The 68,283-nt window shown below is 36.5% G+C and overlaps 1 protein-coding gene across 3 annotated transcripts; it reads right to left on the reverse strand.

Annotated features, from left to right (window-relative positions):
- Window positions 1-3,800: 3,800 nt before the first annotated feature.
- Window positions 3,801-53,696, reverse strand: SPECC1L (sperm antigen with calponin homology and coiled-coil domains 1-like). 3 transcript variants are annotated; one of them, XM_010297063.1, is made up of 16 exons: window positions 53,514-53,666; window positions 47,817-47,976; window positions 46,476-46,832; window positions 45,199-46,418; window positions 43,172-43,379; window positions 36,206-36,279; window positions 35,529-35,704; window positions 33,577-33,740; window positions 31,850-31,941; window positions 26,071-26,161; window positions 24,072-24,155; window positions 22,054-22,210; window positions 18,649-18,751; window positions 7,407-7,523; window positions 6,450-6,509; window positions 3,801-4,364 (listed from the first exon to the last, which is right to left on the reverse strand). In XM_010297063.1, exons 1-16 carry the CDS (start codon window positions 53,664-53,666, stop codon window positions 4,275-4,277), a joined length of 3,306 nt encoding a protein of 1,101 aa, XP_010295365.1. In that variant the 3' UTR covers window positions 3,801-4,274. The 3 variants fall into 3 exon arrangements, with proteins under 3 accessions (XP_010295365.1, XP_010295368.1, XP_010295366.1); XM_010297066.1 differs by having other exon boundaries at window positions 45,199-46,832; window positions 53,514-53,696; XM_010297064.1 differs by lacking the exon at window positions 7,407-7,523 and having other exon boundaries at window positions 4,275-4,364; window positions 45,199-46,832.
- Window positions 53,697-68,283: the final 14,587 nt, after the last annotated feature.

A 68,283-nucleotide genomic window follows, 5' to 3' on the forward strand; every position in this document is an offset into this window, starting at 1 on the left:
AAATCAGTCACAAGCAGAACACAGAAAGTAAGAACAACACCCAGAAGCTCTCTATATCTCCAACTTCCCAAATAATCTTGTCTAAAACTAGGCTATAGTAAAAGTTGTACCCTGGACCAAAAGTGTACAGAAATAGAAAGAATTAAGTAAAAGTAATTTTTTGGTGATGCAAAAAATGCAACAGAACACAAATGTCTGAAGTGTTGAATCAGGGAACTGAAAAAATAGATAAGAACTTAACACTGAGATCATTAACAGAAATGAGATGCCAATGAGAATTTTTTGTCAGCTACAAAGTTCGTAAGGCAAATCCTCAGCAGCTTAAACCACTGTATGGCATCATTAGAGCAAGGGACAAATTCACTTCTCTTTATGTATGTTAAACAATGTTTGGCTGCGGCCAGTGGTATTAATATGAGTTTACACCAATACGTCAAAGCTAGAGTTCACATAGCTCTGGCAAATTAAGGGACCCCTAAACATGATGATGGACTTCACAGAAAAACACAGACAGTGGACATACCTTACAAAACTGGAGAACAAAAAACTATCAGAAATGCTACATGTAACTTGAGGAATATATTTTATGCAAAAGAGACAAAAAATTTATTTTTACTTCAGAATATGCTGTAATTAAATACTATATTCTGGATAACCTACCCACAAACACAAATTTAAAAGGGAAAATTTCACTCACTGTTTTTCAGAGGCATGAGAATGAGAGATCTTTGTGAGGGTCACCGAGATTCACACCAGAGATACTAAATTAGTGTTTCTACTTAAATATACAAGACAGCCAAATCAAACTTTATGAAACAGAACCATCTGCAAACCAAATCAATTGTAATCCATTCTGATGTCACCTCAGTTCTGTTCTTGTTAGATACTGCATATCAAAACTTCTCTGACAGAATTTTCCTGAATAACCAAAATTAAATTTTTCCTCCCATCCCTTCTTTTTTGGTAAAGAAAACCCCACAACTGTTCATTCAGTTCATTGCTGACGATCTTTCCATCAGGATGACAGCTCGCCAAACTGAATTCACGTCTGGTTCTAAACTGACCTCTCTAATCTATGGAAGCGTTTCAATAAACAGGATCCAGAAGACGATATAGCTGTATCTGCATCAATAGGTTCGACAGCTCCATTTTGTTGCCCACCACACCCCTACAGCCAGCAATGAGTAACCCTGATATACTACAGCACAAGCATTTGAAAGGCACATATTAAAATGCAGTAATATAAATTGATGATAAAATATTTGTCCTTTTTATAGTACATTCAGAAATATTTTCTGGATTAAAAAGAAAGGAAAGTAAATCAGCATACACTTGCACTTCATACGTACAAAACCCCAGGCTATTTCAGGATTAACTATGAACAGGAAAAAAACAGAACGGTATCATCCACATCCAGAAAGGCTACAGCTATTCTTACTCTTGAAAAAACTTAATGCTGTTTGAACCTGCAGAAAAAAACATGTTGTAGACTGCAGCAGGGCATTATGTTAGCTTTAGATCTTCCATTGCTTCATTACTTCCACTTGGACAGCTGTGCAGCATCTTATATTTAAAGGCTCATACATATATAATTATTTAAAAAAAAGCTCTTCATGGAGATCAATATTCCCCTACAGAAATGAATTCAACAGAGGATTATCAGATCACATCAAGAAGTTTACAGAGCTCTGAAGTTCAAACAAGGTAATTTTCATAACTACTAATAACTTTCTCACTCTCTGAAGACTAGAAACTCATCTTTTTAACTGAAAGTATCTGGAAAACGTGATTTCCCCTTTTACAAATGGTTATACTATTAGTGCTATTTCAGTTAGGGATTAATACAACGTTCCAGGTAAATGAAGTTGACCACTGTACAGAAAAAAAAATCAGCTTAAAGCTCAAATTACTTTCACAAAACATGTCATGAGTGAATTTAGACTATCCTTTTCGTTAGAAAAATATTTTCTTAAAATCTAAGGCAATAAGACAATCATAGATAAGGATGTCTGTTCAGAGGATGAATAGAAGGGGATTTTTTTAAAACACAAATTGGTAAAACTTGCAATTTAGTAGTAAGAGATGAAATGTGAGACAGCAATAATGTGTATTTCCAATAAGACTATTCTTATTGAAACTTATTTGAAGATATGAAGTAAACAGAAATTTTTGAAGAAATATACGGAAGAGGAAATTGTATTTCAGACTTTTATTAAAATCCTTTAATGAAGATTTTGCACTTGAAGCCTCTTTTGCAACAATTATCTTTAGATTACGTTGGCTCTTCAAATGCACCAATTAATAATCTGAGAGTGTCTAGCTACTTTTAGGGTTCTAAAGAACTGTAAGAATGTATGAGACACTGCTGCTCTGAAAACTTCTCCAAAGTCCCTCACCATGTATTAAGTAGTTATTTTGCAAATTTTCATAATTCTCACAGGCACATATCAGTGTAAGCGTATATTTTTATATAATGCTAGCTGCTAGAGACATGCTGCATTATTACTCTTCACATGGGCTATATTTTTCAGATTACAGGTTTTTTGATTTGGCAATAATTTTGAGTTAGAGCTGTGCTTTTATACCATGATGAAATTTCACAGATGCCAAGCACAGTTGCATTCACTGGGTTAACATCTATGACATTCAAACTGTCCTTAACAGTCATAAGAGCACTGGAGGAATGGCAGATTAATTTTCTTTATAACAGGGTTACTGTGTTGAAAGAGCATGTGCTTATAAATAGCAGTTGTTACAGAATTCACTTCTAAGGTAGGCTTCTGCTTAATATTAATGAGAGATGTTCAACTGTGGCTTAACTGCTGATAAGCATTCAGAAAAATAAGAGGCAGAAGCAATGATAGAATGAAGTCTTCCCTTGATTTGACAAACAAGATTACAACAAACAGCTTATGACAAATGGATATATGAAATCATTCTGGGCCATTAACATTCTGCACAAGGCCCTGAAGTGCCAGGATGTATCAATTCAATGATCACTTAAGGCACTTACTTGAACTCTTTTGCCCAAGAGTTGTTACATGAATTCAGGTACATTTTAGGAAAACAGAAGTTGAGCAGACAAAAGTTTCTCAATTCCTTCCTTGTGACAGTGAGTCATTTCCACACAATATTCAAGACTATTGGGTGTATACACATTACATCAGTTCCTCCATAGTTCTTGTCAGAGAATGTCTCACCTTCTGACAGTCAGATGAGGATGTGCAAGATCAATGAAAAACACGAAGAAAACATGGCAAAGCTGGATTTTGAGACAACCTACTTCATCATTACATCTTACTGAAAATATCTTCTCTGCAGAGGAAATGCTATCCCAGTTCCAAAATTCTACCACAGAAATCCATGATGTATGCTCATATTGCTGTAGAGTAAAGCCTGGGGTAGCTATGCGTGCTGTACAGGCAAAGGAGGAAGAGGGGAAAGAACAAGCCATACAAGAGTTGATTATTGATTCATTTTGGTTATAATGGAAGCACAGGGGGGTTGGACAGATTCCTTGAAGTACAGCGTACCCTGAAAACCAGAAGCTGTACGTGCTAGTCTTTACAATCCGTAAGATAAAGTTGGAAGCCACATCACTGTGACAGAGGTAGGCTTATAATGAAGCTTTAGAATGAAGAGTTCTTCTGTGCCAAAGTTTGAGGTATTGAGAGCACTTTTCCACTCAATTTGTTGTTACGGAATAAAAGGTTGTTTTCCTAGAATATTGTGCATATTTAAAGGAGGGGAAATAGCTGTAAAGGCGGTAACTAAATCACCATAAAGAACTCTACTCTATCGGGGTGCCATATGCTGTGGGTAGAATATTCAGACTCTGTGGTATCGGGATGCTACAGAAAGTTCCGTAATACAATGCCATGTTATCCTTTTCCTTCTCAAAGGTTTAGCTGTACATTCAGTCTCCAATGTGCTAGAGGATCCATTAATCTTACTCTCCTAGGAAAGAAAGCTTCAGGAAGTCTGGCTGGAAAGGCAGCACATAAGTAGTCCAAGCTTTTTAGGCTACAATTAATCTGAATAGCTTAATAACTTGGGTTATTCCAAGCACTGCGGCAACAAGTTCTTGCTTTAAACAGTTGTTTCCAGGCTTAGTAGCTGAAGCAATCTGAGGCAATCCAGGACAGTGTCACTGACGTTTGAGGGGACTCAAATGTTGCCAGTTTTCAGTGAAACAGGGATTAGCATTTCAGTAAGATTTCCATCTGGTAGCTCATTTTGGTTCTATCCCATGGATCTGTTGAATTATTAGGGGTTCAGGTTTCAAAGTATTTGTAAATTGCTGTAACATACAGCATGACATTCTGCCAGTCTGGACGCTCAGTTCGCACCATTTCATTGATGTCCTGTCACAGAAAACAGATTGGTCAAAATCAGGAATGATAACCTTGTGAGAAACGTGTCAGTGTTTTTACAAATTTCTGGAAATGGTAAACCTGTAAAGTTTCCACAATTTAAAGTATTGATGTAGAAAGCTCTGTTTTCTGTCATACATCTTTGTATTACTTACAAAATATAAACAGCTATGAATAGCGTATCTGTAGATAGTTATTTTGTTGACTTAAGATCGGAATGTGTAATGCTGTGCATACTTGAGTTGTCCCCTACTTAGTATAACTGGTATAGTAGTCAAGAATTTAGTGTTCACATACCCCTACGTCAGCCTTGCTTCATATCTAGGCAAGAGTCAGCATCAATAAATAATTGAATCTCATTTTACAGGAGACTACTGAACTTCAGATTACTTTATATGTATTTTTGAGCAAAGAGGCAAGGAAGAGGGAAGTTTACTACCAATTTGGGTATATACAAAAGACAAAGCAATCAGTTCCTGTCTAACTGATAGACCAGTTCACACAGTAACAGTACATCAGGCTGTGAATAAGTAGGGTAAACAAAGCCTGATCTACCCTTTTCAACACATTTACAAAGGAAAACAAAATGATGTAGTTTTAAATAATTTTTGTTTACTGTAAGGGTCTATTTTGTAAGCTTTGGGTTCAGGAACCTCCAGAACTCAAGAAAATAGAAAGCAATTTTTTTAAATTCTCCACATGAAAGTAGCTGAACACTTTCTTATTCAGGGAACAAATAACTTCCCCTTACACTACCACTACTATTTACATACAGTAGTTTTCACACCCTTTTTCAGCTTCTTCCCCTGCAATATGAACAAGGGAAAAAATCCACAAACATCATACACACTGCGTATGTAGGTATGTTAATAGATACTAAACCCTTAAGATGGATACAATTGCACTTAGAAGATATAATTCCATTCAATTTGCCTTTTTAGAGTATCTGTAATTAAGTACATCATAAAATGAAAGGACAGACAGCAACCTTTTAGACTAAACTTGAATTATGTAAGAATTACTGCAGTCATTTTCAACAATCTAGTTCTTACATCAGCACTTGGTAAGAAACTTCCATGTTTCAAATCACTGAAAAGTCAAAGTACTAAAGCCCAACAGCTGCATTGCAATTGTCAGCAAATACAATGCCGGGGGGCGGGGGGGGCGGGTAAAGGCTCTGATAAGGATCAGGGAAAGTGTCATTTTAAAAATGTCTGATTTTCTTTTATTATTAGTTGCTAACTATAGCAGCTTTGTTAGAATTTAAGTTACAAAAGTATCACTTAGGCATAATTTCTGATACTGGCAATTTTAGCTTAATTTTTGTCATTATTCACAAGGGCTTGGGATTCTCCCAATTCTACACTTTCAGAAATCTTCCTTTTCTAGTAAATACTATACTATTGAAAACTAATTCTTCTAAGCTAAAATTTGTATAAGAAAGCTTAACCTTAACATAAACAATGATTTAAAACCCCCTTTCAATTATTTATAATGATGACGAATTAAGTCTAAACTTGAGTTAAAATCTTGACTCTCGTATTATACTGAGCAAAAGAACAAATTACATAGCTTGATTTCTACATTCAGAATTCCAAAAAGCCCAAATAATTTGAAAGTAGGTCAGAAACAGGAGAGAATTTATGAATTCTTGAACATTTAATCACGTAACTATTTCTTAAATTATTCTCAAGCAAATGCATTGCCTTTATTATTATTTCTTATGATATTGAGAGATGAGTTTTGGTGAATCTTCCGTTTATAACTTAGGAGTTTATCTGCTATAGGCTATCATGCTGTTGCCTTTGCTGCAGTGGCTGGAGTACAGGTCTGTATCTCAGTCACTATTTAATGCAAAAACCATGTAAGCGTAAGTTGTTGATGATAGTGGGTTTATAAAACAAAGCCACTAATTTATGTTTCTCAGTCAAGTATGATACATGGTCAATAGCCTCAAGCTGAGCTCATCTGCTGCTATTTTTAAGTATAAAGCACTAAAATCTTTCAAAAGTACAAAATAGGATAATTTGATTTTTATAAATGGGACATAATTCATTTAGTATGCATTTAACTTACCAGAGTAGATTTGATGCCAACACTTTCAGCTGCCTGAAAAGCCAAAGTGAAATTTCTTCTCTGCATGAGATATAAAAACATGTTAGAATCCAAGGAAATACTACCGCAAACATAATGAAGTGGTGTCAGGAATGTTCATAGTAATGCTGCTACTTTTGCTTCAAATGGAGTCTATAATTTGACCATAGTAATTTAAAAAGAACCGTAGGAGTTAACATGTCTTAATATAATCCAAAGATTTACGGAAAATTTTTATTAATTCCTCATTTAGAAGGTAATGCTGAGAAATCATTGTCAGTGAAGAATGACTGAGTTAGAAAATGCTAAAGAATAAACTATTTATTCTTTAAAAAGCATAAATAAAAAAATCTCTTCATGTGTTAATGAAATTTCCCCATCTTTTTTTAGGAATTATCGTTAATAATACATCTCCAGATAACATGCCAGTAGGTATTAACTATAGCACACTAGAATACATACAGACTCTGCAGTCATGACATCTTCTAGTTTACCTTTATTTGATATGTATCACTTGAGAAGAGTATCACAGTCGCTTATCAGTATGAGCAAGTAGGATGAAACAACATCCTTGCGATATTGAAAAGCGATGAACAAAACATGTCAAGATACAAAATCGATGGATTGAAAATCTTTAAGCTTAAACACTCCCTTCTTCCAAAACCCAAACTGTTTGGGTTAAATGCCTCACACTTAAATTTATGACCTTCTGTTATTTTAAATTTTTTTTTATATCTGTTCCAAATCCTGTTTAACCCAATGATCTCATAATATTAAAATGTTATAATAAGAATAGCAGCAAGGTGGTTTGAAGTGTTTCAATTAAAATTCCTGTTAAGATTGGGTTTTGTTAGAATTCAAATTTGTTCATTCTTCTTTATTAACGCATATTAATTATATAGTCTCACAGTCCCAGGAATGGGATTTTTAATATCATACCTTGTCCTGGCTGTTTAGTTCTTGATAGGGAATATGGGCTGGGAGGTAAGTATGGAGGACTGCACAGAAAGCCAAGCCATCATTCCAGCTACTGCTGAAGTTTGTTATGTCTATATTCTTGAAGGGAAAAAAACATAAAAAATACTAAAATCATAATCTAACAAGTATTACTTCTACCAATCCACCAATACGTATGGGTTTTTTTGTGTTTTGTTTTTTTTTTCTTTTTTAATACCTTTAAAGAAATCAGCAGAGAAAGCGAGCAGCCTAATACTAGAGTTCTGTGGAAAGAAGCCAAAACCCACTACTACAGAGAACAACAGAAAAATTTAGTGATAAGAAAGTCTGTCATCTTGTATATGAATTCCAGGTACGATTAAGCTCCACCCCCAAGTGCAAAATGTGTGTGTTAAAAGGTGTAAAATACTGTGCTAGGGATGGTAATAGTATAGATTGGGTACAACTGTACACACCAAGACAGAAAAGCAAATGAGTTAGAGATGTATGCCGAAAATCCCTGAAACAGATCATGTGGTAGTAGCTCTGTTAATGTAAGATTTTACTTTTCTGCTTCTACTGCATTACTATCCAGATAAAATTTCCAACTGATGAGGACAAGTATTTTCTTTTCTAAACTAACCATTTCTATACAGAAACTTATGTGAACAAGATCACAAACAAAAATTAAGTTTCAGTTGGAAACAAAGATGTTCCAACAGATTTAACACTGATGGTGGCAAGGAATCGTTATCTTTGGGATTGGAACTTAAGTTGAAAAATGCAGTCTTGCACTCTTGATTTTTTAGTTCCAGTAGGAAACTCAGTGGCACTGGTAAAAGCATCGCCTGAGACTGTATATATTATTGTAAAAAGAGTCAGCCCTGTCCAAAAGAGTTATGAACAAGTTGCCTCAGTGACTTTTTAAATTACTGTACACTTGGCTGTTGGCAGTCAAACAATGGTAAAGAGGCTAAGTGGATAGCAGTCAGTTTAAACTTTAATTAAAAAACAACCAGTAACAACAACTCACAGTTTATCTTTTAGACCTTTATGGAGAAATATAAATATGCTTTAATATCTAACTCACTTAACTGGGCTTAAGCAGAAGCTAACCAGCTCCACTACTTAGTTTTTAAAATTTTAATGTAGCAGGAACTATAACCTCCAGTCACAGAGTTGCAGAAACACAATCACACAAGTCAAACTTTCACTTGACAGCAATTTAATAGTCATCACCTGCCTTTGACAAGACACTAGGACTTCTCATTCCTAATGCAGAAAAATCTACCCGGAATCAGTGTTACTGTGCCACACAGGCTGAGAACGAAGGCAGTTTTATTTCTTGTCAAACCAATGATTTGGATTACAAATGGAAAACAACTGCAATCCCTTCCAACAGAGGAAAAAAACAAAACTAAAGGCAATTTCTGGAAGAATGAGAGGGAAATCTCCACTTCCTGCTCAGCTTTAGCACTTTTTATACAAAGTCCACCAAACGCAGGTTCAAGCTCTGGTGACGTAAGCGTACGTGCTCGGGCTCACAATGCCCAAGGCAGTGGTCTGAGCCTTGCCTGCCGTCCCGCTGCCTGGCTGCAAACGGAAATGTCATTGTTAGAGACCCCCAGTCTGTGGGAACATGTTCTTCACACAGCTTCCTCAAGCCACAGGGGTGGGAAAATTTAAAAGCAAACGAAAAAAAGTTAAGGTCTCACTCCTTTCTCCTGAAGAGAAGCAGGAAATTGGATTTAAATTAATGCTTGGTTAAAACTTTTTCAATGTTACTTAAATTAGGCAAACAAATGCAACACAGTACAAGGCTTTATGGAAAAAAAGGAAAAAATATAAGATTGTTAAAGGCAATAAATTCCTATTTGTGTCTGTTTACAAAGTTACTTTTTGAAAAGTTCTTTCTCCCTACCCTGTAACCAGTAATGCCTCAAATCACACCCATATCAATAAGATGGATAAAAGAAGGGAGAGGGACTTTTTCTTGTCACAGTCATCTGTGGCAAGCTAGTTACAAAAATCAAATCTGAATGATCATGTTTCCCTTGCTACAGAATCTCGAGGGAGAAAAACTCCGTCCTAGTTTTCACCCCTCGGCTGAAATATTCTCACTCCTTCCCCAGGATGGCCAAGTGATGTGGGAAGGGGAAAAGAAAGATGTACATTGCATTGTCACAGTTAAGTGAAACACAGATTTGCTCAGACATACATGCATGTATCAAGCCAGACTATTAAAAAAAATTTGTATTAGTTAAAGCTACTGAAGAGCAATAGCAAATTTTTAACTCTCAGGACTATAAGGGTAGATATGACATTCCTTGTAAGGAGGAATGCTGAAGCATTGCTGAATCTGATCAACAGTGTCTAACACAGCAGTTTCCAACTTAGTGACTTACTGCTGGATATAGTTTCAATAAGAACCTGTTGAATTGGTATTATCACAGAATATACTCCATTTACCATAGACCAGGAGTCCATTAAAGCCAGTCACCAGTCACTGTACAAAGAAAATAAAGTTTGATACTACCTTGCCTCACAGAGCTTACAATCTCTTTTTTCTCTCCCAGGTTGCTCCACACATTTCAGAGGAAGCACAGCAATATGTATTTCAAAATTTAAGAGTTTGAGCCTAAACACCAGTATTACTGAAGTACAGATGAGATCTCAGTACTGAAAGAGGGATGGAAGGGTACACAGCCTTCAAAGTGAGAACAGTAAGCTTATACTGGAAATGACAGAGCAAAGAGAAAGGAGAAGCAAACAATGCAACACACTTAAAGCAATGAGCTGGAATAGTCATCTTTGCAACAGTCAGGATGGACATCAACATGCAAGAATGCATTCATCAGAATTAGAAAATAGGATGCTGCAGTGATGTGTATGAGATCATCTGAACCTATACCTGAGGTTTGACCCTGTGGATGAAGAAGGAAGACTTGTGCTCAGAATACATGAAGAAAGAAATTGCAAGGTATCAAAACAGTCTGAATGCACTGGAAAATAGACCTATAGAACAACTGGGGCTGAAGAAAGAACTCTTCACATGATTTAAAAGCCATGAGGAATGCTCACCTCCAAAATCTAGAGGCATTTTTCATAGTTTTATAAGTATATTCCCTCACCCCAACATGTGAGCAAGAAAAACAGGATAAAGTTGTACTGCAAATGGTAAATAAAACTAAAACAAGAAAAAGTCCTCTTCCCTTAAACATTACAGTTGTATAAACTAAAAATTTCACTTTGAATTTTAATAGCATCCATAGAATGTTGAATTTTTAATACAAACATTGGAAAAAAGGGCCACTTATAAAAGTTCACCTACAAGTTTGGTTCATTCTTAAAAAGAACTTGGAATACCCTATTTTTCTAAATCTTCCTGTAGGGTCCAGCTTTTATTATTAAGACAACAAGCAGAAAACAAACCCATCATCCAAGAATCTTAATGTAGCCAGAGAAGCTGAATTAAATACAACGGAAGGAAACAATTAAAAGGGACTGGTTTCTGTTTCCAATTGCTCTGAGCATTATGAATTATTATTACCTCTCAGACTAAAAAGTATAATATTGGTGAGACAGTAAAAAAAAAAATCTAGAAACTGGGCAGATTGTCATGTAAACTGAAAATTTAATTTTTTATGTAGGGCTTTGAGCACATAATTGGCACATTTAAATGCAGCACAATTTTATTTCCCAAATGCTTTTAACTACTTGTGGTTTTTTGAAAAAGCTTGGTCACTGTAATGAAATCAATCCTGCTTTAAGCTCTTATTTATCAAAGAATTGACGGTAAACAGAACATCAGCCTAAAATCTCTGACATAATTTCTTCTGCGTTACTGCTTTTATTAAGTAATTGGCTCTATTAAGATAATTCTGCTGGAATCTAATCTGGAATTTTTCTTCAAGCCATTTCAGACCACAAAGTACTAAAGCAATTGAAGGACATACATTCAGATAAATTGTCAAATGAGGAATAAGGCTTTCTAGAGATAGTTAAAGTACAATGAGATTTGTCAGTCCTTGTCTATTAATGATTAATCCTTAGGGTGGGAGTGAAGTCACTTCTGGTATTTGGGAGAGATTTTTTTAAAAAAGGCAATTCTAACAAAAGGTGTTAAGCAACAGGCTATTGTCATAAAAAGATCTGTGGACAACACATTGCAATCAGGAATAAAAACCAAGGGTTAAAAAATTTGTAAGACTTTTCTAGAGACAAAGCATAAGAATATTACATTTTACATAACCAACAGACCAAATTCTATAGTCCATTCTACAGCAATGACAAAGAGGGAGAAAAAAGATGGTAGGGGAATAACCAGGTGGATCCACAACCAAAAAGCATTTCAAACATGACTCAAGCTCCTATTAAACTGCAAAGAGCAGAGTAGGAGCAGTCACCACAAAATTATTATTCCCTTGTGCTCCCATAGGAAAAAAAGAGTAAGAAGATTCTTCTTGAAACAGCATTGAAATGTAATAGGAACAAAGCAATCCATCAGCTTTAGGCTGAAATACAGTAGTGGTTAAACAGCAAATGAACTGGATTTGAACATGAATCAGAAGGGCATCCTTGTAGTAAAGGCGGCAAACTATCCTGAGCTGCATCACTAAGAGTACTGCCAAGCAGTTTGAGGGATGGGACTCTTAGAGTCTACTGGGCCCTTATCCTGGAATACTGTATAGAGCTTTGGTCCCCCCAGTTCAAAGTAGTCATTGAAGAATAAAAAAGGGTCCAGCAGAGAGTTAACCAAGATGATTAGATGGTTGGAGAACTTGACAGATGAAAAAAGGTTGAAGGAATTTGATTTATTCAGCCTAAAGAAGATTCAGGAGAGATGTAATCGGAGTCTTCCAATGCCTAAAAGGCAGTTACAGAAAAGATGGAGGTACTCTCTTCACAAGGACACATGGTGACAGGACAAGACACAACAGCCACAATTTCTTTCCAGGGAAATTCTGTCTGGATATAAAAAGAAAAGTCTTCACCAGGAAAAAATTAAGCATTGGAATAGGTTGCCCAGAGAAATGGAGTAATCGCCCTCACTAGAAACATTCTAGAGTGCTTAACAGGGCTCTGCATAACATCAGTCTATCGCCCAAGCTATGACTTTTCTAGAATTCACAAATTTGAAGTGTTTTTAACCAGTGTAGTGCTAATTTTCAAGTTGTCTTGTATTGCTTTTTGCAATAATCCTAAAGTAACTGAGGGTCCTCTATAATCAGCAAAAATACCTTTTTTAAAAAAGCAAGGAACAGATATTAACTATTATAACCTAGTGATTCCTTTCCCCACCCCACCCCCCCAAACTCCACAGCTAAAAAAACCTGCTAACACCAAAAAACCCCAACTATAGAAACCATGGTTTCTAAATCAGAGTTACAAACTAATAACAAAGTTATTTCAACTATCTTTTCATCAGACATATCCACAGCTGTCTTCAATCTCCCTGAACTACATATATTACAATTTGAGCAGAGGAGCATACTTCATAGCAGCTATTTCTCCATCCCTTGCTCTGCACAAGGAGAGGTTCCCACATCGTCAGTTTGGCTCACAAAAGAATTAGGACATGGAGAAAATAAACATATGTGTCTATGTGTCCGTTGTATTAGTTAATGGAATAAGTGGGCTGAGAAAGCAAAAGAATTAATATGATTCTGTACTGTAATATATTAAACCATTAAAAGAAGATTTGAGGTTTAAGTGTACAGACCTTGGCAGGCTTCTTCCCATGGCAGAAAATTACTATTAAAAAGCTTTTAAAAGCTTTTAAAGACACATACACACACAAAAGAAAAGAGTATCCATTAAAAAATTTAGAAAGGTAAACTACAAAATAACTGCTATCCACGCTCCACTGAATCAGGATTCACTAATTCTCAAATCACAGATTAAAGATAAGGCTATCAGTACTTCTGGCAGTAGGTGAGAATGTAAAAGTATTTCTGGAATACACTTAACAGCAGTTCCAACTACCACCTCTCCAACCCCAGCTTCTGAAAAGGCAGTAAATGGCAAACATAAACCATCAAAACCCTTAAATATTGACTGCTAATGTTTCTTTTCATAACAAAGAAATACTATTTTTCAGGTTTGGCACCAAAAAAACCAACATAAAAGGGGCAGTCATTCCCAAAAAAACCCAATAATGGCTTCAGACATTTACATTGTAAGCACTTACAGAGATACACACAGCTTCATAATTTATTCTAAATTTTGTCGTAATTAAGTCTAACAAGTTGACATTTCTCTTGTATCAGAATCCAATCCAAACAGAAAAAGGAAGCATGTCCTTCCTTAACTAAATAATTTTTGGCTAAAGCATCACAGCTTAAACCAAGGAGAGAAGTGTTTTGGCAGCCTGACTACTTTGATGAATCAAATCAGACAGCACTAGGGAAAGCATGCACACCCTGGAATCGTTATTTGAACACAGGCTTACAAAAGCACAGTCTTATTACTTGAGTACAAATGAAAGCATTGCTTGATTTCAAGGTGCAGTCAGCACTGCATTAGGTACACTTACGTTCATACTCAGTCACTAAACAATTTTAGTGTTTATTACCGCCATATAGATAACAAGTTTTCATTTTTTGTAAGATGTGTAGCTTTGATCTATATGGAAGGTAAATATTAGGTGGCTTTTCCAGAAAAAAAGCAGCATTGCATGAATTAGAGGGCAGGTACTACAAGGCTACATTAAAGAGGTCTTCCAGTGCATATGTAACTAGGAAGCATGGAAAGCTTAAAGAAAGCTTAAAAAAAAAGTAGTCTATTTTTTCTTCTATCTTGTGACAATTGCTTTTTTGGTGTCAGACTTCTGGAAGTGAATTATATCTCAGAATGCTGACAAAACATGGAAAATAAATTGAAATATTGCTGTAGATAAGAATGGGTAAGGCTGTGTGTATCCTGTTTCTTGGTCCCCTTCTTAACACATGAAATATGCATGCTCACATCCTTTTTTGGACTTCCATTAGTTGTGTACTCAAAATGAAAGTAGCTGTGTTCCAGCTAGGGTAAATGCTCCATAACAGCTGGACGGGATTACTTTATGCTTTGAAGATATTTGGAATTTATGACAGTTTTATGACACTGCACATATTTTAGAGAAGCCAGGAGGATTCTCTTCTCTCTGGAAAATGCATACTTGGCACCATACTCTGAATCAGTATGTCAGATCCTGAGTACATACCACATGATCAAGTTTCAACTATTTTGTGCCTGTTAATCTGAAAACTAAAGGTGATTTGCTCCTCCTTTATCTAAAAGCTTAAAAAAAAACCAACAACCCTTATCTTAAGAGAGCAGCTCTCCTCTTTCATGGCTTAGGGATCTGTTCAGCCTTGAATATAATTAAACTCAGTAACTCAGTGAGTGCAATACTGTCTAGACTGAACAGGCTCTAGATGAAAGTTAATACAGAATCTGCCTGCTGCTAGTTCTGCAATGACCTTCTGCAGATTGCCATTCTCCAAACCAGAGCTTCAAGGACAAATTCTACTTGCAACCAACATTCAAACAGCACGTATATTAAAAGTAACAATAAAGGAAGAGAAAAAGCCATACAGTTTTTTACATCAGTAAGAATTTATCTTATTTTTATTGGCTATTTAAACCTCTCTTCTTTTTTTGAGGTACTCTTTAAAAAATACCAGATTTGGAACACAGTTATATATTGTTCCACAACTACATTTCAAGAAATCTGTTCATTTATTCTGTCCCAAATATGCTTGAATAAATCAAGAAAACTGTACAATGAAGTAATTTATCATAGTTTTTTTAACAGGGTTAGTTATTAGCTTGTTTACCATAATGCACTGACAAAAGAGAAAGTCTTAAGATTCCTTTAAAAATTCTGCTATGTGGAACTATATATTTGTCAAAGGTGGAAAGTGCGGTTTGGTGTAAATGTCTGTGAATGTGTGTGCTGGACTTCAAAATCCTTCCACTATAAGGGGCTGGAATTAGAGCTTCACCACACTATCATCTTTGAATTATTTAGCATTCAAAAATTTTAAGCTTCTAAAGCAGAGATAGTTAAGACTTTTAATCAAAAGCTTGCAAGTTACTTCCTAGAGAGGGTAGGAGAGCAGAAGTTGTTCTCCCATTTTATTTGAGCAGACAAAAAACCCCCACAAAAAAACCTACTTGTAGCCAGTGATTAAGTAGCACTGTATTCTCCACAAGGATCATGTGAATAAAGGAAACCTTCTCTCTGCAAAACAGTACAGACCTTGGTGTGTTGGGTTTTTTTCTTCTTTAGTATTTTCAACACATGGAATAAAAAGCAGCTCAAGAACTATAGGTGGCCTCCAAGGAGAGTAACATTCAATCCTAGGCTGCTGCTCATTATTGTGGGCAAGCCAGTAATATCATACCTTGTTTTTAATATTTTAACCCACTAGCAGCTTACCTTTAACTCTGTACACTTTAAATAAATTTTTTGAAATTAAGATTTGTATCCGACTATTTGTGTGATTACTATTTATTAGTCTACACATAAACCAGAAATTCAACTATTCTCCAATACCCAGTGCAAAATAGAATCCCAGAAATGAAAGGTAAAGCAATGCCAGGAGCAAACGTGGGTCTGTTAGAAATGGGGCTTTAGCTGAATGTGCATGGTTCCATCTTCTCTAGGAAATTATTTCAGCTGTTGATATTTCATATAAATATTTTACATACAATCTTCTATAAATATTTATGTATGTATAAAAAGCTACAGCTGTGAGTAGTTTTTTATAAACTCCAGGTGAGAGGGAGAAAACAAGACCAAAAAAGTAATAGTTATTGGCAACTGATGAAGAAGTAAACATCTTTCCATGTTGGCAGACATACTTGCATAATACTGTCTTATAGTGCTTAGTTTTACTTAGATATTGGTAGTTTAATTAGATTTGCATTAGAAAAATTTATATAATATCAATAGGACAAAATTTGACAAAATAATTATTCTGAAACAAAAGCCTTCTAAGACTTTCTTTTTCTTTTCCTTGTTTCCAAATCATGGTTAAACTCTTCCAGGTCCTTTAGAACTTGTTACAGAGTCAATTGGCACGTATTTTTCCTTTAACCTGTTGTGTTTGTAACTAAAAAAAATAATAGCGAACAGCTTATTTAAATACATAACAGGACAGAAATTGGTGACTAGATAGAAGGCGGACCTACTGCTATTCCTGCAATGGAAAAGGCTGGGATATTTAGAACTCCTCTGCTCTATGTGGCTCATGCAGCAGCTCAGAGACAGCGGACTGCTGGCCAGTTCGCATGTGGCTAGTTTTAAAAAAAGCATGTGCTGGCTCTTGCCCAGATGCTAAGCCAAACAAAAGAAAACAGTGGTATAGAAGAAAAGTAGAAGTTATAATGATGGGAAATGGTGGGGATAAAAGGGAACTGTGTCAAAGTATAAGACACTAGGAGGTAAGACACTAGGAGGAACTGGAGGTAAGAAAAGGTATCGTATCCTACCAATATTTGGGTGAAAAGGAAGTAGGAAGTGAGCTAGAATACCTTAAGTAGGATTCAATGAGGAAGGGAAAGGTTCATTATTCTGATGCTTGTTTACTGCTTGTCAGTTTTAAATCCATGTAGTTTTAAAATAAAACTAAAACTAACCAAAGCTTCAATTAAAAAAAAAAAAATCAATCCTTATCTGGTATCAATAACGTTGTTGAGATGCCAGAAAGCTGGATAAGCACTATTCACAATGAATACAATGCTAAATCTATTTAAAACATTAAAACACAACTAACACGGTCTTCAACGAAAACTGAATTTCAGGGGATGCTGAAAATAATCAAATTCTGTATAGTGAACAAATGAAAAATGAGCGTGCCTAAAGCAAAAGGCATTCTTCTCCAAAAACTAACTTTAAACATAACCTCCTGTTATTATCTTACTCTTTCAAAAGAAGGCAGGCTCTTTCAAAAGAAGTTCTACAGACGCTATATGGTATGGTTTCTCAGTAGCAACACAAGCAGAGAACCGTATTACAGTTGTTGAAGCAAGTAAAATAAGTCTCAAAACCTCCTCTTCTACTAGTGTTTATAAAACTCAAGTAATTATGAGCAGCAATCTATATAAACAAAAGCATGCTCTTGCATATGTATACAACTATAGAATGAAAGGTTTGGAATATTTTCTATTACTTTTCCTAACCACATAAGGAAGCTGTCAAATTCATCCTTCATTTCAAGACAATATGGGAAAACATTTTTGCATTCAGTTTTAGAGGATTTATAAAGAAATATAACATCCTGCCCTTTTCAAAATGTGGGGAAGGAGAAAGGCTCTTTCCACAACGAAGCTTATGCTCAGAAATAGCACAATTTAGTACTAGACGTGCCACAGGAAGAGGGGGGAGGGCTTATATCACAAGCCTGTCCATTGTACTGAAGGACGACTTTTCCTATGGATGGGCGATCATCCTGTTATGCAGCTCTCAACTTCCTCCTGCATTGTGAGTCTCAAGTCATGGAAAGAGTAAAGTTCTTAAACTGAGGATTGTGTTGGGAACTCCAAACACTTTCAATACAAGTTAACCAAACAAATACCTCATGGTCAGACCATTAACATCCTGGTTTAGTTTGCTGAAGCCACTATTCTTTGGAAAAAATAATGTAATCAGGAGAACTCTGGATAGTTATCTTGTTAGTTCTTTTGGCTTCTGATAACATTTGGGCTAAGTGAAAACAAAAAACAAAAAACAAAAAGTCTGGAACTGCAGTAGAAAGCCAAGTTCAAAATGCAAGACAATGCACCTTCACAAAACAAACTGTCCGTAAATACAGAACTAAATGGGAGCACATTGAAAGATCCAAATAAAACTACACTAATTACCTATTAAAAAAAAAAAAAAATCTCTGAAATCCAAGAAATGGTACTTTAACTGCATTTGGGAAACATTAATTTAAACCTTAAGTTGCAAAAGCTTCAGTTAGAGTTTCAAAAGTGCAATCTGTAAAAGGCTGTTTTAAAGTGCCTCCACAGGAGGTCAGCTGCCCCCCTTAAGAAAAGAAAAAAACCACAACTATTATCAACATGGAGCAAAGTGACTAAAGAGCTATTAATGTTAGGTTAGGACTTGCAGCATGTGTTCCAAGAAGAGAGTACAGTACATACCAATGCCATTACAATCTATGCAGTCAACTGTGGAGCAGCCTGGTTTATGCCATTAGCAGATTCTGATGTGTTGCAGCTAGAAGTACGCTACGTTAAACAGCTCTACAGTTACCTGATATCCTTCTGTTTTTTTCTGGCACCACTTCAGCAAGGCATTTCTCTTGGATCCTCCATATTCTCTTGCTAGGGCAGACAAGGGATCCTTCCTCTCTTCCCTAGGAACAAGGAAGAAGTGCAACTTCGAGCTTGTAACATATCTTTTGCAACAGAAGTACGTATTGTAAAAGCTTAAAAAAAGGACAAATTATTGTCCCAGTGAAAGTAGTAGTGTATAGCACTACTGACCGAAAAATAGAATGCACACAAATGCCTGCAGAGACTTAAGAGTTATTTCAGAGTAATTCTTTCATTAGCAAATTAGCCTTCTTTTTACTTTAAATCAAACTTTTCTCCTAGGTCTTTCAACCTCCATGACATTTTTTCTAAGAGTTCAGAAAATTAAACTCACAACATGGTAAGTTCCAGCTTGAACCATTAAGCTAACTCAAGTGACTTTATTTTGTATTTAGAGAAAGAATAAACTGATGCTATCTCTTTTGCATCTCATGGCTGACTACAAATGTCACCTTGAAACACCAAGTGTGCATATTAGCAGCATGCTGTTATTAACAGAACATTTGCCTGAGATCTGGAGTTCCTGAAAAAGAGCAGGGAGATCTAACTAGGTTGACCTGCCATTTGCTATAATGGCACAATAATGATTCAGTCTTTTGAAACAAGAATGTTCAATTGCCAATGAAAGCTATCAACTTCACTTCCAGTCTGTCAAGCTATCAAGACATTTTTTGTTTACGGAAAAATTGGGTAAGAAAAGAACGAATGTATCCAGATTGGCCAGTTTTTCCACGTGAGTCTTGCATTACAAGCACCTCTTTACCAGGCTTCAGAAATGAGCGCTTTGATTAAAAATATGTATTATAGAGGTTAATACCTTTGTAATGGCCCTATTACATGATTCAATATTTCAGTATATACTGTGGTGATAGATACTTTTGTCTCTGACAAAAAGACTAAGTATTACACCATGATGGAGCTTAGTTACTGGAAATAAAGTGTGCTGGCAGTTGTTCTTATTTTTTATAATTTCCATTTGGAAAACTAAAATAACATAGCTATCAGTGAATCCATACTGCAGAGATTCTCTCATCTGCTATTTTTTAAAGAGTTGTATGCAAATGTAAGCAAGATTCTCATAACATCCACAAAGATGATATCCTAAGTTACTCCTTTTGGATATTTCCAAGACGACATATACATTGTATACATTCACTCTCAAATCTTCAACTCTTTGTTCTTTACAACCCATTTGGTGATGGGAAGGAGGGATGGAATGTGGAAATACATAATATTTTAACTGGATTTTTTGCTGCAGATTTACAGGTAGCAATTTTCCAGGTCCTGCGAGGGGAAAAGAAAGCATCCAGAGAATGTGGATTTCTTCATGCCTGTGTGCTATGAACAGAAGACCAGAGACTGTTCCATGTATCAGCATCTGTCACTCAACGTGTAAAAGAAGAGAACTTGTGCCAACATACAACGAAACATACTAGAGCACTAATCTTAAGTATATGTATTGCAATTTGCTTGGCCAGTCTTCACTGAAATACAGATAGCAAGGTCTCAAAGTTACTTAGAACGAGATAACATTTGAAACATCCATGAAAAATATGCACAGCAGAATAATAAAAAGGAAACAGTAAGTGCCTTTCAGCACAAAAGATAGCAGTATGAGCCTTCAAACCTAACTGCTAATCTCAGAGATTTAACATGACAAGGAAGTTGCTAATTGTGTATTTTAAATATGAAATAAGTTATCTGAATAGGTTACTGTGTCTAAACTTCGTAGGTACCACACAGCCAGAATGAGGCTTCAAGAAATTCTGTAGTTTAGTTCTTAAACTGTTACATATTTCAGGAACCCAAACTGGTGTATTTTTTTTCCACTGGTGATTGAGAAATGGTTCGGCATATAAATCTTATAAGTTAGTATATTAGGTCAACTCTATTCCAAAACAAAGAGCCAATGAAGTTTCAACTAGAACAGGGAACAGTAAACTGCAAATATTTGTTTTAGTGAATTATAACAATAACTGTTTATTTTACAACAACTTTCAGAAAAAGGCAAGGGTAAAAAGTGAAACCTGATCACATAACAAATTGAAGTCCAGCAGCCACATTCTGAGGACTGTTCCAAAGAGCATGCTCATCACTGCACACCCACTGCTGCCTATTCCACTGCTAAATCTTCTTGTAGTGCTTAGCATTGCAGTCAATGGTCAGGCAGTATAGTAATGATTAGCATAATTATAACTGTACAATTTTACCATGAAATGCCAAGCTATTTGCTACAGCCTGCAGACTGTCATCAATGCAATTTTATACATTACCAGTTCAAAGTTCATATACATGTGTTTTAGTCTATTTTTTATTATTTCTGGATGTACTCAGTCTAAATTTAGGTGCTAACAAACACAATATTAATTGCTGCTGGTAAAGTAGCCACAGATCCAAACTCAGTTTAATTTCTGCACAGTGAAAGAGCAGCAGCACTGGGGCATGCCTTAGCTGATTTCAGGGAAATAATTTTCAATGGCACCCACAGCTGTAAATAACTACACAATGTTATAATGTAATTACTACATTCGGCAAATGTCTCAGAATATTAAGGGTTCAATACTTCTGCTGTACGAAAGCTTTGTCAGGAAGCTCTGTATTAAATGGTCTTGAGAAAGTCATTTAACCTTTCCCTGCCACGTTCCCAATCTATGAAGCAGGGCTAAGTACATACTTCACTTGCATAACATGAGGCTTAAATACTTTGAAGTCCTTTGACTGATAACACTACAGATAGGAAAAGTTTTAAATTTATCACAGACTTGTCTTTTTATCTTACTAATGAAAGGGGGTTGCCTGACCATTTTTTACTTAGACTTGCATTATGGTTTCATCTGTGGGACAAATGACCCAGGCCCATTCACTCATGGCTATTTAGAAGATTTGACAGTGTCTGGAATTAAGACCTAGCCATGCTGCTTTTTTTCTTCAGCTGCAATTACAAAAGTTAAGGTTTATCATGCTGTCTCCCTGGGTCCAAGCTACTCTGAAAGATTTGTTCAACGTACCGTAAGCTCATTTCTTGAATTTGGCTTCGTGGTCTTTTGAACTGATATATGATGCTATTATTTAGTGACATGACTTAGCTTGGTTTTCTAGTGGAACATAAAGTTTTGGTATTGACCTCATAATCTCTAAAAAGCCTAACTTCTGATCTGACTTTTAAAACACATACTGAGCTGCAGAAAAGACTTTCTGAAGCTCTCAAAGATTATTGAAAATCATTATTGTATGGGTAGCAGTAGAATCTGCAGTCTTAGTGCCAACATTGAACACTAGATATATGCAGACAGATATCTATGAAATGAATACATTTCAGTGCACCACAAAAAAGGGGTTTTACCTTATTCGACTCCTGGTTGTAGGAGTGACTGATGCTGTCGGAGAAGATGAGAGTGACAGTTGTGGTGAGGTGGTACCCATTGCCATGAGAGATGCTGGAGATGCTCCATCAGGTGCACTGATATCCCGTTTGATTTCTTCACTACTTCTTCGAGACACTAAGTGGGAAAAACGCCCATATATCTATCAGTTACAAACATAAAATCTTTCATTCTTGCTTTCTGACAAGCATTAGTTCAGAAACCATGCATGGAAACCCATATAGAGTACTGGACTTCAAGATAGTGTTTTTATACTTTCCACTTAGGCAATATCAAGGATTTAGATTGCACTATCAACATTTATGATCAAGCCTGTATCTTGAAGCAAAGAAAATTTGGTGAATGTATCTTAATGGAATATCGCTACTTCCATTCGAAGGATTTTATGAATGAGAAGGAATTTTAACACCAAACTATTTCATTTTTCTCTAGTCCATGTAGTTATGTTGCTAAGCTTCGAGTAGTTAAGAAAAAAGAAAAACAAAACCAAAACAACTTAGAGATGACAGCTGCTTTATTTCCACTTAATTTCAATCAAGAATTGGCATCTATGTGATACTCTGGACATTAATTAAATATCATCAGCAAGCAAAACAAAGATTGACCTGAGAACCTTCAGCGACATTCCACAGAGCTTGCTTCATTTTATCAAAGGACAAACAATTTTTCTTTCAAATGAAAGCACAAGCATTATACTCTGTAAAACCAAATTTGGAATGGTTATGTTTTCTCTACATGGAAGAGTTGCCAGTTAAAAGTATGAGGTTTGCCTTTCATGCCTAAATAGCTACCGTTGTTTACCTTTATGCAAATCAAAGCTGTAACTCTCCACATAAATCAGAGACTTATTTTCTAGTGACTTGGGGCAAATACATTACTTTATGAATACCAGACACAAGGAGATGGGAAAAACCACTTTTGGGTGGATTTTTTTTTTTTCTTTAAGGACAAATCAAAATTATCTAAAACACCTTTTCTTCTTGAAACCATTTACTCAAATAAAGGTGTGTTTAAAAAATATTTACCTCAAATTAGTTCTGCCTAGTTTATAAAAAGTATAATTTTCACAGTATCACACTATTTGTGCTATAAATCTTAAAGATTTGATTTTAGAAGCTCCTGCTGATACTGAGACATCAGCTTGATAGTAATCTAACACTACATAAACTGCTGTTTATTAACTCTATTTTTTAAAAATCCAAAGTTAACATCAAATGTGCAGTAACCACTATGAGTAATACTGAAAAAATATTTGTAGGTTATGCCAGTCACAAAATGGACTATTTTAAAATGATTCACTGCAAACATTCTTTTGTCCTACAGAATTGGTAGAGGTTTTGCTAGATAACGTGCAAACACATTTATATGCATGAGATAATGTACAATGATGCATTTGTTACCTAAAAAGAACAATCCTCCTATTTTAAACCATTGACAATAATTCTTTCCACAAACAAAATGTAATTGCTTAATTAGAGAAGGGTAATATGCTTCTCTGCCTCACTTAAAAAACCCAATCCTACATGCAAGCAGTAAAAAGTAACAGCCAGGAACCGTTTCTTTCCTCACATACACCTTGCACACCAAAATTATTTTTAATACAAGAAAAGATGACATAGACATCAGCTGTTACATGCATGATTCACAGTCATCCATCTGATACATCGGTGCAAGTTTGTATATGCAACAATAAGGACACTAGATGAGCAATTAAAAAAAAAAAATCTCTCCAGTTCCACTTGTTGCAATAAAATGGAATATTATTTTACCATGGGACTTTAGGTTCTTTTCCCAAATACTTCAGTAATTCGAACACTGAAAAATATGTTATTTCAAATATCCAAATAGAGTTTTTTTGATAAGAGCTTGATGGTCTGAAGACCAAAGTTCTCTCTTGAAAAAGTAAAGTAGATCTGCAAGTACAGTGTTGAAATGAGAGTTCCTAATTTTACTAATAATCTAAAAAACGTGATGTTACCAGAAATAGATTTGGCACTTTCCATAGCAGGTACTCTTGGCAAAGATGCTGGCCTGCTAGTAGAAGATGTTCTCAACAAATGTTCTGGACAAAGAAAAAGAAGAGAGAACATAATTAATGAAGATTCCAGCTACACTTAAGACACTTAGGTATGAGTCGTGAATATTGTCTACCAGTACCTGAATCTGGCTGTTTTAGTGAGTGCAACTGATTTTATCTATATGAAAGAGAAGGCCTAAATTTGCTCATTACCGATAATGAGCACTATGAATACACCATGACCTTCTTAATCCTTTTTCCCTACGGCCTCTTACTAATCCACTTGTCCTGGTCTAGAAAAAATTAATTGTTAAATCAAAAGGCTGAGCAAGGAATCCCCATTTAGCACACGGCCAAAAATATTCCATATGCCACTCAATGTGGATTGGTAAAGCAGATTGCTTTGTCCCTCGTGATTTTTCCCTCTCCCTCTTTGGTTTGTTGGGTTGGCTCGGTTTTTTTTAAATAAGAATGTGCTTTTTTTTTTTTTTTTACCTCCCCCATGCAGTGGAATCAAAAAGGTGCCTTTATATATTGTAGTGAAAGAATAGTTCTGCCTACTGCCAATGAGTAAAATCAAACTACAACAAAATTAATTTTCTGTAGCATCAAATCAAAACTATTTCCTATTATTGAAATCTTCCTTCAAATAAAACCTTTAGAGGTTTACATACTCCTCAAAAGGTTTACATACTCCTGTGTAGAAACACTTAGAAGGCAGTAATTTGAAAACAAAAAAACATGAAAATGAAGAATTAGGATTAAAAAAGTGAAACCCCATTCTGTAGCTGAAAACGTGACATAAGAAACATACATTGCTACAAAGATAATTTAAGAATATATACAGTTGTAAACAGGAATTCTGTCTGGCACATTCTCTATTGGAATGCAGTCCTGCTCCTGCATTAACAGACTATAATGAAAACAGAAAAACTTTATAAAGCATTTTATGTTTAAGCTTATGTCGACCCATGAACTCTGTAACAATTAAAGAATCCTGAACTATCTTCTTGGAAAGGCATTTCAATATTCCTAAAAATATAAAAGTTTCTAAAATTAAAACTCCAGCTGCATTGTACAAATAACCTCAACATGCATTCAACAAAAGCAAGAAGGAAATCTGGCACATACAGACTATTATGAAGTGCTTAAAAAGAAAAAAAAAAAAAAAAAGACGACACAAACCAAAACCCAACCCTTTAGAAAGCATCAGACCTCGGGAATACCAAATTAAGAGGAAATATTCAGCCTGGAGTCATATGGGGATTATCTTGAGAAACATCTACAAAAAAACCCTCCCTAAAACAGGCATAAATCAGAGACCTACACCCAACACATGATAGCCATTCATTCTCACAGGAAGAGCACATTGTGAACACTGTTTTGAGAGACAAAACAAAGTTCACGGGACAGGGAAATGTTGGGAAACAGATAAATCAACACTCAATTCCATTCAATTTTTTAATGTGGCTCCTGAAGATTCAATACTTAAGTTTATATTTTGTTATTCATATGCAATGCAATGCCAGCCATTATCCTTGTTTCATTTTGGGGAGGGAAAAAAACCCCAACCACAGAATACATAATGTAACCCCAGAGATGTGTATTTTTAGTGTCTGGAAGAAAGTTCCAATGACCCTGAAATCATCTTGTCTTGATTTTACAAGTGATCTCAGTTTCCATATACATTAAAAACTGTCAGAATAATGCCGAGTTATCAGGATTCAATCACGGGTTTTTTGAAAATTCAAAAAAGTCTCTTTATGATATGCCACCATGTATGATGGAACACAAGTGATAAAAACTTGAATTTGAAATATTATATGATTCTATGAAAATATTGTGGTAACAAAAAGTATATAATATGATTAACACTTTGGATACTAAATGATACAAAATACCAAAAAATAATTAATTTTAGCATTACTAAAAAAAAGTTTAAATGAACTTGAATCAATACCTTGAACAGGGATTTCAGCATAGCTTGGTCTTTTGTCTGTCAGTGTAGCAAGGGGTTTTGAAGCTGAGATTGGTCCACTTATAGAATGCCTCTGAAATGGAAAAATACTTGTGTCAAACATAATCCGAAGATAAAAAAACAAATATGGAATTGCAGAATCAGTTTTAGAAACTCAGATATGACATTATTAGTGATTTAAAAGAACTAAGAAAAAAAATAAAAACCTTCAAAAATACTTAGTTAAAAAGTCATCTTTACCTATTGCTTTTGCCAATCTGAATGTATATACACAGTAAGCATTGATATTGTAACATTTACTTCTTTAAACTTAAACCTGTTCCTCAAACCAATGTTGCAGATGAAGGGTGAGAATTCTCTTGCAGTTTTTGTATTAATTTTCACCTTCATTTATATTCTGTTTGTACAAACCTGTTCTGTTTAAATTTGATGTGTTTATTTACATTAATACAATCTCCTATATGTAGCCAAGATTTTAGTGCTTGATTTGTGTTACTAACATATGCCTTCAGAGTTTTGTGGCTTTTCCTGGAAAATTAGGATAATGGTATATTAGGTGTAGTGACACGAACTACCCTTTGCTAAGAAAAATCCTACTGAAAAAAATATTTTTTATTCAAAATGTCAACAGCTTTTGTTACCACCTATTTAACTGAGATGCTCTGTGAACAACTGAGAGATTTTGTTAAGTATTTGTCAAATATGTAACAAAATACAAATACAATTATTTTTTCTTTACAATGTCACCTTAATTTCTGTTCTGCTCTAAACTAGTTACAACATTTTTTTTCAAGTTTTATGTAAAAAATTTAGCAATGCATAGCTTCGAGCAGCTTGCAGTGTAAGTACATGATCACAGATGCGTTAAGTCTTGCACACAATAATTAACCGCTAGATAGCACTGAATTAAGCATTTTAGTATCACACAAATGAACTGTACAAAGTAATAATTATCCTTACACTTACTGAAACTTGTATTCAGTTGCTGAAGAGTCAGGGAAGACCATTCATAATTATTCTTTTTTAAATTAATCATTTCAAAGAGGCTATTGCAAATTATAGTACATTCTTTATTCACTCTGTCCTTTTTATTAGATTCCTATATTTAATCACAATCAGTCCAGTAATGTGTTTATCCTGAAAACTCTTTCAGCTCTCCATCTGGCCCAAGATTAGATGAGAAGGTTAAATGAGCCTTATCTTCGTAAGATAATAAAGGTCGGATGTTTCTCATGCCAAATCATGTAGGCAAGACAGACAAATCCAAAAATCGTATTAAAAAAAGTTAACAATATATACCTTGCAGCATCCTGTAGCACAAGCAGGATTACAGGACTACTTATTCATCATTTAGAGTCAAACTAGAGTTATGCTTTTGTGCTAAAAATCAAATGGACAAAAAAATTGCCAACCATCTAAGAATCTAACTCCAAAATGCAGCATGAAGAATTTCATCACTTTATATATCAAGGGTGTCAAGCATATACACTACAAAGATTATTCCTTTAAATATGCAGATAGAAGTGACTGCAACTGTGAGCATACACAGAAATGCCTACAAGAGCTTGCCATAAGAGCTGGCATTTCAAACTTGTATTAACTTTACAGTTGATTTCACCCACTTAGGAATTTTGTTGTTTCTTTTTTTTAAATAAAGGACAAGGACACTATCAAAGTGAGAGCCTCCCCCCAGAAAAGGAAACCATTATAATAGAGTTAGATAATAAGACTAAACGAGAAACATTTCATTTTGTAATTTTCTCTACTCTGGGATTGTCATTACAAATACAGCATAGTACAGAACTTCAGCCAGGGAACAAAGGTATGTACAGAGCAGGCACAGTGCTGGATAACCATATACCTTTATCACTTTCTCAGCTTACAGGTATCACTTAAAACCAAACATTCTTTCAGGATATTGTCAGAAAGTGGTCATATTACTCAACTGATAATTTGCTGTGGTCTTGTCTCTTTGTTATAAAATGAATTGTTTTGACTTTTTGCTCCTGTTGACACTGCAGACAGGGCTTATCTTCACTGTTGCTAGTTCCTTATTACATATCTTACTATTACAACTACCACTAGTAATGTAGTGACTAATACACAGCAAATTAGAGGAAAATGAACCAACTAATGTTTATCTAGTTCCACTTGGCAACATCTATATAGTAGTAATAGTGCACAAGTCTCTTGGAGAATAATTTTTCCTGAAACATTTTACAAGTGTTAGAAACTTTTCTGCTTGACTGAGCTTTTGGTGAATTTGCAGATCAGCCATTCCTCATTTCACTTACAAAACAAAACAGTTCTAATGTGCAGTCAGACACTTATGGATCCTATCAATCCCTTTATAAATACCTTTTTTCTTCAACTAGAAATACATTCTAAAACTCATGTAACTACTAAATACCATTTGTCCTTTACACTAGTGTTCAAACTCCTCAACATGAAATGAAAGGATCAAAAATTCGGAGGAATTGCATGCTTTCGAGGCTATTCAGGGACACTACTAATAGGACATAAATTACTAAAGATGTTTTGCAATCTGTGATCCTCTTATTCATCCTACATTGAGGTCTAGCAGAAGAAAATGCTAGAAACTTTAAGGACTACTTTTGACGGCATGTATAAAGAAAATTGTTCACAGAGTCAAATAACATGTTTTTATGTAGTAGTCTCTGTATAATATAATTACAGTAACAGATAAAGTTCAAAATGCTAAGATCAACAGTTACTTTCTCACAGCCATTCCTAATTTGAAGATAAAGATTCTGCTAGCTACCTATTACTCTTTCCAGGGTTTTTTTGTTTGGTTTGGTTTTTGTTTGTAAGATGAGTAACAACTCCAGAAGAGTAATCAGCACACAGGTGAGATAAAAAAAAAGTAAGAGGACAAACACCTGACATGTCAAACTTGAGGCAGAACTATAACAGGATGAACTAATCCCTTAAACTCCAAATATTTTGCTTCTGACTCTTCATCCTTGTGTCTGTTGTTGGCTATGGAAGGAAACATGACCTGCAACCACTACCAGGTACCTATTCCTGATCACTTTGCACTTCAGTATGTACTTCAGTGAAGTACTTCACGCCAATACACCGACACATGGCAATTTCAAAACACAGTTCTTCACATATTAAGTAGTTAAGATATGCAAGTCTCTGACACTGAATTGCTTGGAGCCTGAACGTTTATATGCTCAAAGCAAATCAGGATATTCAGTGGTGACCAGTGAACCTGAAACCACATCTACTTCAGAGAGTCTTCCAGCTATGAAACAGAAAAAGAAAGTACTCAGAAAGTACTCAGCAGATATGCTTCCTTGTCCTTATATTCCTCCCTAGCCATCTGCTTTGGTCACTCCCAGTGGCATACCAGACCGACTAAGCTTTAAGCTAACCCAGCAGGGTTGTTTTTACATTCTGAAGAGCATTCTCTTCATACCTCTCTTCCTAAATTGTTTTGCAGTATTGCTAAGCGCTATGGTAAATAACAGCTAGGTTCCACTGCAGGCTTGGACCTGAAGCCAGAGAGGGGGTTGGTTGTTCTGTTTGTTTTCAGTTGCAAATATGTATCCAAGAATGCAACTCCTTATACATACACATATTACTGTAAAGAAAAACAAACAAAGCAAACAAAAACTCCGCGAGACTGAGGGAATTCATGACACAGTCCAACACAAAAATGAAGCGATATGCATCATTCAGAGAGGGCACATGTTGATGCATCTATACTTAGAGAATCGTTTTTGCAACCAATCCATCTTATCATGCTATCAAAGTTGTGCCAGTTTCTCAGTAGGTGCCCATGTAAATATTTCTCCTGTGACAGCATTTAAAAGGAACTGTGATTAATGGTAATAAGCACTGCAACACCCATGCAGAGATCAACCCTTCCACCTTTACTCAAGATCTAAAACCACGGATGACTTCTATGAGGTGGGAGCTGATAGGTCAACTCACATAGTGACTATTTATTGAAATCTTGCTTTTCCATTGCAAGAGGGCAAAAACCACAGACAAAAAATATTAAGAAAATGCTTAGAACACAACAGTAGAAAACAAGGTAGTAATATGAAAATAAAGAAAAGAATGAAAATTGGTTTTGAACCCGAAACCCTTCTCTCTTGAGCAGAAAATATTCTTTAAGTACAATTTACATAACTGAGGTCAAAAAAACCCATTGCCTTCTGGATAATTACAGATCCTTTCAAGAAAACCACTTATCTTCAAAAAGACAATAGAAGCTGTTTTCATTTACACGCCCTCCCCTTTCTTTTTCAGGCAATGTTTCCCACTAATGAGTATCCAGCTGTTAATGACTTGGTTTTATACCAGAAGTTGAATTCAAAATTCAAGTAACTCTGGCAGATCGAGAACATCAAACAAGAGCTGTAAACCTGAGCAGGTTTGCAGTATTCTAAGAGATTACTTTGGTTCACGGTTAATTTACAGGTAAATAAAGTGAAATAAGCCCTAGGCTTCATCAAAAAGTCTTCTGTCTGCCAATGCTCTGGTCTAGCCTTTTAGAACATGAGATTAAGTCTGCCTCTTCCTACAAGAGCACAGAAATAAATAGAAATGTAGAGATAGATCAATAGGAAAAAAAGCACCCGTAAGAGAACTTGTCACATTTAACTACGTTAGAAAACTGCTGTCAAGAGTGACTGAGCCACAGGAAGTAGCAGAAGGTCTCATAAAAAACATTTCAGTCTTTCTCTTTGCTTTGAGGCCATCTCTCTCTTCCCCCCCCTCCCCCCCCCAAAATTCACTTTAAATGAATAAAAGCTGCACCGGTCTGAGCACAGGAGAACAGTCAGTCTATACCAGGTATTGTTCTTTGAGCATTAAAAGCCAATATGAATATAGATTCTTCAGTTCACACAGAGAAGATTTATTACCAAAACATTATGCTAACCTATAGTAAAAATCAAGTTTTGGTAACTTGTTTAGCAATATCTTGAAGGCAACCAGAAAATTATTGATATTAAAGGAGTAAAACATACAGTACATTCTTTGATTTTCCTTTGCGATTCTGGTCCCATCTGTTTTGTCCATAAACTTGTTGGCTTTTGCCGAAATCTCACTTCACACAGCTAGTGAGATAATAGAACCAGCAATGATCGATACAGCTGAGCATTAGAGTATTGATGATGCCTAGTATACTTAGGGTCCTGCAGCAGTTGAACAAATGGACAAAGCCTCAGAGGGGACAGGACAAAATACACAGTACAATCACCAACGGGCCAAACTCTCAGCCAGTACAAAATGAACAAAGATAATCAATTCAATGAAAAGTTATTTCATTCCTCTCTGGTCAGGTCTGATATCAAAAGCCCATACAACATGGGATAAATTTATACTGATGACTGCTGACAGATTTTGCACAGATCTCAGTCCATTGCTCAAAGGGGATTACTGCTGTTTCTGTGCCAGGCACAGGACTAAGAACTGACAAACAGCAACTCTAAAACTAAGGAATGCAGATAAAGTTCTTCTCCCATGCTTCTCAGTAGCACAGGAATAGCAATGGTTGGAAATATTTAACAAGAACTTCCAAATTATGCCAAATCTTGTACTTACAACATGGTTCTCAGTGAAAGACTCTTTTGTTAGCATGGACGTTTCAGTAATTACTTACTCGAGGCAACATTTTATCATTATTTCCCCACAAAGTCAACCAATATTTGTATATCACCACCTGTAGTTTCACATGCTCTTCTTTACAAAGAAGGATTAAGTGCAGTCATAAAACACCTACCTGCATAGGGGATACAGCAGCAGCTGGGGGAGTTTTCATGGGACTTGGGCTCAGGGGAGTGCGAGGAATTGTGGCGGCAGCAGGGCTTGGAACTAGCAGAAACACAGAAAGGAAGCCATCGTGAGAATTGCGCTGTTTTGAGTGAAACAGGAGACTGGTTGTTATAGCAAACTCTCGCCTTGTACTTTACATTACTAGCTTTACTGGAGCGCATCTTTCAGAATTTCAGTAGTAACTGACTGCAAAAATAATTTAAAAGTATGCCTACACATTTAACTCCTCTGTAATTACATTAATTTTCTGTACTGAATATATCACCCATGGTAAAAACATAAGTTTACTGGGTGCGGACAAGGATGAGGTGCAGGATACTATTACCGTGGCAGATATAAGTGATGGCATTACTAGCAGGCTCCTAGGTCTGCCAGTAAGACAAGAAAGATAACCTATATGACCTTCTGCTTTCTAGTTTTTAATCAAAGTCCACAGGTACTAGGTATTATATATCCCTGAAATTTTGGGATTAAATAACATGTTTAGGAATGTACAAAAACCTACAAATACTGAATTGGTAAATCAGTCATCTGATTATTTAACAGAATGATTAGTCATGAATGCTGAGGGAAGAAGGTAGGTATTAGCATGAAATAAGAGATTAAAAAGAAGAGAGAGGTTATTTATCATTTTACCGAACTAACTCTGGCAAGAAAGCACCTTTGTCCAATAACAGATTAAAAAAACCCTTCTAAATTAACACTAGGAAACACTCGTAAATACCTATGAACAAAGAGAACTAGTGTGGAAATACAACCATTTACAGAATTGCCAAATACTATGGAGATGCTTCTATACCTTAAGAAATTTTCAGGTTATAAACAATTAAAAGTAGATTTGCCATGCACAGTACAGTACAGTAAGTCTCTCTGGTAACATAGTCTACTTCAGGCCAAGCCTTTTTACATCAGAGACTTATGGTGACATTGCTGAAATGAAATTCAAGACCCAAAAACCTGGCAAGGGAAATATTTTAATCCATAGAAGGTCTCACATGCAGTCAAAGCTAAAACCCAAGTGTTTCTCATTTCAGGATAATTACCAGGATTCCTTTTTCTGCTCATCTATAGAGAAGGACAACAGCACCTCTTTCCACAATCAGAATTATAGTAAAATCCATTGTCTCAACAGAGAGATCCCTTTCATTTCAGAAAATATTCCCTGTATCTTTTAATAGGTGATACTGGCTGGACTTTATTTTTGACTTTCATCAGCACTTTGACTCTAAGAATATAAGTTATTAAAAGAAACAAACTCAGCTCTAGCTATTACATGGCTTTTAGAATGCTTAGTTTGGCACATTAAGTTGACATTTTAACAGTCAGGCTGAAATCAGCTGTGCTTCCAGCTATAATTATGTGTGTAATATGTGTTTATGTATTTCTAATATACGGGAGCATTGAATCAAAGCATCTAGCATACGAGTCATTGGTAATGCAACAGTAAAGAAAAAAATAAAGACAAGACCAAAAAAAGGATGCTTGCGCTTAACCACAGTGAACAATCTGTTGTGCAATCTAGTTCAGGTTGGTTTGTTCCAGCCATTGCTTCTAAGTCAGGACAGTACAATAAAATAACTTACCTTTGAATTAGCTAAGCCATTAGAAGTGTCCATGTCAACATATGCAAAATCGTAACGTGATACAGCTACTACACTGGTTGAAAATAATTACCTTGGGAGGCACTGTCAAATGACTTGATGAGCGTTTTTACAGTAGGAGTTGGCTCTGAGGAGGTCGATGATCTGCGACTCAGGCCCATTCCTTGTCTCAGAGCTGCCAAATCTCTCTCTACAGCATTCATGTAATTGTACACTCGACCACGTTCCTCTTCCTGCCTAAAATCAATATGCAGCCTATTTAAGGCATTTAAACATGTAAAGTCTTTAAAAAAATCAACACAAATTTGAAGCCAAATTAAAATACGTGGTCCAAGCTGGTAATTACATTAACCTAGCTTGCTTTCCACAGTGGTTTAGAAATAGATTATCAACCTAAATTATCACTCTAAGTTCTTACTATTTATCAGCAAGACAGCTTAAGCACTAGCTGAAAAGTCTACCAGATCAATATTTGATTTAAGGCTTAATTCCTGCTCCTCTCATGCACGCATGTGTACACATCGATGGAAAAAAAATGAGCCTTAAGGATTTCAACCATTACGTATGAAAATAATTGTCTCAGAGGGGAGAATTTTTTTCCACCTGCATAAACAGAAAACAATTTAAATGAATACTAAGGAGGTAAGAATGCATTTCTGGCATACATCTTCAGGCAGCATATGAATCCATTTTAAAAATTAATTTTTAGTACAGAGTATTTATGGTGGTTATTGTATTCAGTGTCATTCACAAGACAAGAATTGTTTGAAACAATCTATTTTCTACTGTCGCAATAATTAAACATTGACTGACTTTTGCTTCAGACACTGTAACAGATTTTCCTAACACCTCCCCTAATACAGTAGCTATACCTCTTCCAAGGAATCTGATTCAGTTGCCTCTTTGTTCTTTGTCTGCAGTGAATCAAATGTCAAAAGGTGCTTGTGTATAGATAATAATGAATATACTGACCGGAATCAGCACCTTCAAAAGTGCAACTCTAACCTCAAAGGTTCACTTGCAAGCAGTAATTGAACAATTACAATTCTAGCGGAAATGTTTTAGCAAGAATTGCTCATATTACTTAGTTTGGTGATCTTAGGTCAGACAAGATGCCTTATGCCCAGCACTCATCCATCCAGATAATTTTCCGTTTTCAGTGTAACCAGTGTGCTCTTCCTACAATCAGCTTTTCCAAGTTCCATAGCCTGCATTATCTCATACCCTACTGGATGCTAGGTTAAGTGTAATGTATCCTATAAAATGCCTATCCATGTGGAAAAAAAATGTTTAATATATACACATCACAAACATCAATACTGTAATTCTAAGCTATACACGTATTCAATCCCTAGAGACGATGTAGTCAGGACTCAAATGGTACTGTCCAAGACGTTCCTATTCTATGGATTTGAGGACTTTAATACTTCTGAAAGACATACAACTCAGCTTCTGAATAACTGTAAGCAACTAATTCAAGCCACAATACATCACAGTTTGAATTATTTTTATGAAAAAATTTTTCATACACAAAGCATTTTTAATTATTCCCAGAAACAATTATTAGTGGAAAGAAAACAGTACAAGATATATGAAGAATTAGATGAAGGTTTCTTTTCAGGTAAAAATCCAGCTGTATTTTTAACCATACCAAAAGCTTTGGCTGCTAATAAGTATTAATGATGGTACAGAAAAGCCAACACTGCTTGTTTTTCTCACTGAAGGAAGTTAAATCACGTCCAGCTGTTAAATACCAAAAATCCTCCACTTCAACCTGGTTTTGCAAAAGCACCAAACTGAATATTCTTGGATGGATTAAGTATACAGCATAAAGAAACAAATATTGTTCTTATAAGTTTCCCTATTTCGACCCCTGACAGCTTACGTAAAGCAGCTTGTTGAAATACAGATCCTTACAGTGAGAGGATGTATGAACTTCTGGAGTCTCAATAACAGTTAAGAAACTGAATTTCCAAAATTGTATCCCTTACAAGAGAGACAATATCGCTGTTGTCTTTTGCATACTTGCGTGACTTTATTTCCTCCAACTCTTTAGTAAGCTTCTCGTTTTTCTCCTGAGCTTCATGTAATCTACGCTTCAGGTCTCCTATCTCTTCCTGGGCCTCAGACTTTATATCATTTGCTATAACCACTGCAGTCTGTAGATCAGCCTGGAACTGACGCCATTCTGCTGACTCTTCCTATAAGTAAATAAAACTTTAAATTGAAAGCAGCAGCAAGAATTTTGAATTTAAAAATAAAAGTTATCCTTATTATTCATAGTTTCTCCATGCTGTTACAGGATTTACAAAGGTAGTCATCTCTGGCATCAGGCACAATCTAACTTACAAGTTAAATTGAAGAAGGTTTGATGGAAATAACTAGATTTATTTTCTAGAAACAAAGAAAATGTTCAAGGTGGAGGGGGGAAAAAAAAAATAATATTAAACTATGCATCAGAAGACACAGGAACATTTTCTCCTAATCCCAATGCCGTATCTTTTTGTGACACTGAGAATTTTTCTGAAGTTAATTCTTTAATGTCTGTAGATTAGTAAATACATTCCCATGTGACACCTGTCTCTCAGAAATAATTATTTTAATGGTATTACATCTAATCATATTACCTTGTCACAATTCCACATGCACGTCCTATGACATTCTAAGTTTACAATTTATTGAGTTTTTAGGTTTTAACCTACCCGGAGTCTCCTGTGAAGATTCTTTATCTCTCTTTCCATGTCATGCTTTTGGTCCTGAAGTTTTTTAACTGTATCTGGAAAGAAAGTAAAATTCTCTGTAAGATCTTAGGGATCTATTTACTTTAAAAAAGAGTAACTCAAAAAACCTGCAAATGCTTTTAAAAACTTACTCAGAGAATAAATTTTTATCACCAAAGCCATCTGGAAAAAAATAGTATGAGCTGAAATAATTTGACAGAAAGTGTCAATAAGTACATACTTCTCTATGACTGGTGAGGGGGACAGCATAAGCAAACTCAGTTCTTACACAAAACCCTGTCTCTTTTCTACCCTTCACAATACTAAAATGACAAAGCAACAAACAGCAAATAAACAAGGTAGGTAATTTAACATGGAAGGATCCTAAAAACATGGATGTCTGGGGGTTTTCCCTCTTCAAACGTAAGCTGCAGCTACGCGAAGCCTTTGATTCGCAATCTACTCCCTGCCGCAAAGCAGCTGACATAACACTCACAACCATGCCTTCAACAGGGATAAAATTCTACTCATGTCGTCGAGAATCTTACATTCTTGTCTATCAAGCTGCTATTTGAAGTTGAAGCAAGCTATATTTACAGCAAAGGGACAAACAGTCTATGAGATCATGTCATGAAAGAGATGGTCCCCTAAATCTGTCAGCAGCTATACAAAAGGGTATGCAGCTTGATCACCACCAACTCCTCATGTGGCGTCTGACAGACTGGCTACTGCAATTATTATTCATTTGTTGTTTTATTCAATACACAAAGACAATGTGATTGATTACTCCATTATTATAACTAAGCAGCTAATGAAGAAGAACATAGCATAAATTTTTGATTAGTGTGTCACTCACTGATCCTTAGATTCTAGGATGTTTTATTTCTATAGTACAGTGTAGCTATTACCAAACTGTAAAAATGATGGGCCCAATGACCAAATACATTTTTTTGTTCAGGTTCATTGTTCCAAGACCTGCTGAAAATAAATATTTTTCCTGTATACTAGCAATGCTCTTTCCACAAAAAGATTGAAGGTACCTAATACTGTTCAAAATACAAAACCTTGGCAAAAATCTATGGAACTGCATAATAAATGTTTGAATAGTCAAAAGATAGGTATATATGATCATACAAACAGATTGATAAAGTGAAGTTTTGTGGCTCTCATTTTCCAACATGAAAGAAAACTTTCCAGTGCATTTATTTGGGTATCAGGTCTCAGGCAAACCATTAAATCAGGGTTTATTCAAAGTCACTTGTTCTACAGATACCTACCAATGTCCTCCCAAGTAAGCCTATACTTTCAGTACTCCTGGTGTTTTGTCAAGGGACTTCTTTTAACACTAAAAATGAGGCTATGGCAGGCTAAATGGAAAACAGTAAGAATTTCAAAAATTTTTAAATCAGATGTAACAAAGACTAAGAACAGATTTAAGCTGATTTACGCTGACGTGTATATTCAGAAGCCTCAACTATGCTCATAAAAACATTTCAATATTTTAGTGATGGAATTGCTTTTGGTTTCTTCATCAGAAGAAATTGAGTTTTGCCTCAAGTACAGAGGCTTTTAGTGCCACAGCTAATTTCTTTACAAGAATGTTATAAACCTCAGCTGGCCTGAAAATATGATAACCTTTCAGGTTTGGAAAAGTTGAAATACTAAAATCATACAGATATTTCTGTATTTATCTCCTCCTTAAAAGATTGCACATTTTAAGATGCATCCAACTGAGCTTTAAGCTTTGAAGATAAACCTAACACAGAGTGGGCCACTCAAATCTCATGCTACCATGATAATATTTAAGCAAAGCCCGCCAATTTTTAGCTTGTCTCTGTATACACAACTTTTTTGAGCTAAAGTCAGCATTGAGATGCCAGCTTTAGGTCAAAGTTATAAAAGCCACTCTCGCTCCACCTCCCCACCCCTTTTTCCTTTAAACACATGCTAAAAAAGCCTGCTGCAAACTAGATAACTTTCAACAGTGACAGCAAGTCAACATGCCCTAAAGAGCTTCCAGTAGCATTTTGAAACAAAATCTAGTAGATGATCATTTTCTCTTTTAATGACAGTTCAAAGAAAATGTGTTTTTAAAAATAAAATTGTTCTACTACTAAAAGCAAGCTATAGTTCATCTAAAAATAACCACAAACCAGAAACTATAAATGCATCCAGAGTTAAAGTTTGTGTAATGCCATTGTTTTGAGCTTTTGTGAGATATGAAACGCACCATTAAGTTTTAGTATATTTATGCTTTGAAGTAAAACACAATGGTCTGAATATTCTGCAGTTACTATAAACAATACAGAGCACTTTACAGCAGCTGTTGGAAACAGTCTTCTCCCCCAATCAATCAGAGATAAAAAAAAAACCCCACAACAAAAAAGCCCCACCTTAAAAGAGCTACCAAATTGCAACTGAATTTGAAATGTAGTGAGAAATTAAGACTAAGGTAAGTGATTTCACCTCTCACAGCCTGAACTCCATTGTTTGCATCATGTCACCAATTACAGCCTGAAAATTCAAGTAGTCAAAATAGGTACATGGGCAGCAATTCTCTGTACAGCTGCCTTGTGGTATCCTTCTTTTCTGCATCCTCACAACCTCCACGAGTCCTCTCTAATACACACAAACTCTTTCCACCTGTATGTGCTGCAATTTTCATTATGGTAGGACAGGTAATTCTCTTCTACCATTATCTAGTCTGTGCCTTTTAAGGAGCATAGACAAGAAAGAGGATTGAGATAAAAAGAAAAGTAACTATTGGTTAGGGTAAGTGAAGAACAAGGAGACCATTCTGATGAATGAATAGGGTAATAAAAAATGACAAATGAGCAAGCTGCTTGTGTTTTACTCCAGGATTCAATTATGTCTACATTTTACAAAATGCTATTGATTTAAATCACAGTTTGACAAGGCCTTGCTTTTTAAAAGGTAGAAAAATACATTATGGGAAATGCAGACTACAAATGGTAAAGAAAAACATTACAGGTAGGACTGGAGGTGGGAGGAAGAAACTAAGATATCATCTGAATTTTGTAATGCTGCCACAGAAAAAGTTTCACTGTATTCTGTATCTGTAACTCTTACTAATTGTAATTAGCAGTTAGAATTTACCACTATAAAATAAAAACGAATATCAATAGTCAGTTGTTTAATTTCAATAGTCTCTGGTTAAAAAAAAAAAAAGGGAAAAAGAAAGGAAAAAAGACAATATTCAGCTATGCGTATTAGTTTCAAAACATGACATTACAATTCCTGATAAGCAACATTAAATCAAGTAATGCCGACACAGGCAAATCCACAATGGGCATTCTTGCAGTTTTTGTACTAGTGACATTGGTTTGCCTTATACTAGGATAGCACTTCAATTTTTTAGCATAGAAATGGCTATCCCAGTACAATCACATCTACACAGAGTAGTGCAACATTACAGTTAATTTAAGAATGATCGCTTCCTTATATCAGGAAGAGGCACTGGTTACAAATACACCAAAGCTCAGGCAATATGCATATCAATCTTGCTTTTGAGCACACCATTGTCAGACTATAGTTCCATACAGCAAAAAAGCTGATTTTTTTAAGGGTCTAACATTAGCAAAATAAAAAGTGCTAACAATTAGAAAACTAACATCCAATTGACTTTTCCAACAGTATGGCAGAAAAGGGGTAAATATGGTAATGTAAAAACTTAGTTTCACAACTGGTGTCAAGATCTTTTTCAAAATGAGATACAGCAGAATTAAAAAGTAATGGTCAGCTCCATAAAAGAACTATTTATTCACTGAACATTAACTATATCAACAGTCTTGCACACCTACCCTTGTCCAAAAAACTTACTGCCTTAAATAGTTACAGACTAAGAGAACGGGTATGTTCAGCATACGTATCTCGTGCTAAGTGAACACGCAACGAGTATTTTCAGGCTTCAGAAGAAACATCTGACAACTGATGTTGCTAACCTACGAATACAATTTTCTGCAAATCAGGGGACAAAGCTCTCTGAAAAAGTTTCCCCACAAACTCTTATTAACTGCTTGGAAGAATAATAGGTTTCTTTTTTTCCCCTTAGTCATCACAGATGACTAATGTGACAGGTTAGCTACCTGACTACTGAAAGTTTTTCCGAAGCCAGAAATGAAAACCAGAGGAAACACGCCATCTAGCGCAACGCCCGCCTCCCCTGCGCGCTGCCAGCCTGCCCTCTCCCAGGCCCTCAACTCCACTCCAGTACCTACAGACTCGTCGCGCTAGTGAGGATATAGAACATACAGGTTATTTTAATATTTCTTAGACTTTTTAGATACAAAACAGAACTCCTCATCTCACCAGTAACAAGTTCAGCTGTGACTGACTACAGTTCCTGCCGCATCTAGATGGACATCAGGAACATACTGTATGTTTTTAATCAATGCAATTCACATCCGACTGTCCACATCAAAGGAATCCCATTTTTTGTGGGCAGACATATTAACAGCTAAAAGGTGACAGTTCAATATTCAGATTACTGTGAAAAATGTTTCATTATATGTTCATTATGCTTCTTTTTGGTGTTTGGAAAGCCCACAGTGAAGCGTGCCCCAAGTACCAGTGCTAGAGCATTTCACATTCCTACATTGCTATTTAGTGTTGATTAACCGTTAAATTGAATGAACACTCACCACCTCACCTACGAAGCATCTTTCCCCTAACTGTAAAGTCTGTCTTTTGCGAATTCTTTAAGTGATAATTTTCCATCACTTATCACTTGTCATTTATCAGTTGTCTTGCCATTACTTTCATTCACCCACTAAGTTTTCCGTTAGACAAATTCTCTCCCTAAGGGGTGGCTTAGATTTCCTTGTATTTTCAAACCTGAAATAAAAGTTCACTAAAGAAAACCTTTATGGATTTTTATTACACTTGCTTATTTAAGGTGAAAAACCACCACTCTTCTAACTAGTGCTTTATAATACTTAAACCTATACTAAATTCTCCACATTTAAAAGCACAGGCATTATACATTTGGCTGACAGAATACCAGAACTGACCAAACGTTTGATCAGCATAAGACAACTTACTACTACTAAGATGTGCTTTTCTCTCACTTTAATACAAATTACTAAATTTCTGTCCTTTATATGTTGTATGTACTACCTCCAAGTCCCAGATTTTTCTGAGATGCTGTTCTTTGCTGTCACTACTTAGAGGATACCACTGAGAAACTCCTGTACGTGGTTTAATTATGAACCCCTAATGAACAGCATTTTAAAGTGGTCAGAGAAAAATATTTTTTTTTAAGTTTATACGATTCTTTGGGTGCCATCTTTCTTACTGCCACTAGATGACACTCTCCTTCCTACCTGTAACTAAAGTGCTGATTTTCTTCCCTACAGGATCACAGCAGACCATCAGCTAGGACAGTTTTATTTTCCAAACTCTGGGACAAGTAAAAAAGACCGTCACATTTTTTGCTGAAAATTTCTGCCCAAGCAGAGGTTTGTTTGCTTGAATTTTTACCAGTTTAAGTGAAATATATGACAGCTGTTTTGTACCCCCAAAAGCATCTAAAAATTAGAGCTGTCTTGTAATCAGGTATTACTAGTCAGATAATCACGTTTACTTGGCTACAGTGCTATTTTCCATATGAATGTATTTCAGTTAATGGACAAAACAAGGCAAGTAGAAAAGCGTCCAACTTTTTTAAGACTTCGCTACAAAATTACTTCAGGAACAAAGTCAGAGCCACTGACTGCATGCTTCAGTTCCTGCTCCCAAGTAAATGTCTGTCTGTGGTTTTGGAACAGAAAGAGCAAAAAAAATTGCAGAATAAAACATAAAGCAATTTTGTAAAGAGAAACAGTGACTGTCTCTTAAGAAGGGTTGCTTAGGGAAACCAAGCTGACCGCCACATGTCTGAAGACACTGAGCTTCAGTTGAATAAACAGTTTAGCTTGCTTAAGACACTACCTTTTCTTGATGGCAGACCAATTTAAAATCCCTTCTATGACTATTTCCCTTACTGTTAAAAGGGATCATGCTTTGTTTTTTTGCTGTCTTGTTGAATCTTTGTATACCATGGAAGAATGGCAGATATTTGAATTCTGTAAGTAGCATTGTGCAAATACAGCTTGCCAGGGTACAGTTGCCCCAGTTCTTATTTAGGTGGAGACTAATTGCAGAATTCCAGCCTGTGTAGGAATGTCCGAGCAGGTCTTGCAGATCAGAGAGGGAACTAAGTCACAGAGAGCTAGACAAGTATACAGTAAACATGAGTTTCATTATAAGCCCCAACCATTTCTTGCATAGTGGCAAGAGTCAACAGATAAAGTTTTATTCTAACTTGCTTGAAATTTGTCAGATTCATTTTTAGGTTCACAGATCAGTTTCATGACTTGAGCAAATCTACACAGAAAGAGATATAGGATACATCCATATTGCCAAGTCAGCGCTAACATTTCTAACTTTCAGGGCCCACATTCACCCATTTCTCCACTAAAACCACCTTTCTTCAGGTGGGAGAAATGATTAATTATAAACATTCTCAAGCTACCTGGTAAACTCCTAATATTTGGGCACTTGAAAGAGAGAGTATTCTTAAAAAAACAACGCCACCAAAACATCAATTGATCAATCACCCAGTCTTCAAAATGCACAAGGAGCACACTATGATTAAGCCTGTAATTACACATCCTTCTACTTTGAAAAACAACTTGAAAACAACATTATCAGATGTGATATTTATTCTCAATTCACAGGTTTTTCAGTCCCACACCAACTACTACTGGGACTGGAAAAGCAAAACCAACTTCATTTTTTCCCCCTAGTGTATAAGGGTTCTGCAAAGCCCAGTCTAACTTGAATTCACACATACCAAAGTCAAATGAAAATATTTTCACTATTACAGCGTTCTACTACAGCTGTTCTTAAATTATCATTTCTCTCACAAGAGAAACTCATAACACTTACTCTCCAAATCAGATATGATGAGATTGTCATGAAGCTTCACAGCACGATGCTGCTCTACTTCATCCTCCAACTCAAAGATAGTTTCTTTCATGTCACTTCTCTCAGTTTCTTTTTCATCTAGTTCTGTCCGAAGTTTTTCTAGAGTCACATTAAGATCCTCAATTTGTTTCTTTGCTTCTTCTTGGAACACTCTGTATTCATCTTCAACCTGAAAAAGAATGTATCTTATCATAACTAAGATTTTGCATTTTAAAACACACTTTCAGTTTCATAACTGCCACACTTAACAATATATTTCTGCAACCACAAAATAGTATGGGACAAGTCAAATATAAGCCTTTAAAAATGTATTGTTCTACTGCAACTATTTTCCTGAACCAGACTTAAACTCTTATTTCCAAGTTGACTATACGAGCATTCCCCAGCTACTCTAACAGCAGTATCCTGTATTCAAGTGAAGCAACAATACTGTAGTACCAAGGCTGTGATTTCATCAGTAGCTGATACAATTTAACATCTAGCTGCCATGGTAAAGGCCTGGGGGGGAACTCTTTACCCTTTCTTTCTCTTGCCAAAAAAACCCAACCTACTCTCTTCTGTGCATCAATTTTAGTGCTTGGTGGACCTGTGAGACGATTAATTTCCTGAACCAAGTAGCAGGATTCACATTTGTGTGTGAGATGTGTTAGTGAGTCCCCAGAGGCACCTTACAAGCTATTGAACTGAATTTAAAAATACAGGGGAAGGAAGAGGTAGTAGACTTCTCCCTTTCAGAAGCAGCGAGGCTATTTTGTCCTGCCTCATGAAACTGCAACATAAGCAACAAGCTGGGATCAGAGGCACAGTTACATTAACCCTACAGCAAAAAAAGGGTGTCAGAAAAACAAGAGAAATTAGGTCATGGCATAGGGTGGGTCAACACAGTCAGGCACCAGTCTTAATAGACAAAATGTCCTGCTTTAACTTATGTTTCAGTATTTTTTTATTTTAATAGCACTACCCAACTTTAATTATTAATTTTTTTTCCCCTCCCAAATTAAGGTTGATTCTAACTGACTGGTGATCATGACTAACATGTTGATTTGTGACTAACATATAGTTCACACATTAAATTTGGCATAAATTTTCTCATCAGGAAGATATACCTTTAACTTAAAGCTATTAAATAAATGTTATGATTCTTATTTTTATATTAAATTATGAAAAATTCTTTTTCTAGATGTATTTGCTAGATAAATTAGTTATATTTGAGTCAAAATAGCTGTTCTAGAACTAGAAATACACATTTCAATCCAAACCCCAGTCAACACACAAGCTGCTCCTGGACAGATCATTAATAAAACCATTATGTGTATTTGACATATTTAATAATAATTGTTTAGAAGCTTATAAAAATGCTTGGTTTTTTTCTCATTTAAACTAAAATATGTATTCAGTAAATTAAATTACATTTGGTAAAATCTCTGTCTACCTCAAAATTAGTAATTTCTTGATTGCAGAAAGACACTTTTCTGCTTGCTTTATCATTTGTTTATTCTAAGTTAGCTGATCCAACTTGAATAAGATGAAACTTCAAAATATTCCCTCAACATCTGTGAAAAGTCCTACAGGTCATCAACAGCTGGGTTATCACTTCAAACTTTGACTCCCACAACTTTTTCAGTGACACCTCTCCCACCAGTTTGGCACTAACTGCTTGAAACTCTTGCAGAAGGCATGCAATTTAAGCACAAAATTCATACTGTATCTTAAACACTGTTCAAGTTTGGCCCTTGAAATAGTTTGAATAGCAGTATTTTTAAAAAGTACAACGACAGTTACTCTATGGCTGAATGTGTCCATATAATTTTTAAAAAGGCCTCTGTCATTTTCATAACAAAGGTTAAGAGAAAGTAAGCAATCCTAACACTACTGCAATCCGATTAACCTCAGAATTAATCCTTTACTTCTAAAAGAACTGCAGTGATCAACAGTAAGTCATGGTGTACATGGGATGTTGAAACACAACAGTTTGTTTTAAACACTACCTTAGCAATGGCATCTTGCAGTCGATTGGCATCATTGCGAGTGTGTGCCAGCTCTTCTTGCAGACTACTGGCCAATGTCTCTGCTTTTTCTTTATCCAGCCTGACACTCTCCAGCAAATCTTGTATATCTGATTTATCTCCAGAGTTGTGTATAGAATACAACTCAGCGACTTTCTGCTTTTCATGCTCTAACTGAGCTTTCAGCCTGTTCATCTCAATCTGGTCACTGGCTACTGTAGCTTTGTACTCCTCTAAGGTAGATGCTATCGCTGTTTTGCTTTTCTGCTCTGACTCAATAATCCGTTCCATGTGGTGATTTCGTTCTTTTAATGCCCCTATCATTTCTTGGGCCTCCTTATTGTCTTGTTCTGCCATCTTCAAAGTGTTGCTCAAGTGCTGCTGAACACCTAACAGCTGCTCTCGCTCAAACCGAGCGTTCTCTGCAAGGTCCATATAACGTTGCTCTAACTCCATGTAGCGACCACTTTTCATATCTTCATCGATTACATATGAAATATGGTGTTCATCTAAAAGGGATCGAAAATACTCAATCTGACGGCTAAAGTGTTCTAACTTGTCACTTTGCTGGCACAAAGATTCCATAAGGATTACTTTTTCCTCTCCAAGTCTTTCATTCTCACTGTTTAGCTCTTGTGTTATTTGTTGCAAATCTGCAAGCTCTTGAAGTGTGGCTTGCAGCTCTTCAGCTGTACTGTGTTGATTCTCCTCCATCTGATGTATCCGTTCTGTCAGACAAGCTACGGACACTTCGCTTGCATTGCCACTGCTCCCCTTCCTAGATCTTTCTATACTCGGTACGCCTTCAGACTCCGAAGATGATGGAGCATCTAAGGCATCATCACTTGATGTCAGTGGCTGATAAACTTCACTGCACTCACTGTCTAAATTATCCATGGAATTACTATGTTGGTTGTCCATCAAAGTGTTTTCATCCTGACTTAACAAGTCTTCCATTGATCCAGGAGCAGAACCTTCCACTGAAGATGTCAGAGTACCACCACCATCACTGTGGTTGCCAGCTGTAATCTCTGGACTCAAAGACTGATAGCCAAAGAGTTTTTCAGAGTTGTCCAGCCTCTGTTCCAAAGAAAAGCCTAATGCATTTAGTCTGTCTTTTAACATTCTATTCTCATTCTTCAGCTGGTTGAGCTCTTCTCGGATGGCAGTGTTTTGTTCCTGTAACTGTAGTAATGTAGACTCTACATCAGTTGGCTGATGGACAACAATGGCCTCTTTTTCTTCAGATTTTTCATCACCTTCAAGTTGATCTTCATTAAGTCCCAGTTGAGCACGCATATCCCTTAGTTCATTCCTCAGGTGCAAGATTTCCACATCTTTAGTTTTTGCTAGTGTCAAAAGATCATTCACCTTTGCTTCCAGTGCAGCTTTGTCACTGATTTGATTGTCTGATTTGGACTTGCTCATTCGAATATCTGATTCTGGATTGGTGCGACTACGGGAGCGTTTTGCCAGTACCGTATCGTTGGTCCCCTGTCCAGTCAAAGGCAGCTTTTTGCTCTGGCTTAAACGAGAACGATCACGTATTCTTTCTCTAGAAGAGCTTGACTCTTTATTTCCAGAAGAAGTGCTACGCTTCGTTGTGGAACTTGTACCTGTATGTTTTTTGAAAGTTGGGAGCATTAATTTAAAATACAGTGTGTGTAATAGAAGACTGTGTGTTTTGTATAAGCAATTCAGTGGTGGATTTTCTGAATCAAATGGGTAAATATATTTCATAAAAATACATTTAGATTAAACATTTATTCAACCTTAATCGTGAATCAGTGCAGTTATATTTTAATTGATACATGCCTTACCAATTGCTATGCTTTACCAGTATTTTGAAAATGAGTTAGACCTTGAAGTTTAACATTTGAAAGCTTCTTTTTTTCTGTCTTCATCAGCTTCTGATAAATTGTACAAAAACTGCAGCAGTGCTATTCCTGCAAGTTCAAATTTGTCTCTCTCTTCAGTAGATTTGAATGTAAACTTTTAAGTGACGAATTGCATATCATGATTCCCCAACATTAAAATTAAGGGGTTTTATATTTTCATCTCATTTCATAAAGACAAGGATAGATTATTACTTCTTTATTTCCAGATGCTTTACAGCTTTGCAAGCATTTCTGAATCCAAAACATAGCAATGGAAGGCAAGACATACTTCCATCCATATTGACAACACACTAAATAATTTCACCTTTCTGAAGAGCTTCTGAAAGCTCCTTTATTTCTATAAAGCAATATAGAATGTCCAAAATGTTGACTGCAACAAGTGATCACATCTTAAAGATTTAATGCTTGTGGCATGGATTTTTTTTAGACAAATTAAATTATTTTAGACAAACCTACGATTCTCTAGATTAATTACGTTATCTGGTTTTATATAGTAGTTGCATAATCAGTACTGAAAAAATTAAAAGGAACACCCTCCAAAACGGTAATTGCATTATTGAAAAATGGGAAAAGAGCATAGGAGGAGTTTGATTTGACCGTGGCCTTAACTGACCACTTCATCAGGCAGCCTGGATACTCAACATAATAGGAAAACAAAAAGCCACGCAACTACCATTTTTAAGGATCAATATATCCATTTACCTGCAATAGTTTTGGGTTTATTTTCCAGACTGTTCATGGTCGTCCCTGAAGCTGAAGATGCTGTTGATACACAAGTGCTCTTCTTTGACTTGACACCATTGGTCATTGTCACTCCACCGCCACCAGCCATCCCTGCTAAGAGGTCATCATTACTTTTAGTCTGAAAGAAAGGGAAGAAGAAGCTTTAAGACAGCTGGCTGAGAAGTCTGCGTAGCCAACATTTCTTCTGTTAAAGATTCCATCAGTTTAAAAAGTACATATTTCACTGGTCATGTGTCTATGCAAGAATGTTGAAAACTATAAACGCACTGCACTGTGCAGAGTTCGTAAGTTGAAATTGAACTTCAACTCCTTACATATGATTGTCCATAGAAACCGAGTCTTCTCTCTCCCAAAATGATCAATGTTTCAATGCCAAGGAGAAAAAAAATTAAAATTAAAGAAACCACAGTAACACAACACAGTACAACACTTCTCAATTTTGAAAGTTTGCTTAAGCATAAAAATGACGACAATTCTTAGAGAATTAAATTATGAATTTAATAGATTAAGACAATTCTTAGATAATTAAACCACCAAATACTATGAAGTTAGTATAATGTCCTTCAATAGAGCATGATCAAGTGTTTTCTGGTGGACGTTTACAACAAAAAGATCAAACCAAACAACAACAAAAATCAATCCAACATTAATAAAATACCCTTCCTAGCTCAAAATACTAAGCTACAACTCACTAGAGAATAGGACAGTATTCAACGGGGGGAAAAAAGCCACCCTCACCATATACCCTTGCCTTGTTTTCACGCTCTTTACTAGGCACTCTCAGAGACGGGACATTTGTTTGATGGACTTTTTGTCTGACCTTGTGTCATCATTCGTGAAAGTACTGTTAACCACAAAAGCTGCCTGGAGTGTGACAAAGCGGTAAGTACAGAAGTCTTAAGAACCAGATTCCCAAACAGAGAATACCTCTTTCAGAATAAAGCAAACTCTAGAAATACTAAGCTCTTAAGTATTAATTGGCAGATGTTACAACTCTTTAAAATGCAATTTTTCAAATGGCAAAACAACCAAAGTATGCTAAACATTTTTCCCATTGTAAGGGCAAGAAAATAAAACAAAACAGCTGTGTTAGCAGCATTCCTTGAGTAACTGTATTATTCAGCTGGACAACACATCTGAAGTCTCAACCAGCATCCAGGCTAAAAGGTAGTGCTTAAGACTTAACCAGTTGCTTTACTTCATAACTTTCAAATTCTGCAGGTTTATAACTTCTAGCTCTCACATCTATTCATGTTAAGAACTATCTGCCAGCCGTTACGATTCTATACATTAAGAATGAAAGTACACTTGCTTAATTAAAAAGAAGTTGCATCTCATTCTATTCTATACAGTTTCTTTTTGCAAGTGCGAATTTCAGAACAGTTAGGAACACTGACCACAATATTGTAGAAAGGGCACGGATGGGATTTGTGCCATTTACAAAGTAGAGCAGCTGCAAAACAAAAGAGAGCTTGGGGAATAGAACATATTTGTTCCGCTTGCAGTTATTAGAAATACAGATAATTTACAGATAGAAACAGGTATTTGTAAGGGTAAAATCCTCTAGGACAAGAATGTTTTTATTGAATCATGTAGGAAATGGTACAGCCTTCTAAAAAGGTTTATAAAAGGCTGGAAGAAAACACATTACTCCGAGGCTCCAGTTTGATGTGCATCTAAGCTGGCTTTTCTGCTACGAAAAAGCCACCGTTGTTCTATCCAGCTCTTCTCCACGTGCTTACCCGCTGTGCTGTGTAAACTGAAGCCTTTTCAAAGGGCTCCTTCCTCCCAGGAGCCAGATCAGTTCCTTGATCTGCTATGTCACACAGCCGTGCAAAACAGCAGATGCAATATAAGTACCAATGGGAAAATAAAAACGTTGGAAGGCTACAAAATCAACAAGGCCCACACTACTTGTGCGGGGGGGAAGAGCTGAGCACAAACTACTACTGTACGACGATCCTCTGTTAACCTGTAATCTAATCAGATTTCATATCTAATCTAAACTCATTTTGTGGGCATAGGGTAGAGGGGGAGGGAAACAATCTTCTGATGCAACTATCACCTAAAACATGGTATTACAAAAAGGCATAGAACAGTGATTTTCTGTTTTGCTCCTGAATCTGCCAGACAGTTGGCAAATGTGATAGTTCAAACAGACTATTAGCTGTCAGCATTTTTACCCTGTTGAAAGAGTGGGGAAATTAGATTAAGCTTTTAGACATTTATAGTACAAGTACATGTTATCAAGCCAAATAGGTCAAGATGTGACTCAGCTTGAAGAAAAAAAAAAAAAATCTAAGTAAAATACACACTTTCTGACATTAGTCATCTCCAGCCCTTGCTGAACAAAGGAATTTAAGACAGCCATTCTTCTTCTGACTTACCCATAAACTATTTCAAGTCTAGGTTGGAAGGCACTGCCTCCTCTGCAGCCAATTGGTAAACAGTTACTCAAAACTGTAACACTATACTCTTGGCAAAGAAAACTATTTAGCAAAGCTTTGGAAAAATTACAAACCAGCAGCTCTCTTTTCTGAACACTGCATAATGGCAATCATTCTTGACTTTAAAAATCAAAGTATATTTTTAGCATGTATTTTTAATGGAAGCAAAATCAATGGCTTATGTTTATTAAACAGCTTTTCCCTCAAGAACAGTTCTTCCCGTTTACTGAAAACAGTGCAACCCCTACATTAGAATATAAAATATTAAAAAATATAACAATTAGAAATGCTCATCCAGACCTATTTTGATTTTCTATATAAAAAACCCACTTTGTAATTATACAATTCATATTCTATTTTCCCCCACATCTTTCAGTGCAATGAAACTTGAATGATCACCTCTACAATTCATTTCATCTTAGTTTCTCAACATGTATATCCTATTTACTGCACCTCATTCAAATCCATTCTTATATATATATAATTATTCCTACCTGGGATTTTCTTTGATGCTTGCTGTTGCTGCATTTGAGTGCATTGAAACATCAAACTTCACAACAATCTGTAATTAAGTTAATGCATTTTGCAAACAAAATACTGAAGCCTAGACACATGAATACTGAAAACATATTATAATTTTTAATATTCAAATGTTGGCATGCAAGTCCTGGCTTTTCAGGGACACTGGATTTTGCAATTCATTTGTATGACATACAACTGCCATCTAATTACAGTTGTGAGTGTTAGCATGATCACAAGATCAGTAGCTAAAGTAGTAAAAAAATCATGATCTTAAAAATAAGAACATACTGTTATTTGCAGAGTATTTTTTGACAGATTAAAAACTAGAAGTGGCTGGCTGTTAACCTTCTGCTGTAATAATGAGTGTGGGGTGGTTGCAGGGTGCTAAACATTGACAAAAGTCTTGGGCAAAGTGGGAGCCAAAAACCTACAAAGAAGTAACTGACAAAAAGGCATTCTGAAGCAGGCAGACACACCGACCTCTGGAACGCTGTTCAGCTGTACAGAAGGGTGGGTCTCACAGCTTCTTCCTGTGCTCATTGTCCACACGCTATGAAAACTCCACAAAAAAGGACAAATGTATGGAATAATGCATAGTGAAAGAAGCCCACCCAAAGCTGAACACTGGCCTATGGTTATATCATGAAGGGGATAGGGAAAAAAAGCCAGACAATAATTACAAATTAATTTTCAATTTTGCAACATTATTACTGACTGAATTAAGATTGGTATAGTACTGTGTGTATTTCTACTCCTTAATAGTGGCCTTTCATTCAATATCCAACTCAAAGTTTTCTGTATCTATACGGACACATACTTTGAGGACTAAATAAATCAGTAAGCTGCTGCAATTAAAGCTATTCAATGCCAGCTTTTTTTTTGGTCAAGGAATATTAAATACAATTCATAATATACACACCAGTTCATCAGTCTCAGAGAAGATCCTACAACCACTATGAGGAAAACAATGTGCCAAATGCTTCATCAATAAGATCAAATATAAAACTATACAAAAAATTATTTTAAAAATAATATAACTTGTTATTGATACTTCTTTCAAGCCAGTAACTATAAATGTGATTTACTAGTATCAGTAAAGTCAAAAAAATACAAACAACTAACTTTCTTGTTTAAGTATGGAACACTCAAAGAAGATAAGAGTCATCATTACTATTAAGTCACATAGCTGGCACAACAGCAGCTTAACAAGTAAAAGACATCCAACTGTATGAGTAAGCCTGGCTGTAACATAAAGCTGAGACAAGTCTTAGTAATTAAGTGAAAAATTTTCATTGTGCTTCAAACATACAATTGTCATAAATTTTAATCCTACATCCAAACATAGCCAGAAGTGTTACTAATATAGGTAAAGTTACAGAATCACAGAATTGTGAAAGCATACTGGGTCAAATTTCTTCTGTGTTAGATCATCTTCCTCCTTTATCTCACTGAGAGATATGACATAAGAAACTTGGTAAGTAAACTACAAAGGACTTCTGTTTCCATATTCTTTGAGAGGTTTCTAGAAATACAAAGTACGTAGTGTCAACAAGCATCAAAAGATTATTTCAAGTTAAGAAAACTGCAAGATACGTTGGGCGGCAGAGGAAAGGGGGGGGCACTGGGAGAAAATCTAGCCGAAACCTGGCTTGCAAGTTCATCAGCAAAAGTATAACTGCTCTTCCATAAAAGAAAACCAAGAAGAGAGAAAGGGAACACACCTTTTGACTTCAGTAATCCTGCATAGCTATTACAAAGAGACCTCAGCCCTTACCACTTCTTTAATTTCAGGTCTTTATTTGCCAGTTATTTAAATGGATTCCTGTAGGTGACAGGTTCAGGTCCCAGTTGCAGACACCAGCCCTTTTCCTTGTTCTGTTCATTTGCTCCAGGGCAGCAGCAGCAGCGCCACAGCTCTGCACACTGGACTGCAGAAAGGCAAAAGGAGGTGTGTCCAGCCATGTTTCCATGCCAGGAGAGAGAGGCAGACCAGGCAGGCTCATACCATCCCTCCAACCCAGATGTGTCGGCTCCCAGGTGAAAACTCGCACACTAGCACACCCCAGTATGTCTTATCTTTCTTGGTTGTTGAAAACGAAGCTCCTAAATCTACTGCTCTGTTTTGCTAATATAAGAGAAAGCCTCTACCTTTGAACTTGTTCTAAGAGCAAGAATCAACTTGTGAAAATTCAGCTCAAGCAGTACTTCACACAAAGTAAAAGGCCAAAACAGCTAGAAGAATGCAGCTGCACTGACCTGACACAGATCACTGATATCAAAAAGTTTCTCATGTTAGATACCTCATTAGTTCTTTTTTCAGAATTTGTAAATAGCTCTTAGCAAATCCCATTAGTCATTGACACACCATTCAAGCCTGACACATGACACTACTAATAACATTCATCAGAATGCAACTTCCACTCTGCTCCTTTTGCAGAATAGCCAAGTTCTGCAAAGTATATTGCTTTCCATCACATCACACATTGCAACATGAAAAACACAGCACAAATGGCACAGAAGGTCCTATTACCCTGGCCAGTGCTCTGTAACTATCCAAATTCCCTTCAGTTACCCATATAACAAAGATCTAGTGTGAGCTGCATTAAAGACATGTCTTAAAATTCTACTCTTTTTAAAGCTTTATTGTAAAAAATATAAATAATCAGAACATTCTATTGGTTATTACCTTCAAAAGAGATGCTGATGTCCCAGTTTTGGAGAGTTTTGTTACTGCAGACACTGAGGAGCCGTTTTCTGGTTTGGCTTTTTCAGCTGTTTGAGTTTTATTTACTCCAGGCACTTTGGGCACTGAGCCAACACTCCTGCTTGCTTTCTTCATTCTGGGCTGTCTGTTTATGATGCATTTACAAACAAATCTACAAGCAGAAAGAAATTTTAAATATAAAATACAAATGAGCAACAACGTCTTTTTTTATAATGTTCTATTTAAGACCAGAAGTCCAGAATTGGACTTGTAAAGACCACAAATTATAGCGAAACAGAATGCATGTGACTGACCAATGTTTTTTGCTTTTGTTAAAAGGAATTTTAACCAAGAACTAAGAGCTTCCTACAGCTCCACTGCAAATTATAATTTTTTTCCCAGTTCTCTTTCCACAAATGGCACTGAACCGAGGTGATTTTATAAGTGACCCATGTTGCCGCGTTCATTCGTTAGTTAGCTAAAGAAAGGCTTATTAGGACAGCAATGTTCTTTACTTCTGACTGTGGGAAGGAAAATACCGTGGGAGTATTCAGGCAACAGCCTGACTACCAACAACACTGGATCTGAGAAAAGATTACCACCAGCTTGGTAACTAAAGTACTGAAAGAGTAACCGCAGTTGCAGAGAAAAAAAAAATATATAAAAATTGAAAAATATATAAAAGTTGAAAAATTCAGATTCCTTGAAACCATTTATTATTAAAAGTCATGTTAATAAACACATGGGATTTTTTAAAAAATACTAGTCATATGAATGCGAGGATTATCTCCAAGAATAAACCAGAAGTAACCCACCACCTTCCATAGTGCACACTCAAGACATTTCAGCATCTTTATTTTGCTTTCACATTTTCTCAAACAGCAGATCACAAACAAACAAACACAACCCAGAAAACAAAGCTGACTTTACTCAAACCAGGAGCAGCTGCAGCAGACCCCAACACAGCAGTTACCACAAGAACTGCTAATTCTGGAAGACAACCTAAGAAAGGGTAGACTGACCAACTGCCATAACTTGAAGCACAGACTACCAGAAGGACTAGTCACATCGGGACCTTCTTCCCTCTTGCAAGAGTGGGACAGTTGGCAGCTGTTCACTTCATCTCCCCTGAGTCAGAAGACATGGGATGGAAGATTTAGAGGAGGAAACTTCCGCTCTCCTTTCAGTCTTACAGATCCTGGGTGGAAGTAAGTGATCAGGTTTATGTGAGCCCAATATCCTGTGGCTGATTAGAAACATGAAACATACCTAGTTGTTTCCATCTCTTAAAAAGTGAAGCACTTCAAAGGCACATAAAGTAAACCGATGGCTGAGTGCATGAGATGTGCTACCCAAAAACACGGTGATCAGGAGTACTAATTCATTTTAGCTAAAGAGATTAACACCATACACCAACACACACTCCTTCCTCCCCATCACCACTTCAGCTGCACACAAGTATAAGTCTGATTTTTATTAAAGTCAGTAAAATTCCAGGAGTTTTGCATCCTCAGACCCCTAAGTGCTGTTATCAGAAGCAACAGGAAGTTTCACTTTAAGAAACTGAAAATATTTGTTTATAGCTTCCAGATTCCCTTTAGCTCTGAAAGCTGGCATGAACAGACACAGAAAACTTTGTTTGCTGTTGCAGTTTCATCATCAGAATGTCAAAAATGCACCAGTCCTGCCATACAGCTACTAGTAATCAGAACGCCTTCACAGAAGATTAAATAACTGAAAGATAATTTGAAGTAAGACACTCTTAAGAAAACCAAAACCCAAACCAGAAAAGCCCCATGAAGGTAATATGTTTGCTATACACACATAATTTTAAGTGGTACAACTGCCTACTAGCTTCCAGAAGCAGATGCTAATATTTACAGGTAGGACCAAGCTGCCACACTTAGATTTCTTGCCTTTTTCATGTTTATGAGTTGAACACTTATTTGTGCTTTTGATCTTATTCAATTGAAAACTAAAACTGAGAAGACCAAAGAGGATAGAGTTGTTTAGTAAAACTGGCATCATTATTATTGAATGATATTTTGATCTTCTACAGACTACATAAAAAAGTTGCCCATAAGGGCTTGTTGTGAAGCTGACTGCATTAAAACAATTACGTCAAAGAAAAAAAAAATATACTCTTGGAACAAATCCAGTAAATCAGAACCATAGCTTTTTGACAGCTCATAGAGCTAGAAAACCAGGGCTATAATTAAGGTTAGGGTACTGGCAACAACATGACTACCATGCATTTAGGCAGAGCTTGACAACCTTGTCTTGCAATCTAGATAAAGCGGTAGTTCCAGCTGGCCTGCAGACATCCAGCAGTAGCCATTTGCAATACACATTTATCAAGTCTACAGAGCACATTAATCCAGTCTGACACATCCTACAACATGCCAGATAAACATTGCATACATGATTTTTGTGTGCACAGTAAAAGATCAATACATTTGGGATCTGCTTATTACAGCAAGTAATATAGTAACATAACCTACTGTATGTATAATCTCAAAAAGAAATACAGGCTAACATTTGCTTTTACAATACAAACCATTTACACTCTTATTAATATATCACAGAGGTCATCAGTGACAAAAGACTGTGTAAAGTCAAGTGTTTCTCATCCATAATGGATTGTTTTAAAAAATGCATAGTTTAGAAGTGTTCCTGAAAACATGCAACAGCATTTTGCTTCAAGAACAGCAACTACATAGCAAAGTGATATAAATAAGTGATACTAAACAAAGTAACTAAGTATAATCCTCATGTTTCATTACAGCATTACTTTAAAATATCCATAAATCGTACACTGAAAAACACTATTTCTGATTTACTGAAACTCAAAGGTAGAAACTTCAAAGATACTTAGAGGTCAGGGAGGGTTAGGTACTGCTGTTCCCATTTTTCTTCCAGCAAAACTAAGCTCTAGTTATTTTCTTACTGAAAGAAGATTGTGTAATTATAGTTTAAAAACAGAGGAAAAGATACAAATGAGTCCAACAACTTCAAATAAGGACAAGACATGAATTAGTAATTTAAGTTCTAAAAGCAGCTTCTCACTCAGGCTCCCAAAGTGAATTTATGACCTCTCAGTGCCAATTTGTCCCCTCCTGCCTTCTCCAGGAAGGAAAAAGAGGATGGGGTTTCAGCACTGAAAACAGAAGACATCAGTATGGTTGAATTGTAAGTGGAAAAAGCCATACTTCACCCAGTTTCTCAAAAGGTAGATATCACAGATAAAGCCTAACTTTATACTTCTAAATAAGAGCTCCACATTCCTTAGGAAGACACAGCATTAGGAACCAACAATAAATTTGTCTCTGCCCAACACAAAATTTTAAAATAAGAAATAAAATGCTCACTAGCCAAATGAAGCTTTCTGAAGATGAACACATAATACTAATAATTCAAAATAGAGCTAAAATATTGTTTCATTTTTGTTTTAAAAAGCAAATACTGCATATAAAATTATAGTTTATATTTTGTCCTAGGGAGAAAGAAGGAAGTACTGAAGACTTGCTTTCCCTTTACACACAATTCCTCCCAACTCAAAAAAAAAAAAGGAAGAGTGAAGTAGAAGCCTAACACTAAAAGGTTGCAGTGGAATTAAGAGTTGCAACTCCATGACACAGTCAAGAAAGACTTTGGAGGTCTCTCATATCACACTATTAAACAAAACATTCATCTATCAACAGACACAAGACATTACTGAAAAACATTTGATTAATGCTAGCACTACAGTATCAATTATAAAATTAATCAGGATGGAAAAAAGCCAAAACAAGCCCAAAATATCAGATAGAAAGACTGCATTCCTAAACTCAGATGTAACTATTCGCTGTAACCTGTATCCTTTCCCAGACGTCTCTCTCTCCACAGCACACATAGTACAGGAAACGAAAGGGAATCTTGCTTGGGAGCGTGCTCTCGTTGCTCTGGTGGAGGCATGTGAAACCAGTCCTGCATTTTATACCAACTGCAAATTCAACTCCATAAATAATAATTTAAAAGTGTTTTGCCCAATAGCATGGCTCTGCTCTTTGCTGTAAACTGATATGACACATCCACCCATGCAACATGAAATGCTTTCAGGGTTACTCTTATGTACTCTTTAGAAACCTGAAAACTAAAGGGGGGTTATGATTTCTTACTTTTATTTTTATCTCATCCATTATTTAATATGCTTATTTATGCTAACATTGCTGCCATAAAAGTAAGGCTCAGATATAAGAGTACAAAAAATAATTTCCTGTGCCTGTAAGGTGAGAGAGGGTTAAACACCAAAGAAGGTATTAGCCTTTTGCCTTTGGTTGAAAATACAAGGTATCAGGAGGTATTAAGCAGTTTTATCTATTAAAAAATTGTGAATTAAGAAAATTATAAATAATCTTAGAATTATCTTTTAAGAGTTCCATAAAAATAGAGACAACTGATCCCTGCAATTTGAGGATATTGAGCATTTTTGAAAAAATCAAACACAGAAATATTCACATCTAACAGCAATGGAGTCAGTACACTTTCATTATCTATTTGTACAAGTTCTTTGGTTTTGATATATTTAGGCTGACAACTTTTGACCAAATAATTAGGGAATGACATTTTTAGGTCACTTACAGAGTCCCAAAATGCAGAACTGTGAAGAAACTATTATGAAATACAGCCTCTTCAACCCCCTGTAAAACACAGATTCAGAACCTCCCAAAGTCTCTGCAGACAAGACAGCATAGTCACCAACAACTTAATATCTGGGATATGAAATAAGCTATATATTAAGAGACAGAGTTCTCTACATTTATAATGTCCACAGCTCAAACCTTCAGCCTGCAAGCTGGACAGGCACTCTACAATGATGTCTCTTGCTCACTAATTCCAAAAACATCATTCTGGATCCCAGAAGCCCAGAGCAAGCAATGCATTTGTTTTATTGCTTAAGAAAAAGTCATCAGTTTTAGCAACTTGAAAGTTTGCTGATGCTAGAGGGTTATTTAAGACACCAAGGATAACAGGAAACTGCATGGAATTCCAGAAGACCCTTATGAGACTAGCTGGACAATAAAAACAGCAAATAAAATTAAATGTAGGTAAACACAAAGCAATCTGTCGCTTGGGGGAAAGCAACTTCAGCTTCATACATAAATGTGGTCTCAACGCATCTTTATTATTCAGCAAGACTTCAGTGTTTTAAGTCACAGCTTCATTAAACTATCAGTAGTGTTTGGAATAAGGCAAAAAAAAAAAGCAAAGCAATTCCAAGAATTATTAAAGAAAGGAACAGAGAACAAACCATAAAACACAAGTATTGCACTCAACAAATCAATTTTCTGCCCATCTGCCCAGACTTTAATTGGTATGTGCAGTTTGGGTCTCTCAACCTCAAAAAAAAATTACTTCTTATAGACCTGAGAAAGGTTCAGGAACGGGCAAAAATAAGATTAGAGGTATATAATAGCTCCCATGAGACATCTCACAGGGAATATGACAAAAGCCTATCAAACCTTGAATGGTATCAAGAAGGCCGACTGGGATTGGCTGGTAATCATCTCTTCCAGTACTAAAACTAAGAACCAACAAATGAAGCTAGAGCCAGGTTCAGGGGGAAACAAAAAAAAAAGCGCCATATTTTTAATGCAGATTAAACGAACACTGTGGCTGCATGAAGCACGAGTGGAAGGGGAGAGTGGACATGCACAAGGCAGAGAAATTCCCTAATGGATGCTAAATAGCTAAGCAGAAAGGGCTCAGAAACCCCTCTGAGCCAAAAGTAATTGCAGGGTGGGAAAGCAGTCAGGCTAGGAGGGAAGACTTCACTTTTGGGGTTTTTTTTTTTTCTGAGGCATCTGCTCACAGACATGGCTGGACCCAGAGCACCAGGTGGGATGGATCCCTGCTCCAGTCAGGACGGTGTCTGCTACATTCTTATGCTGTGAGGAAAATATACAGATGTCAATGATTTATGGCTGCTGCAATTTTGGGACAAGTGCTGCAGGTAGTTATTTAGAGAAGAAAGACTTTCCTACTACTCTCTATCCTAAAAATTCAAAAGGGCCTTTACAGTTTTCCATTACAAGTTGTAGAATTGCAAAAATAGCAACTCTGCCTTTAAGTTATGTTATCCATCCACTGTTTTCAAGCCACGTTTGCTATTGCTACCTCTCTTTTAAACAGAAGGGAGGACAGACCAGAGCTTTGGGCAAGAATTGGCCGTTATACACCTAAATTTCTCTACTCCTTCTTTGGAGAAAACTTCAGAGCTGTAACTACTATGAGCAATGTGTAACTGTTGCAATACTTAACATTCCAGACAAGTGACAGGAACATTTACAGAAGAACTCCTAAACTTATGAACTGTGCTCTAAAAGCCTTTTCATAACAAAATTAAATAATGTAGTCTTGTTTTCAAGCTCCTACTTCAAATAACCGCTATTTCAAACCACTGCCGAGGAAAGAAAAAACAACTGTTCATCGACTAAATCCAACTGATTCTTCCTAGCGTGGGGAATCTGTTCCACAAGGAAGGGGAGCACTGTCCATAACTCCGTCTCAGCACTAACTTCTATATTGACTGCACCTTCAGAAGCTTTTTTTTTTTTTTTTTTAATTACAGTTTTGGAAACAAACAAACAAGACCAGCTACATCTATACCTTATCAGTATCCATCCTAGAGCTGATTAAAAAATATTCTAGAGTGGGCTAAGTACCCTGTAGCATGCCCACGCTCACACTATAGACAAGAATACCAGCCATATTACTATTATATAGGTTTTTGTTTCATTGGTGTTGATAATACACATAACAAAAAATATCCTTATATCTGAAGGCAGTCTGTGTGTCCCTTACAGTGCAAGCTGAGATAAACCTTAACCAGCAGCACATGATAAAGGAAACAGAAGAGGGAATACTATATGTAGAATATTAGTATGATAAACATGGAGGGACACTAAAGTCTGGGTTTGGCTATGCTGTAATTTTTCACTCCTTTCAATAAATTTCACAGTTGCATCCAAATTTTAAGCCATGCACTAACAGATTATGTAATATATACCTATGTCCTGCTTAAACAAACTTAGCAGAAATATCAAACTTCTTTGTAAAACCCCGAGGTTAATATTCCAATAAAATCGAACCAACTCTTGTTTTGGCACTGTAGGTTTTCTGGGGGAAAAAAAAAATTTAAGCACCTAGTCTAAAAAGTGATACTTGGTCAATTAACTATGTTAACTGAAAGTGGTGTTATCCATCATCATTCCAAGTATGTTCTAAAGTAAGCATTATTACAAAAATCAATAACCCTCCAGTTACAAAAGTGTATTTGGTGTCATATAACCCTTAGTATATACTGTATTCTTTAACGAACAATCAGATTCGACTGCACACATGGGAACTTTCCTTGCACTGCTAGCGAAGTACTTTCAAGACCAGCAATGTACAATTTTAAGACCAGTGAATTTGGCAGAATAGCACAACAAAAGGTGCAGGACTATCACAACAGCTTCCTTTTGTTTCAAACCGACTAGCTTAGTAGATAACATTTCATTGCAATGTACTCTGTCTCTAGCACAGCTGTTCCCAAAAGGGCAGCTACAGCAGGTGACCAGTGGTGATCTTTTCCCCTTTGCCCATTCGAAACATAGTCAGCTGAACTCTTCTATCAAAAAATGCAGCAAAGGCTTCTGCAGCATTAAGTTCACAGGGAGAACAAAGGCAGGCAGTAGCCTAGCTCCCGTCAGAAAAAGAGGGACAGAAAGAAGGGGACAGACATGCTGTTTTCAGGAGCTAGACCAGCAGCTCCCAACACACGTGTGTTACAGCTAAAACCTGTGAGGTAAGTGGGTAACTTCAGCCAGGTCTCATGTTCATTCAAAAACACTCTATCAGACCTTCAGTTTGTGCAAAACCCAAGAACCTCAAATACTGTTTCCAGCATGCTTACAGTGACAAAGCTGTTCTTACCAGCTGTTGACTAATGTATCCTCAACTTGAGGACTTTCTATTGCCTGGATTTCTGGAACTGGGTGGTGACTACTGGGTGCTCACTATGTCCACTTTGCCACTGACCTGGTCTGGCAACATTCCTGAAGGCATTGCACCAGAGAAAGACAGAAAGACAGAACAGTAGAAGCATAGAGGTACATCCCCCAAGGACCTTCCCAGCCCCCAGGTGCTTAGGATCTGGGATTCCCATCCCCAGAAGGCCCATCCTGGTCTCAGCTGGTCCATGGGAATGGCCCATCCACAAGCCAGCCTTGCTAAGACTGGGGGAGGGAAGCGCCTGCTGGGGATTGCTTAAGCTAGTCATGAAAATAATTTAATTCTACCCTGCCACCGAAAGAGGCAGTCCCACCCCTTCCTCAGTCCTCACCCATCTTTCAATTCTAGAGATCATAGCTCATTTTTTGATGAGTTGGTTTTTCAGTCAGATCAGGACTGATCTGACTCACCCTATAATTGCTAGATACTATGCAAAGGAAGCAGCGGGACTGTGAAGGGGGAACAAAGAAGGCTCACCCTTTCAGAGGCCCAAATTTGTTTGAATTCAGTCTCAGGCTATTGGACACTCAGCAACAGCTCTGATTTAAATGAGCCTCTTACTGCCACCCAACCGCCACCACTTTCCAAGCCACGCTATTCTGTGGAGCCATGTGGTAAGATAGAGGAGGAAGCAGATGAACTGTGCTATTTTTAAGCAATCAACACAAGACAAAACAGGGCACTGAGCACCGCAAAGGGTCTGAAGATTGTCTGTCTATTGGTTTGAATTCTGTGCTCTGACCCACATCTTCCTTCACTTCCAAGACCTGTCAGCAGCACACTCATTACTGAGTTTAAAATCCTTCAGACTTGGTAGACAGAGAAGAGACGGAACTCCATGCAAATCTTTCCTAAATACCCTGGTATCACTAGGGGAGAAAAGCATTTACCTAGCCCAGTGTGGAAGCCTGGGGACACGCATTTGAGTCACAAAGGAGAGAAGTCCTCGGGACAGGACTGAGAGGCTCCCGTCTGCAGCCACTATTTTTTTTTTTTTTTCCTCCCCAGGAAAAAGGAATATGATACTGTTTCTCTTCCACATTATTATTCCAAGCATTCTGGAAAAGAGTGAATCACTAACCAGTTTATGGGGTCCCTGTTTCCTTGGACAGTTTGGTGGTTGGAGCAATGCAGGACTCTACATGGGACGGAGCCTAGGAAAGCACTAAAAGCCCAGGACCAATACAACATCCCTACCTGATGTGACCGCTGATGTCCTGCTATCACCACGGAATACCAACTGCCTAACACTTTGGGACCTTCCACTGTGAAACACTTTTACTCTGTTTGAGAAGTTCCTATACTTTCAGGGATCATGGCGAGCCTTTGACGCTTGGCTGAAGGCCTCAGAATAGTTTTCCCATTCCCTCTAGAAAAATGTAATCTTTCTACTGAAAAGGCAATACTGAAGTCTTTAGAGTTATTTTCTCCTCCAAATATCCTTCACTTGCAACACTAATGTCCATAAGTTATAGACGGAATGGAATTTTCTTCTGTAGGTAGATACTATTTATTTTGTATAAGTACATATCAGAAACGTTTTTGGAAAACTGTCAATAAGTTCTTGTAAGGCATATTTCTATAGTTTTAAGTTTTTAATATAGCAAATTTACTTCTGAACGTAAAATGCAAGTAGACCGAAAGCTCATGTGCACACTTGGAACTATAATCTTTAAAATGCTTTTAGTATTTTTCCTGAGTGAGCTTTCACAAACAGAATTTGTACTGTTTACTATGGATTTGAAAATGCTGGGTACCTTTCAATCAGACACATAGAGTTAAAATTCAAGAAGAAATAGGTACAAAGCCTAGCATATCAGCATATGAAACCATAATAATATAATAATAATACAGAGTTTAGAAGCACATAGTATAAACAGCAGTTTTTGTTTCTTTGTGACAATTGATGCACAAATACAACAAATCAATACCTGCCATTAATGACAAGCTTTTGGGATGAAAATACTGATAACTTTATATGTGAGAAACAAAAGGAAGTTAGGAGAGCCACCCAAGATATATGAAAAGCTAGCAGTCCAGAGATATGGGACCAAGCCCTCTATTTTGAGTCCACAAGAATGAAAGGCTGGCAGTATCACAGAATGGCACAAGCCATGGGGACCTCCATCAGCTTCACCTGCCTTTCCATTTGCCTTAGTGAAGAAAAAAAAAGACCAATGACCACAGCACTGAAGAAAGGGGGATAGGCCATCCTTGAAAATGCATAATGGTCACTTAATTAAGCAGATTTGTATTGGTAAAGGATGTTACTTGCCATGAAAGAAGGATATTTTGCTATTAAATCAGGATTCTGGGTTCTATTCCTACATCTGCCCATTTTCCTCTATGGCTTTGAGACAACCAGCACCTTGTGCCCAAGCCTGGTTGTAAATCACAGTAGTACCTGTCATGGCAAACTACCAAAACCTTTGGAGAATGGCATGACAGCACCCTTAAACATTTTCAAAGTCATCAGGATGCCCATACTTACAGGTTGAGGACATCCTCTCCTGTAGTTTTGTATAAGGCTAGAAAAAAGAATAGCAACAGTTGTGGGGGAAAAGTTTATGTTAGAAACTGTTCATTTTAACAGCTTAATTCTTGCTGAAAAGTTCTCAGCATAGTCAAACCTGGTAACATTGCCATGGTCAAGGATGCAACTCATATTTACAAATCATAAGTCAGGAATAATTTGCTGACAACAACTTCCATCAACTGTAGCTGTTTAAGTTGTTCATCATTTCCAGATGAAACATGTAATTGTCCATTTGATATAAGTAAGTGTAGATTAAAAAGTGGCCTTGAACGATTCTGTCATTGCAAGGAAAAATCTTTTTTGTCACAGAAAAAAATAAAAGCAAAACTAGAACTTCAAGTGAGCAGAGTTACACAGTCAGATTTGTGGCAGGAATTGCATAAAGAAGAGTTTTAATCTTTTTTTTTCTTTTCCTCCAGAAAAGCCCATATTCCTTCAGGGACTTGAAGGAGATATTTGCCATTAACTATTTACAATGCTGGTTACTTCTTAGGGACTAGCAAACTGAAATGGACAAGACCGTTGTTTGTAAAGAAAGAAAGATTTTTCACTGCACAACAGATGCTACTTTAAATGCATACCCTTTATAAAATCTCAGTGTCATTTAGCTTGCTAAAAAAGAGGAATTTTAAGCTCAGTACAACTTGGCAACTCAGTAAAAAGTAAAAAAAAAAAACAAACTAAAAATCTTATGGCTAAATAGAGAAGGTCAAGCTCTATTTATAAAAATAGATCATTTTTATAAACTTGTCCATGTCAGTTAAGACTTATCAATACGAAGACTGTTAAAATTTTAGCAATGAACAGTGAAATAGGTTGAAGGAGCCTCTCCAGCACCAACCCTCACACAGCAAGGAAATTCTGTAGCCGAAGTTTCAAGAAGGCTCCATCTGCCAAAAACACTGTGTGCTTTTAATTAAGAACATATATAGAAATATATTAAGAAGAACACAGAAAGTTTCAAAAAGTGCTAGGAATGCCAGCCTCTTGGTCAAGCTTTCCACCCACCCTTCGAAATGTGTATCCCATAGGAAATCATTATTCACTGCGTGTACCTGGGCAGAACATGTATCCCACACTGGCTAAATGACCAAATTCAAAGAAATGTTTTCAGCATCAGAAAAATACTAATACTTTTCAGTCATTAAATATGTTACTCAAGTACTTCAAAACTACCTTTATTCGTTATTAATAGTATTTAAATACTAGATGGTGGATGCTCAGTTTATTTTCCTGAATAAAACTGCATATATACCAGTTAGTTGCAGGTGATCATTAGCTTGGCTTCATTCTTGCAAACAGTTGTGGAAAATAAAATTAACTGAGGATTGCGCAAGCCTTATCTTCCATAAATGTCAAACCAAGTCTTGAAATATGTAAAACTGAGCTATTTTCTCTCTTGAAATTGTGCTTAAATGGCTTTACAACCCTTTAATAGGTAACAAATGGCTAGTTTTAAATTATGATTTTTTTACTGAAACCTTGCAGATCAATCCCCTTTAAAAAGTCTCCTTTTACCTCACTTCACAATTTATTCTTGTATGACTCTCTTCTGCAATTCGGGAAGCTACTGGTTCTGCCACTTATTTGCAACACAGTGTCAGTTTTTTGCAAAATTAAGTTTTCCTGAGACATTTATGTATAGAGATGAAGATCAAAAGTTGTAGTCCCTTTACAGTATAAAGAAAAAGTCCTGTTTCCCAAAGAAAATCATGCATGTGTCTGTGAAACTCTAATGATGTTATATGTTAAAAGATAGCATCCTATGATTACTTGCAGGGTGCATTAAACTGTTAAATGCTCCAAATGGTGGCTTTCAGATCATGGCAGTTGGAATAAGCTCAAAAGAAACAAGTAATATGTTCCTTGTGACTAGTCACTGAAGGCTACGATTAAGTATTTAACTCAGCTTCTAACACCCGTTTTTTCTCCCTTTCTCAGTATAAAGACTAAAAATAAGATCAAATGGGGTGATTTTTGAAGCCAGGAAGAACAAGCATAACATTTCTTATGCTGTTTTTCCCACTGAGCAATAGAGGTTCAGTCACATTAATAGCATTACACACTTCTACAACTGGATCCTAGTTGGCAAGACAGGCTCCAACATTGCAAGATCAAGGCAAGAAAAAAAGAACTTCTGAAGTACGTTAGTGAAAGATCTCTGAAGGTTTGCATCACATGCCTCCACCTTCTGAGAATATATTTTCCTCTTACACTAACAGTAAAGAAAAAATGGCACAAACTTATTTCCCTTCACCATGTTACTTTTAAGTATATATTTATTCATACCCAAAATGTTAACTGTACATCACCTCATCTATTCTGTACAAGGAAATCTTTGCAGCATAAAAATAATTATTCCAATATGCACTTAGAAATTTCTAAAACTACCTTATACTAGTAACTAACACAGGCCAGAGATTGTTCTCTCTCCTGCAATGCTTCATTTGTGACTACACAGCCAAAATCGCTTCCGCCTGTCCTCCACCCAGAAAGGGTGGCCATGCCTGTTTGGAGAAGTCCTGGCATTTGCTACCTTTGAATGACGCCCAGATACCGCTTAAGAAAATGCTATGTGGCCTCGTGAAGCCATAATAGTGACTATGCTAACAATTCATATTACCGTGAACATGCCAGACCTCAGCCTAACACCCAAGTTTTCTTGGATTTGCTACTACGTATGGACACACTCTCCATTAAGGGAAGCCTTCGCTCAAGCCTCTCCTCAAGCCTGATGCAGAAGACTCCTTTGGTGGCACGCCTGGAAGGCCACAGAGATCACACTGCCTTAGAACAAGGAAGGAAAAGGAAAATACCGCAGAGCTGGTAAGCTGCAAAACACAATAAAAAGTACAGTCCATGAGAACTGGAAATCCCTGCACAGAAGTTTGCTCACTGCAACGTTACACCATCATCAATTTTTAATAAAACAGTCCTTTATACTGCTAAAGAGAGAACACAGACCTGTATCAATGATCACACCAAAACTCATGTCAACAAATGGCTCTTCAACTTGAGCAGATAGAAGAACCGGGAAATGCGGACTGCAGTGTTTATCTAGATCGTGCTGTATTTGACATAAATGATACATTAAATGAAAAATAGTTGAGAATTTTTGTTCCCAACAATTACATATTATATTCAATAACAAAAGAAAAATAGATGTAGATGTTCAGACATACAAAAACATTGAAAAATCAAGTTTTTTCTTCCCTTACTTCACATAGTCTACCAGCCTAGAATCTGATTTTTCCATTAACTGAAAATTAAGTGGCACTGTTACAAGAAACAAGACTGCTCCCATCTCAGTTTCTCAGTTTTAATCTCAGACTGTTTACAATGACCTGTTCTTTTCATTTTTATTAGCTACTACCTAACAACAATCAACTAGGCTGGAGGGGGGAGGAGAAATTGTACTTCTGAGCTACTGCAGAACTATATAATGATCCACGGTGTGTTAAAAGCAGCCACTGGCTTTAGTTTGCCTACCTTTCAGCAGCCAAAGTCCACACCATTAACTAAGCAGGAAGCAGCAAGAGAAGGTTTATGTTTGCTTTTGGGGTGAGTAGAGCTTGCACAGACTATGTCTTTTGACAGAATCTATGGCTCTTCAGAACACTTTTCACCCAGTGGAACCATTTACAAGACAAATTTTCAGCTACAAAAGAGCTATGTTTTCCAGATCCTAGCACAGGCAGACACTTCATGCAATCACAGATGGTGAGATACTGTTGTGGAAAGAAGCATGCAGTTTGCTGAGCACCAGCACTGCATTGTTTTTCCTCTCTGAGGACACAGAGTGAAGACGACTCTTAGAACAGGATGGCGAAACAGCTATAGGAAACCTACTTTCCTTCATCCCTGGCACTACCAGGTCATGGAAGGCTTGCAAGACGGAATACTGTGAAACACAGGAAGGCAGACAGCAGGCACAAAACTGGAACTTGTGGGATCTTTCAGCTGTAAAAATGCATAAAAACAGCACTCCAGACAAGCGTGCTACCAGAATCCAGACAAAGGTCCTCCCCACCACACCAAAACCTAGCTACAAAGGTGCTGAAGTGCAGGCACTCTACCTTTCTCCTCAGAAAGCTCCCACACGCACTGCCCCCACCCCTCTCCGCTAAAACAAGCCCGCAGCGTGAAACAAATTATTCCACCGAGGGATGTAAACCCGGGCAA

This window comes from Phaethon lepturus, unplaced genomic scaffold (assembly GCF_000687285.1).
Source record: "Phaethon lepturus isolate BGI_N335 unplaced genomic scaffold, ASM68728v1 scaffold55781, whole genome shotgun sequence".
NCBI classification, from domain to species: Eukaryota; Metazoa; Chordata; class Aves; order Phaethontiformes; family Phaethontidae; genus Phaethon; species Phaethon lepturus.

Bases quoted from the DNA above. Each gene is read 5' to 3' on its own strand.
- SPECC1L (XM_010297066.1), bottom strand. From the start codon at position 53,666: ATGAAGAAAGCAAGCAGGAGTGTTGGCTCAGTGCCCAAAGTGCCTGGA. The intron at 24,156-26,070 runs GTATTGATTCAA...TTCTTTGTCCAG, and splicing joins TGCTGAAATCCCTGTTCAAG to AACATTTGTTGAGAACATCT. The intron at 6,510-7,406 runs GTATGATATTAA...TATCTCATGCAG, and splicing joins AACTAAACAGCCAGGACAAG to AGAAGAAATTTCACTTTGGC.